Here is a 72,089-nt window from a genome sequence, read left to right as displayed (position 1 = left end):
GGCAGCAGCGCTTGGCCGTTGCCTCGTGAGTTTGTGGGCTCACTTGTTTGCGTAGTTGGTTGCTGTTTGCGCCTTGGGCCGACCTGCTGCCACGGCCCGTCTTCATCGGTGTTTGTTGTGTCCTCTGTCGGCTCTGGATCCGGTTCCGTCGGTGCCTGGGCCGCCAGAGGTGAAAGAGGGGGCATGTCCTTCTGTTGTTCAGCAGGTGCCTGTGTGTGTGGTGTGGGTGTTTCTGTTCGTGTGTTTTCGCTGCCCATCAGCTCTGCGATCAGCTCCAGCTGTTCCGCGATCTGCTGGTCCTTCAGGGCAACCTGCTCCTGGAAGGTGGACAGTGGGACGGAAATGATGGCGGGAGTAGCCGGCATTACCGCCTCTTGTGCTGCAGCTTTGCTGCGGGTGAGTGGTGGGGAAGCACAGGAAAGATCGGACATCTTCGCTGTTTCAGGAGTAATTATTTATTTGGATAGGGAAGGATGGAACACGACAATTTTGCTCTTTTTAAGGAGCGACAATAATGCTTTTTAGCGAAAGCGCTGTGTATCCTGTTCCTACAGAAGAGGGGGGTCCCTACGACCTATCAGCGCGGAGTGCAATGCGCGGCGCAAGAGAGCGCGGGTTGAAGAGAGCGGTCTACAGTGCGCGGGGTTATCCGACGTGAACGGGCCCCTGACACTGAGATTACCCTACCAAAGAACGGGAGAGTCCCGCTGGGGAGGTTTGCAACCGAAGTTGCAGGAAGTGGAGCCGAAGCTCTTGCCACTTAGCGCCCGAAAGCGTTAAGCAGCTTGCGCGGGTTCGTGCCGCTCAGAAGAGCGTCACTGGCAGCTACGCCAGTTGTAGCTTATTGGGGACCACTCCAAGGAGCTATCCGCGGGCAGCTACGCCAGGTGCAGAGAGCAGCGTTCCGCTCGGGTCGGCTGCTCGACTGCGAGTACACGCTGCAGTTGTCGGCACGCCGAACAGCGGGCGCCGGGTATTGGTCGCCCGTGGAAAGGCCCCAGGCCGTGTGATTCCAGCAGCAGGAAAGCAGTCGGGGTGTCGTCCGATTCCGTCTCGCATTCCCTTCAAGACCGCCTCAATCATTGCACGGCTTGTCCCAAGTGCAGCAAGACGGGACATATTGCACTAGTGTGTGTTACACAATTCGTTCTTGGCAGCATGTTACACAATTCGTTCTTGGCAGCAGCAAAAACAGCCTGTGAACATAAACTTGACCATTGCCAGCGGTTCAGTACCCAACAAATTGTTTATCTCAGTGCACATCAACGCTCAAACGGTATAACTGCAAGTAGAAACAGGCGCTGTTGCTTCGCTTCTGAATACGCAAACGCATTTGCAGATTGGTGTACAGGGGATGGGCAGTATAACATGAACAGTGGTAGTAATGGGATGATTGTGTTTGGCGGTCAAAAGCGCAGATAAGGCACGTGTCGCGCTGGACTGTTCATGTTCAGTACGGACTAGGCACCAGTGCAGGTTGCTTACTAGTGTGCACACTTCGTATTTGCATTCAGAGGCCTAGGTTGACGTGCAATGATAGCCTAAGAGAGTTCCAAGGACGACAGATTGTGAGGGCCCGATCAGCTGGAGCATCCGTAACGACGCCAGCCAACTCATTGAATGTTTCAAGAGCAACTTTTCAACAGTCGTGACAGCCTACACAAAACATGGAAAAATATCATCATGTAAACGTAATAGTGGTCGCAAATCAAAACTAAATGATAGAGATTGTCGTACGCTAACACAAATTGTGTCGAAACAACACAAAGTGAATGCAGAGCTCAAAGAAACTCGAAACTCCTCCCGAACAGGCCATGAAGGCCCAACGGTACCGACCGGCCGCCGTGTCGTCCTCAGACCACAGGTGCCACTGCATGCGGATATGGAGGGGCATGTGGTCAGCACACCTCTCTCCCAGCCGTATGTCAGTTTCCGAGACCGAACCACTACTTCTCAATCAAGTAGCTCCTCAGTTTCCCTCACAAGGGCTGAGTGCACCCCACTTGCCAACAGCGCTCGGCAGACCGGATTGTCACCCATCCAAGTGCTAGCCCAGCCCGATAGCGTTTAACTTCGGTGATCTGACGGGAACCGGTGTAACCACTGCAGCAAGACAATAGCCATCTTTAAAACCCAGTATCTATCGACACCATGCCCCAAGAACTCCATAAAGTGAATATTCATGGGCTTGCTGCTATACCGAAACCATTAGTGACGACAACCAACGAAAAGAAGTGTCAAACATGGTGTCAGGAGCATAAATCCTGGACGGATGATCAGTGAAAACACGTCATGTGGTCCGACGAGTCAACGTTTTCGTTATTTCCAACACCCTGCCGTGTTTACGTCTAGAGAACGATCCTTATTGCTTGATTCCAACGGTTAACTATGGATGTGGATGGGTGATGGTGTGGACAGCCATATCATGGTATCCTGCTGGTCCCATAATAACTCTCAAAGGCCGTGTTACAACCAACGATTATGTGAACATCTTGGATGATCAGGTGCACCCCATGATTCAAATGTTCCCCAACAATGGTGCCATATTTCACGACGATAATGCACCCATTCACACAGCCAGGACAGTACAATCGTGGTATTAGGAGCAATCAACTGAACTGCAGCGCCTTCCATGGTTACTACAGACCCTGACTTGAGTATTATCGAATCCTTTTGGGCGCTATTGGAGCGCGGACTCCAGAGCAGATTTCCTCCTCTCTCGTCACTACAGGTGTTAGAAGAGGTTCTGATCGAAGAGTGGCATTACATTCCACTGGAGACTACACAGTCATTATATGCCAGTATTCTGAGAATAATAGCAGCTGTATTACGGGAAAATGGGGGCCCAACTCCTTATTAATAAACCATTCCCAAGTAAGTACAGATGTTCATATTATTTTGCCTATCCCCCGTACCTCCTCCGTCTCCAACAACTCGATGATCAGTGAACTACAACAGACAAAACATTCCTATCAACAGTCGATTTACGGTTGACACCAAGTACAAAAGTATCGTTGGGAAATCATGTGCTAATAAGCTACAGTTCATCGTAAATATCGCACTAAAATTATGCTATTTCTCTTCGTTTGCGAGCCGGAAATCGACTAACATTACACTATTTGTCTTCGAATGCATACTGGTATGCAAATAAAACGGATGAAGACATGTTTCGCAGTGCTCTCTCCGAGATAATTAGAAACCAAGGTCGAGTGCTAAAATGATGGTCAGGCACACTACAGTCTACTCTGAGAAGGGGCTCAGCCGTCTGTTTTCGACTAGACATGCTCTGATGTGACGTTATTCCTTCCGGCACTATAGTTCAATTCTTTTATCTTGGCGGCTCGCGCGTGCCCGCCCAGACGCGGGAGATTGCTGCGTTGCCAGTTGCAAACGACGCACGCACCAAACCCTTTCGCTGCTACAGAGACGTGCTCGCTGCATTCCGCGTTGTGCGCGATTTTGTCATCACTGCACTGCTCGCCTGTGCAGACACATGGTGTTCAGACTGCTTTGGCACACTTATCATTCGATTTCACAAAAAACTATTTGGCCCAAAAAATTGATTTTTACACATCTTCTTGACTGATACCTCCCCCCTATAAATGACTTGATTTAGTTTCGATGTTCAACGCAGTTATTGTGCCACATTAAATGTAGTAAACCATTGCACGAAATTTTGAAGAGTTTGCAGAGGTAAAAGTCCATAGCGTATACTCTCCATATGGTCGATTCGATGTTGAGAGTGAAATGTGGACAAGATACCTAAATTTCGTATAAAATTTACTGTATAACAATATCTCATTTAATTTTAGTACCAGATAGGTGTAGTATGTAATATTAGGAAATATTCCATCATTAGCGACTGTAATAAAACTTTTATTTATACCAGAGTCATTTCGTTTTTTTCTAAAACGTTCTGATTAAAACAAAGTTGGCGAAGTACACAAAACTGAATTGTGGACGTAATAAAACATACAAACTGAAATATATTGCTAGTGAGGCGCAGTGCACAAACAATTTGTGTTTGTCACAACGGACAGCAAATACTTGCCAAAACAAAAAAAACATATATCAGTCGACGAAAACATTGAATATGATGTTGCCAAAGCAGCAAAGCAAAGAAGTGCATCAGACAATCAAGTAGCTCAGCAACGTATGAGCCGAAATTCTGCTCTAAATAATACTTTTAATACTGTCGCAAAAGAATATATCTCAATATGAATAGCAAAACAGCGGCTGTGGAAGAGAAGATATACAAACAAAACAGATAACATGAATATTGTATGTGTGCCTTTTCACTGTTTTTAATTGCTGTGAAAGGAAATATTGGAGGACAAAATTAGAAAAACCGAAAACTTATTATGATTATAATGAAGAGACAAAGCACAAGAAATTTCAAAAAATTACATTCAGATGAATAAAATTCATGAAGTGAGACACTTCGATATTATTTATAAATAAAGAAAATACTTAGGACTGATTAAGGTTTGAACTCAGAACCTCTCGCTTAGTAGTCAAACACCATAACCATTGCCATAACGCAGCTCATCATTGAAGAGTTGTCCTGGAAGACTCTAAAATATCACGCGAAATACTGACAAACACTATGGGTATGATTATAAATTATTCACGTTTCGTCGAAGTACAATAGGAAATAAACAATTACCGCTGTCCTTTATTGCGAAAAAGTGGTTCCTTGCTATCACCTGAATTAGGAGGCTTATTGCTTGTTTGGTTTAATTAATTGATATAATATAAAGCAACTGGTATAAAGAATACTTTTTCCAAACTTTGTATGAAAGAAAGTCTGCTATCAAGACATTGCTTTTGTTCAATTACTTTATTTATGACCGAACGTTTATAAAACTGAAGACACTCATCCGTGCTCTGCACTGCAGTCGAGCTCTGGCAACGTCGTTCTCTGTTCATTGGCTCACTGTGTTTTGTGACGTCAGATGCGCAGAACGAACCTAAACTCGACCGCCGTCGTAAATGACGCGCACTATAGGAGTGCTGCGATGCTCGCAGCATCAGATCAGCACTTTTCTTTGAAACTGCTCGTAACATATTGCGCAAGCATAGTGTATGAGGGGTTTTTGAGGAGCAATTGCTGTAATATCTTGATGTGTGAGTGGTCAAGCCACATTCTTTTTCGTTTTATTTCATCCCTCGCAATGTTAAACAATTAATTGTGAATGTGAAACTTCCTGGCAGATTAAAACTGTGTCCCAGACCGGTTAATCAGACTCCGGATCCTTAGCTTTGACAGGCAAGTTTTCTACCTACTGAACTGCCCAAGCACGACGCACGTCACGTACTCACAGCTTTGCTTCCGTCAGTAATTCATCTCCTACTTTCCAAACCTCACAAGAGCTCTCCTGCAAAACTTGCAAAACTAGCAATTCGGGAAGAAAGAATGTTGCGAAGACAAGGCTTAGTCACAGTGTGTGAGATATTTCCAGAATGAAATTTTCACTCTACAGCAGAGTGAGCAATGATATGAAACTTCCTCGCAGATTATTGTGGAAAGGTAGGAGATGAGGTACTGGCGGAAGTAAAGCTGTGAGAATGGGAAGCTCAGTCGGTAGAGCATTTGCTTGAAAAAGGCAAACATCTCGAGTTCGAGTCTATGTCCACCACACAGTTTTAACCTGCCAGAAAGTTTCATATCAGCGTATATTCCTCTTTAGAGTAAAAATTCCATTCTGGAAACATCTTCCAGGCTGTGACTAAGCCATATATGCAACACCCTTTCTTTCAGGAGAGTGCAAGTTTTGTAGGAGAACTTATGTGAAGTTTGAAAGGCAGGAGATGTGCCACTGCCTGAAACAAAGCTGTAAGGATGGGAAATGTGTCGACGATGAGCTGTGCCTCCTCAACGAGGTATTAACAGAGGATCTCTTCTTTGTCAAATAATGGATTGGGACTCATTGGTATGAATATTAATTTTATAATTGTATCTGCTTAAAAACAGCGCTCAGCACTGCAACTGGTGCTCCACTTTATAAGGGAACTACGATGAGGGACTGAACAGTAGAATGAGTGGCTTATAGTCCAGTATAATATACAACTTCACCTAGTACAAAAAAATGTGATATTTCTTGAGTGCATGTGCTCTTACGAGGAAGACCTATGTTCCATAGTCCAAGCTGTCAGCCGCCACTACCAACTGTTCACTAGACCGGAAGGTAGTTTAAACACGAGGCTGAGCAAAGGCAAGTTTTCAAAGTTTGAAATGCAGTTACGCAGACTCTTGTCCTAGCAATTGGGGTACCCTTTTTTCGTAGTTGATTCAATGTATGAGGATCCTCGAAGGGTTGGGGATGAACGTATTGTAGTAGGAAAACTTACCAAGAAAAGATAAAAGTTCTTTGACATTCTTCGGCCGGGGTAGCGCTGTGATGGCTACCACGTCAGTGGTCATCGGTTCGATGCCTTCATGTGAAATTAGCTGTCCCAAATATTCAATCGATGGCTGAAAGGACTGAGATTAAGTCGAGGTAGCTTTTTAAAGCTGCTTCGTGAGGTGTGTGGAATAGTATATGCAGATTGTGGACATGCCACTCGGTGGAATTTCCTGTTAGTACGATGTCATAACTTAATCATAGTTAACACTTGGTTCAAGAATCATAAAAGAAGGTTGCATACATGGAAGAATCCTGGAGATACTAGAAGGTATCAGACAGATTATATAATGGGAAGACAGAGATTTAGGAACCAGGTTTTAAATTGTAAGACATTTCGAGGGGCAGATGTGGACTCTGACCACAATTTATTGGTTATGAACTATAGATTAAAACTGAAGAAACTGCACAGAGGTGGGAACTTAAGGAGATGGGACATGGATAAGATGACTAAACCAGAGGTTATACAGAGTTTCAGGGAGAGCATAAGGGAACAATTGACAAGAATGGGGGAAAGAAATACAGTAGAAGAAGAATGGGTAGCTGTGAGGGATGAAGTAGTGAAGGCACAGAGGATCAAGTAGCTAAAAAGACGAGAGCTAGTAGAAATCCTTGGGTAACAGAAGAAATATTGAATTTAATTGATGAAAGGAGAAAATACAAAAATGCAGTAAGTGAAGCAGGCAAAAAGCTAAAAAGACGAGAGCTAGTAGAAATCCTTGGGTAACAGAAGAAATATTGAATTTAATTGATGAAAGGAGAAAATACAAAAATGCAGTAAATAAAAAAGGCAAAAAGGAATACAAACGTCTCAAAAATGAGATCGACAGGAAGTGCAAAATAGCTAAGCAGGGATGGCTAGAGGACAAATGTAAGGATGTAGAGGCGCATAATCACTAGGGGTAAGATAGATACTGCCTACAGGAAAATTAAAGAGACCTTTGGAGAAAAGAGAACCACTTGTATGAATATCAAGAGCTCAGATGGAAACCCAGTTCTAAGCAAAGAAGGGAAAGCAGAAATGTGGAAGGAGTATGTAGAGGGTGTTTACAAGGGCGATGTACTTGAGGACAATATTATGGAAATGGAAGAGGATGTAGATGAAGATGAAATGGGAGATACGATACTGTGTGAAAAGTTTGACAGAGCCCTGAAAGGCCTCAGGAGTAGACAACATTCCATTAGAACTACTGATGGCCTTGGGAGAGCCAGTCCTGACAAAACTCTACCATCTGGTGAGCAAGATGTATGAAAAGGCGAAATACTCTCAGACTTCAAGAAGAATATAATAATTCAAATCCCAAAGAAAGCAGGTGTTGACAGATGTGAAAATTACCGAACTATCAGTTTAATAAGTCACAACTGCAAAATACTAACTCGAATTCTTTACAAACGAACGGAAAAACTAGTAGAAGCCGACCTCGGGGAAGATCAGTTTGGATTCCGTAGAAATATTGGAACACGTGAGGCAATACTGACCTTACGACTTATCTTAGGAGAAAGATTAAGGAAAGGCAAACCTACGTTTCTAGCATTTGTAGACTTAGGGAAAGCTTTTGACAATGTTGACTGGAATACTCTCTTTCAAATTCTGAAGGTAGCAGGGATAAAATACAGTGACCGAAAGGCTATTTACAATTTGTACAGAAAGCAGATGGCAGTTATATGAGTCGAGGGACATGAAAGGGAAGCAGTGGTTGGGAAGGGAGTGAGACAGGGTTGTAGCCTCTCCCCGATGTTATTCAATCTGTATATTGAGCAAGCAGTAAAGGAAACAAAAGAAAAATTCGGAGTAGGTATTAAAATCCATGGAGAAGAAATAAAAACTTTGAGGTTCGCCGATGACATTGTAATTCTGTCAGAGACAGCAAAGGACTTGGAAGAGCAGTTGAACGGAATGGACAGCGTCTTGAAAGGAGTATATAAGTTGAGCATCAACAAAAGCAAAACGAGGATAATGGAATGTAGTCGAATTAAGTCGGGTGATGCTGAGGGAAATAGATTAGGAAATGAGACACTTAAAGTAGTAAAGGAGTTTTGCTATTTGGGGAGCAAAATAACTGATGATGGTCGAAGTAGAGAGGATATAAAATGTAAACTGGCAAAGGAAAGGAAAGCGTTTCTGAAGAAGAGAAATTTATTAACATCGATTATAGATTTAAGTGTCAGAAAGTCATTTCTTAAAGTATTTGTATGTAGTGTAGCTGTGTATGGAACTGAAACGTGGACGATAAATAGTTTAGACAAGAAGAAAATAGAAGCTTTCGAAATGTGTTGCTACAGAAGAATGCTGAAGATTAGATGGGTAGATCACATAACTAATGAGGTGGTATTGAATAGAATTGGGGAGAAGAGTAGTTTGTGGCACAACTTGACAAGAAGAAGGTACCGATTGGTAAGACATGTTCTAAGGCATCAAGAGATCACAAATTTAGCATTGGAGGGCAGCGTGGAGAGTAAAACTCGTAGATGGAGACTAAGAGATGAATACACTAAGCAGATTCAGAAGGATGTAGGTTGCAGTAAGTAGTGGGAGATGAAGAAGCTTGCAACGGATAGGGTAGCATGGAGAGCTGCATCAAACCAGTCTCTGGACTGAAGACCACAACAACAACAACGATGTCATCAAGATATTTTGCTTTTATTTCTCATAAATCGTCGATAGAGGACGGGAGTGCTGACTGTCCCAGATACTAAGCACTAATTTCTGAAGCGGCCAAAAGCAGTATTGTTTACCACGAGCTGCTGCGGCTCTTCAGAAGCTGCATATAGGCTTTGACCCAGTCTGTTTTCGAGAAATATCTCCCACCAGCGAGTTTGGCGATAATTCATTCAAAGATGGTATCGGATATAAACCAATGTCTCTGCATTTACTGACATACTGGAGCCACTGCATTCTCGCAATTTTCCTGACGGATTCTCAATGACTAGCAGTGGCGTCGCCCACTGACTAGATGCAATCGGTTCAGTGACATACAGTTGCGCTACTGCATCAAGTTGTTCTTCATAACCTGTCTACAGAGAGCTAGGGGGACAAGAAGCGCTCTGCAAAAGCAAGGGAGAGCAGAAGGTTTGAGGGGGGTTGTGGGCCTTGAACCACGTTGCACGACTAATCCTGGTAGAAGATATCAGTAAATTCTGACACCTGTAAGTCTTGCAATCGTTCTTCATCTGACACCAGTTAACAGTATCTGTGATTGTAAAACCAAATAATGTGAATGTGTGCAGGCCAAGACCAAACAGATTTTCTACTGAGCTGCTATCTACTACCAGAGAAGTAGTAGTGGCTTGTGTAAAATTTTAACAAGGGTAGTAATCATAACTAAATTGAATATATTAATTTCATGTATATAAATTGAACTGGTTAAATATATTTAAATTTTATAGTTAATCGTTTAAAAATGAAAAAATAAAAATGATGGAAGTAGCAGGAATTGCACCAGAACCTCTGAACTGTGAATTTGTAGATTTAATCAGATTTTTGTCACAGGAATCATCATAGACTGACGCAACAAAGCTAGTCGCAGGTTCGATTTCGCCCCATTGACATTCAAAGAAAGAAACGTAGAAGCCTGCATACTATAACAACAAGAAACAAGATACAATGCTGGGTCCATAGACGAGTCAGAGGGTGGGGACCTTGCACCCCCGCCTCTGGAATCTGTATGTTTCTCCTTTTCACGAGCTACAGCACACGTAGGTTGAGCGCGATGTTTATGACGACTACGAGGCAATACACCATCGGCAGCTGGGGACGGAGACGATTCTTGAACACTAACTAAACTAGGTGGGCTGGCCGGAGTGGCCCAGCGGTTTTAGGCGCTACAGCCTGGAACCGCGCGACCGCTGCGGTCGCAGGTTCGAATCCTGCCTCGGGCATGGATGTGTGTGATGTCCTTAGGTTAGTTAGGTTTAAGTAGTTCTAAGTTCTAGGGGACTGATGACCTCAGAAGTTAAGTCCCATAGTGCTCAGAGCCATTTGAACCATCACAACATCTGGGTCGATGGATGGAATTTCATGGCCACCAGTCGCCTCCACTGGAGTAACAACGTTCTGACGTGATCTGAACATGATGTGTAACATCAAGGGACTTTTAGGGGTGTCTCTATTTGCTGCTGTTGAATCACTGCAATATCAGAAGGCTCAACGACTTCCCCACACTTGGGTGGTTCCAGAGGAGTTACCTCAACCACCCGACGATTATTAGGAGAACATTAGAGACCTCAACAGTTGTTTTCGCACCATCGACCCCATGAGGATTGACGGACTTAGCCATCTACCGATAAAGTTACTTCAGGGAGTGATGGGTGAGGAGACGTATCTAGCTCCTCGCCGTCCTGCATACGACGGCTCTTATGTTGCACTGCGGACACTGCCAGCTTGGCAACACCAATTTCGGGACTGTCCTGCTAGAGTAAAGGTGGAAAGTCAGGAACAGTTAGTTGAGCGTCCCTTCGTTGTTTCATTGCACCCGAGAAGACTTGGTACAAATCTCCTGAGCAGCAGGAACGAGATCAGCTAACGTCAGTTTTCGACACTGTTAAAATGAGGACTTCAACACAAATTCCCACATTTATTGCTTCCAAACTACAAAAGGTAGAAATACAAATCCAACGTTCCTGGAAAGAGAAAAGTTCAAATTTTAATGCATTCAATGTGATTACCTTGTGTTACATGGCAAATATCAAAACGGTGGCTCATTTCTGCCACATACGAAGCAGCTGGTCTCTCGTTATCGCATTCACAGCTTCAACAATGCTGTGTCACAGATTCTCAAGAGTGTCAGGCAAAGGGGGATAAAAAAGCGATCTTTCACGTAATCCATAAATAAAAGCTGCAAGTAGTGAGGTCTGGAGACCTGTGAGGAGCACAAGATAAACTTCATCGCTGGTTGCCTCCCAGGTCTCCAGACCTCACATCTTGTCACTTTTGTTGGTTGGTTGGTTGGTTGGTTTGGGGAAGGAGACCAGAAGCGTGGTCATCGGTCTCATCGGATTAGGGAAGGATTGGGAAGGAAATCGGCCGTGCCCTTTCAGAGGAACCATCCTGGCATTTGCCTGGAGTGATTTAGGGAAATCACGGAAAACCTAAATCAGGATGGCCGGACGCGGGATTGAACCGTCGTCCTCCCGAATGCGAGTCCAGTGTCTAACCACTGCGCCACCCCGCTTGGTGTCACTTTTGTCTGTGAGGTTACGTAGAAGACCGCTTTTTTATCCCCCTTACACCTGACACTCTTGAAAGTCTGTGGCATCACAATGTTGAAGCTGTGAATTCTATAGACCAGCAGCATCGTATGTGGCAGGAAATGTACCATCTTTTTGATATTTGTCAAGTAACACGTGGCATTCACGTTGAACGCATAAAAATTTAAACTTCCTTCTTTCCAGGAAAGTTGGAATTACGTTACTATCCTTTGTAATTTGGACGCAATAAATGTTTGAAATCTGTTTCTTCCTTTTGAATAGCCTCATATAACAAGCTCACTCTCGTCCACACTCCCACACGTGTTTTATTGAGTTTGTTTTTGAGATCACTTACAGAGCATTTCTATCCGATATAAATTTGTCTCTAGTTAAGGGTTTTGTAAACAAATGTGCCAACTGTTTATCAGAACAAACATAATAAATTTCAGCCTCACTGCCCTCAGCGTATTTATGTATGTAACACTATTTAATGTCTATGTGTTTGGTACATTTGTGATGCTCTGCATTTTTAATCAGGCGAATAGCACTTTGATTGTCGACACATAGCCGAGCTTGGAAGCGATCAGTTTTACCCTCAGAATTGTGCTACACACAAAGGACCCCACTGAATCTACTTGCCTTGCAATTTTGTGGTAATGTTTCCAAATTTCAAGTTTTGTTGTTTTCGAAAGATATCATTTCGTCTCCCAATGTTTGCTTCCATTTTGATGACACATGTGATATCACTGCCTCTTCAATAGTTCGATGTTTAGAGATAACGGTAGAACAAGCTGTGTCTTGGTTCCATAAACGAGTACATGCTCGCAGATTAAATCGATCTCTCAAAGTCATCCCTTCATTTTCTTTCGCTTGCACAAGTATCAGACTCTTTAGATTCCTATTGAACATCTTCAGCAGTTCAAATGCAACCTATGTCTCTTCCATACCTGGGCCACAGGTTTCTTCTTCATTGACAGAGACATTGCAGGAGATTACAATTTTCTTTGACTCAGAATTGTAGAGACGATATCCATCATAGCCAACCATTATCAATTTTTTCGATTTACTATTCCATTTTGATCTAAACTGATTATGAATGTTAAAAATGTGCTGCTGATACAAAGTTCCCAACATGTATTAAAGATGGAGGTTTTCCAAACCATTTTTCATATGAAGCAACATTACTGTTTGCTTTACGTGGTCGTTGATTTAAGATATACGCAGCACAACTTACTACCTCTGTTCACAGTTCTTGTGGTAAGCTTGTACCCAATAATACAGTTTGTGCATACTCAACAATGGACATGTTTTCTTGATAAATTTGGCCATTCTGCTGTTGTGTATAGTGACTTGTATTCTTGTGAGTTATCTCATTTTTCCTGAAATACTCTTCAGATTGTTTATTTATGATTGCAGTCTCCCTATCAATTTTTAAAACTCTGATTTTGTTTGCACTTTGTCTTTCAGTCAGTCACTGAAATTCCAATAACACAGGGAAAATATCATGTTTATTTTTAAGAAAATAAACAAATCTGTTTGAAGTGTAGGTGTCTTTGAAAATCATTTACCAATGCAAACCTATGAAAGTGATTATGCACTTTGGCTACAAAACCGTATGTCAATCTGGTGATTCAACCTGTCGCACTGCCATTCATGAACAGCGTTCCAGGGGGTGTTCCCCAACAGGATAATCCTTGCTCACATACCGCTGTTGTAACTCAACATGCTCTCCAGAGTGTCAACATGTTGCTTTGCCTGCTTGATCACCACATCTATCTACAAACTAGCACATGGGGGACATCATGAGATGACAACTCCAGTGTCATCCACAGACAGCAATAACTGTCCCTGTATTGACCGAAAAAGTGTAACAAACATGGAATCCCATCCAACAAACTGACATCTGGCACCTAAACAACACACTTCATCCAAGCCTGAATGCTCGCATTCAAAAGTCTGGCAGTTACAACAGTTATTATTGTACTAGCATTTTACATTTTCAGTGACTTACCTTGCACTTACATTAATTGTGGTCTTGCAATGTTAATGACTGACATATGTTACTACCTTGGCAAATGTATTCCCGAAATTATATTATTCTACATCATCCGCTATTTGGTATTGCGATTTTTTTCCATCAGTGTATGATAAGAGAGGTTGACTTTGTATGTTTGTTGACTTTTATTACATTTATATTGCTATAATCGATGATCGATTTATTAAAGCTAAGTCAGGTGTTCTCTGGATCATACTACAATCAATTGATATTTGATAGCAACATAAGGATTAAATTGATGCACTGGTGAACAAATAGACACTTATCCAGTGGTGTAATTTTCAAGAAAACCCATTTTTGTAAGCTATGCATGAAACATTTAAAGCACATTTTTGTAAGCTATGCATGAAACATTTGCTTTATTTATGCATTCCTAAATAAACAGAACGTATTTAAATAAACCAAAAAACTTATATAATGCATGCAAAGAGATGTTTTCTTTTAAACTGCTGCAATTTATATATATATTCATTTAACTTTCAGTTCTTCTAGTGCTCGAGTTTAGACAGTGATTTCAACTGACATTCGTAATGGTGACAGTTGAGCATAACATAAAACTTTGCCTTTAAAGTTGAGATAGTGACTCAAGACTAGCTATTGGGTTGTTTATTTGTCCCTTGCTCACAATCAGTAAACAAGTTATATATTTACAATAACCAGCAGGCAGAGCCTTACAAGAGCATTAGCTCAGTTGATGAGGTTGGTGGAAGGAACAGCCCAGAAACCTTTCATTCATAATTGTCTAATCACTTTTAGTGGATTCATGACAGTCAACTGGTTTCGCCTCTAACTCATCAACATCAGAACTAGAAATAATTTTTCTCTTTATCTTGCATTATCTAATATAATCAGAACTTTTATAGTTGTTAGAAAAGCCGAATCTTTGCCTTTTCAGGATTTTAAGTTCAGATGATCCATTAGAGTCAAAACATGCTGTGATTGAGATATTTGTGATGAAAAACATATTTTCAAATTAAACTGTATGCTCCAGTTTATCAATGTCAAATTTCATGTAGGATTAATTAGTCATAGTTAATCAGTAATATCATACATATTTGTACCATAGGGAAATGAAGGGTTAATTGCAGTAGAAAGAAATGCAAATCAAAGGCTTCAGTTTATCTGTAGATACTGAGAAACAATGGTTAGAGTAAGAAAGATATTGGTAAAAATGTTTTAATACAACTAATAACTAAATAACATTAAAGTCTGTGGTTTTTATGTTAGTTGTTTTGGCAGGTAACCTTAAGTGTATGCAAATAAATAGTGAATTTTTACAAGATTTTTTTTAATTTAAGGCAAAGAATGACAAAAAAATAGGAAGCTATAAAATTGCAAACATTCAAAAGATATTCTTCATTCTCCTTGCAAACTTGGTAATCAAATTACAGTCTTTTGAAGGAAAGCTTGGAATGTTCTTCTGATCTGTATACACCACATCTGCAGTACCAGAGAAGACAATATTAGTCAAATAACAACCAGTATAATGTTATCTAAAAGGTCTTTTCCCCAGAAACAAAATATTATATCTGATCCTATTAATCAATGGATAAAATCTGCTGTTGATGTTAGTCAAATCGGTTTGCAATGAGATGCATTTTGTGACGTTCTTTTAAGTGTTTTACATGGATCTTTCACATTAAATTTATATTTTTATCATGAAAGCAATTGTCATACAACTTGGCAAGGTGCTGCACTTGTACTATGTTCAGTTAAAAAAACCGAATGTCTGATAAAAGCATTTGATTCACTACTCTTACATTCAGTTACATTCAATCTGTCTCAACAACTAAAATTTTCTAATAGGTTTCTCCTTTTTTTGCAATAATTGAGTTAACTACAGGACATTTATTTATGTGATAAACCAAGGAAAGTATAAATACTGCTGAAAGAAATCAAAAAGTTATATATTATTTTCCATACAAACTGTTGTACAGAGTACTGTCTTCACTTTTCTATAACTCGCAAATGAAAAGCCAGAAGAACATAAAATATGTAATTCATCTACAGAATGGACACAGTATTAAGATTTCATGGACCTGCTTCATATAAGCAAACCACGTTGGTCACAAAATGTGTGAAAAGTTTCAGCAATGAACGAAACAAAAGAGAATAGGAACTTTAGAAACACTGCCTTTTCTCTGTCAAGTGGCGTCGGGTAGAGAGGTAATGTCTGTCTCAGTTCGACGAAAAAGTCGTTTTACTTTATATAAAGTGTGTTAAGTGTAACAAGGTAGTGAGAACGGGATTCTGTGTGACTTTTGCGATAAATGGTGTCATTTTCGTTGCGCTGAAGTGTCGGAAAACAAATCTTTCAGATGAAAATACTGAGTGGAAACGTCGTATTTGTGCAGATATAAACGGTAAACAGGCATGTCCGAATAACATTCTGGATGAAAATGCATGTAGACTTTCTTCACATCAAGGTGACCTGGAAGAAATGAACTTTGTGAAAGTTATTTCAGTTTTACAAGAGGATATTAAAGCTCTCCACTTGGAGAAGGCGAAACTAAAGGAAAAGATTAGTGCTACTGACGGCAATATCAAGCATAACAAATGAACTCTTAACAGTGAAATAGCTGTTCAAACATGCAACGATGTTAGCCTTGGAAATAAGTCTTGAGGAAAAGGACATTCACAAAGAAGATCAAAGACTATGAAAGCAACTTTTCCCCTTTAAGAAATAAATTTGAAGCTTTAACTAAATCTGAAATCTATGAATAGATTTGATGCCTTAAGTAAATCTGGAAACAATGAATCAAAAGTGCCAGATGACAATGGAAACAACTGAAAAATAAACAAAAAGGAAGAATCCAGTTCTCTGAATTTAAAAAGTCGTGTGTCAAAGTCTGTAAGCAAACACGTAATAAGGATTCTTTCAGACGGCCACAGTCATGGTCTGTCGAATATATTAAGTTCAGTGTTGAATGACTCAACCAAGTTTGAAGTGGAGGGGTTGACGAAATCTGGAGGCTCACTGAGTAATGTGAGTAAAAGTGACTTCCCCAAATGGTCTAGTAAAGATTTTGTTTTTGTAATTGGAGGATCAAACGAAGTTAGCAAAAATAAAGCATCTGATGTAACCTCTACCCTCAAGAGAACGCTAGCTAGACTCACACATACAAACAGCATCATAGTGAACATACCACATCGCCATGACTTGACTGAGGCTTCATGTGTAAACAAAGAAGTATCAAAAACTAATATCAGATACAACCAAATCTGTGGTCATTTTAATCGTGTGACAGTAATAAATGTAATGTTCTTACAAGTTGTGGTCTAGACCTAACAAACTTCAACCACCACCATTAACCACAGAGTTAGATTATGAGAAGCCTGTGCTACAATCAAAAGAAGACAGTAATCATCTGACCTTCTTTCAAATAAACATACAGTCAGTGAGAAATAAACTAAAAACACTTGAACTAGTTTTAGAAGACTTGCATTGTGATGTTCTGTGCCTAAATGAGCGCTAGCTTAAAGAACATGAATCCAAGATGTATACTCTTGTTGATTTTCAATTTTTAACTGTCTACATTAGATAAGTTATGGAACATTGAGGAATGTCAATACTAATAAAAAGTGATCTAAAACACATAGTTAAGATTATAGATCTCAAGGATTTAGCACATGAAGGAGAAATTGAAATTGCTGCAGTTCACCTCCCCGAAAGCATGATTGTTGTAGTATCTGTGAAAACTGGTGCCAAAGTTATTGTTCAGCATGCAGATAATCTCCTAATGTACTCACTTAGACATAAGAATCATAAAATTTTAATGTTTGGTGAGATTAATATAGATGTGATGGTGCAAAATTCTAAAAGTAGAGTACTGCTAGATACCATCAACTCATAAAGTTACAATTGCCTTAATTATAAGCCTATCAGGCAGAATGTCTGTCTAGATAGTATTACATCAAACACTGGCAAAGATGATGTAATCTTAAATGTTGTTAAACCAATGCTCTCTGACTGTGATGGAATTTTCCTAAAATTAATGGGGTTAAAAAATCTTGCTCAGCCAATAGGACCCCAGACAGTGAGGTAGATAAATCCATCAAATGTAACAAATCTCACATAAAGACTTTTGACCATTAATTGGTGTACTACTGTCATGGAGAATAAGTCTTTAAGTGATACTTTTGATAATTTCTTAGATATCAATACCACTGTCTTTAATGAATACTGGCCCCTCATCATTAAACACAATAGACTAAATGCAAGGAGAAAACAGAAAAGTAATATAACTGACTGGTATACACTTTACTTAAATAACATAAGAATTCTGTTAAGAATTTACTATGACAAATCTTGCTCAAATAATGAGTATAGACATTCATATACCAAATTAAAAAAGCTGCACAGAAAAGATATCATTTCAACAAAGAGAAAAACAAATGAAAACTATATTTCTCATGCCAGTAACAAATGTAAATCATCATGGAAAATAATTAAAACAGAAACAAGGTTAACTGCAGAAAATTTACCTGTCCCTCTCAGTGCAGATGAACTAAATAATAGTTTCATAAGTTCTGCGGAGTTAGTTATAACAGATGAAAGAAATTTAGAGGACAATGAAGACACACTTCCCAATTTATGGGAAACAAAGTCACCATAAAAATTTGGATGGAGAACTATTTATCCTAAGGATATGCTGAATGTAGTACCCATAATATCCAAATTATTGAAACATTATTGAAAGACCAATTAAATGATTTTTTTGAGTCTTACAACCTCATAAATGGGGCCCAGTATGGATTCTGAAGTGGGCTACCAACAATAAAGACAGTTCAGGAAGTTGTATTACCAATATTACAGGGTTTTGAAAATAGGGAACACACCTATGCAACATGTGTACATTTAACCTACGTATTTTGCACTGTCCCACATAGCATTTAATTAAAAAACTTGAAAAATATTGAGTAATTGGTGTAGCACTACTATTACTAAAAAAGTAGTTGACAAACAGAATCCAAATGCTAGTTTTAAATTCGAATAACAAATCTGACCTCCTCAACGTGAAATATGGAGTCCCACAAGGATCTGTACTGCGACCTTTCTTATTTATTGTGTATGTGAATCACCTGCCCAACTTGTTACCATATACATCTGTAATGTATGCTAACATCACAACTTTTATCACATCAAATAGCGACATGAATGTTGTCAAACAAATGAAAAACTCAATGATGGAAGAGGCATCTCAGTGGTTCCATGAAAATAGAGTGTAATTAAATAAATACAAAACTGGACACATCCTCTTTTCCATCAGCAAGAGTTTTATATCTCAGGAATCTTACGGATTGTGTCACTAAGGAGTGTATGCTTATGACATACTATGTCTTTTTGCATACACATTTGCATTATGGAATAATTCTTTGGGGGAACTCTGCTGGGGCAAAGGATATTTTCCTCTGGCAGAAGAAAGCCATTAGATGTATTTTTGGTTTGGGCAAATTAACTTCTTGCAGACAGTTCTTTATTGAGCACAAAATACTACTATACATACTCAAAGCACTATGCAAGCCAAACAGAATGCGCACATGTAGGAAAGTAGGTCAGGTGTGGACTCATATGAAACCAGAAACAGGAACGTATTAGACATTCCTTGGATGCATTTGAGTAAAGTCCAAAATAATTTTATACATGCCTGCAAAACATTTTTAATACTATATCACATGGCAAAAGGGAATTACATGAAAATAAATTTAAAATTGTGGTAGGGACATGGCTGAAAGAGAAATCATTCTGTAGTACAAGTGAATTCACATAATGAAAAAATATGAGCTCACTGTACAATGAAAAATATGATGCTTTTATGTATAACGAAAAATGATGCTCTTTTATTATAAATGTGATTGTGAACCAACAGAATTGTAACTTAGGACATACAACAAAATTTTTTCTGTGGACCCAGTGTAACAAAACTAATTATGGATGGGTGCAAGATATGCAATATTAATGTTATATATATATATATATATATATATATTGACATATGTCTGCCTATGTCTGTATATGTGTGGATTCATATGTAGGTGTGTGTGCAAGTGTATACCTGTCCTTTTTTTCCCCCTAAGGTAAGTCTTTCCACTCCTGGGATTGCAATGACTCCTTACCCTCTCCCTTAAAACCCACATCCTTTCGTCTTTTCCTCTCCTTCCCTTTTTCCTGATGAAAAGGGGCCTCAGTATGCAGGTATAAAATTAGCTAATGCACTGCCTAGAGCAGTCATGGCTCTTCCTACAGTTAAACTGCAACATCAGTTTAAGAAATTTTTAGTAAAACACCCTTTCTACACATTACAAGGGTACCATACTTATATGAAGAACAACAATTGCTTTGTGAAATTATGTGAATAGAAATAAGTAAACAAATTATTGTAATTTTGTTGTAAATTAATGACGTATTCAGAAGAATGTGTCTTTTGTATTGTACAAATAACTGTTATCATTACTGTTTCTTTGTACATGTGCAGTGTACCGTTCGATGTTGTATAAAGCTATTATTACTATAAGCAACCATGGGTTGCAAAAGCTTGAAATTTGTGTGTGTTTGTGTGTTTTTTGTCTCTATCAACATACCAACGCTTTCGTTTGGTAAGTTACAGCATCTTTGTTTTTAGATATATTTTTCCCATGTGGAATGTTTCCCTCTATTATATTCATATATATATATATATATATATATATATATATATATATATATATATATATACATATATATATATCTGTGTGTGTATGTGTGTGTCTAACAAATTTCTGCAGCAAATAATTATGGACAGCAATTTTCAGTTTCGATGTATCTTTTATTGTTTTCACGTATTTATTATTAAGCCAGCTTCCCATTTGCATTGTTGCTGTTGTGGTCTTCAGTCCTGAGACTGGTTTGATGCAGCTCTCCATGCTACTCTATCCTGTGCAAGCTTCTTCATCTCCCAGTACCTACTGCAACCTACATCCTTCTGAATCTGCTTAGTGTATTCATCTCTTGGTCTCCCTCTACGATTTTTACCCTCCATGGTGCCCTCCAATGCTAAATTTGTGATCCCTTGATGCCTCAAAACATGTCCTACCAACCGATCCCTTCTTCTAGTCAAGTTGTGCCACAAACTTCTCTTCTCCCCAGTCCTACTCAATACCTCCTCATTAGTTACGTGATCTACCCACCTTATCTTCAGCATTCTTCTGTAGCACCACATTTCGAAAGCTTCTATTCTCTTTTTGTCCAAACTAGTTATCGTCCATGTTTCACTTCCATACATGGCTACACTCCATACAAATACTTTCAGAAACTACTACCTGACACTTAAATCTATACTCGATGTTAACAAATTTCTCTTCTTCAGAAACGCTTTCCTTGCCATTGCCAGTCTACATTTTATATCCTCTCTACTTCGACCATCATCAGTTATTTTACTCCCTAAATAGCAAAACTCCTTTACTACTTTATGTGTCTCATTTCCTAATCTAATTCCCTCAGCATCACCCGACTTAATTTGACTACATTCCAATATCCTTGTTTTGCTTTTGTTGATGTTCATCTTGTATCCTCCTTTCAAGACACTGTCCATTCCATTCAACTGCTCTTCCAAGTCCTTTGCTGTCTGACAGAATTACAATGTCATTGGCGAACCTCAAAGTTTTTACTTCTTCTCCATGAATTTTAATACCTACTCCGAATTTTTCTTTTGTTTCCTTTACTGCTTGTTCAATATACAGATTGAATAACATCGGGGAGAGGCTACAACCCTGTCTCACTCCTTTTCCAACCACTGCTTCCCTTTCATGTCCCTCGACTCTTATAACAGCCATCTGGTTTCTGTACAAATTGTAAATAGCCTTTCGCTCCCTGTATTTTACCCCTGCCACCTTCAGAATTTGAAAGAGAGTATTCCAGTTAACATTGTCAAAATCTTTATTTCAAAAGTATTTCAAAAGCATTAGTTCGCATTTGCATTAGTCCACTTTATTTTAGTGCTGTGTTGGCTTATTGAACATGTATATACTGCTTTCTTCTTATGGCACAAGAATGAATATATGGTATGTAGGCACTAGATTGTTATAACCTAAGTGTTTCCTACTGAAATTGTAATATACACTCCTGGAAATTGAAATAAGAACACCGTGAATTCATTGTCCCAGGAAGGGGAAACTTTATTGACACATTCCTGGGGTCAGATACATCACATGCTCACACTAACAGAACCACAGGCACATAGACACAGGCAACAGAGCATGCACAATGCCGGCACTAGTACAGTGTATATCCACCTTTCGCAGCAATGCAGGCTGCTATTCTCCCATGGAGACGATCGTATAGATGCTGGATGTAGTCCTGTGGAACGGTTTGCCATGCCATTTCCACCTGGCGCCTCAGTTGGACCAGCGTTCGTGCTGGACGTGCAGACCGCGTGAGACGACGCTTCATCCAGTCCCAAACATGCTCAGTGGGGGACAGATCCGGAGAACTTGCTGGCCCGGGTAGTTGACTTACACCTTCTAGAGCACGTTGGGTGGCACGGAATACATGCGGACGTGCATTGTCCTGTTGGAACAGCAAGTTCTCTTGCCGGTCTAGGAATGGTAGAACGATGGGTTCGATGACGGTTTGGATGTACCGTGCACTATTCAGTGTCCCCTCGACGATCACCAGTGGTGTACGGCCAGTGTAGGAGATCGCTCCCCACACCATGATGCCGGGTGTTCGCCCTGTGTGCCTTGGTCGTATGCAGTCCTGATTGTGGCGCTCATCTGCACGGCGCCAAACACACATACGACCATCATTGGCACCAAGGCAGAAGCGACTCTCATCGCTGAAGACGACACGTCTCCATTCGTCCCTCCATTCACGCCTGTCGCGACACCACTGGAGGCGGGCTGCACGATGTTGGGGCGTGAGCGGAAGACGGCCTAACGGTGTGCGGGACCGTAGCCCAGCTTCATGGAGACGGTTGCGAATGGTCCTCGCCGATACCCCAGGAGCAACAGTGTCCCTAATTTGCTGGGAAGTGGCGGTGCGGTCCCCTACGGCACTGCGTAGGATCCTACGGTCTTAGCGTGCATCCGTGCGTCGCTGCGGTCCGGTCCCAGGTCGACGGGCACGTGGACCTTCCGCCGACCACTGGCGACAACATCGATGTACTGTGGAGACCTCACGCCCCACGTGTTGAGCAATTCGGCGGTACGTCCACCCGGCCTCCCGCATGGCCACTATACGCCCTCGCTCAAAGTCCGTCAACTGCACATATGGTTCACGTCCACGCTGTCGCGGCATGCTACCAGTGTTAAAGACTGCGATGGAGCTCCGTATGCCACGGCAAACTGGCTGACACTGACGGCGGCGGTGCACAAATGCTGCGCAGCTAGCGCCATTCGACGGCCAACACCGCGGTTCCTGGTGTGTCCGCTGTGCCGTGCGTGTGATCATTGCTTGTACAGCCCTCTCGCAGTGTCCGGAGCAAGTATGGTGGGTCTGACACACCGGTGTCAATGTGTTCTTTTTTCCATTTCCAGGAGTGTATATATATATATATATATATATATATATATATATATATATATATATATATGTGTGTGTGTGTGTGTGTGTGTGTGTGTGTGTGTGTGTGTGTATAGCAGTGATTAGGATATTAATTTTTTGAAATGAGGGCTTGCACAAATTTGAGGTGTTGCAGTTTCCATACCTCTTAAAGTAAATCTTGGGATAGTAAACAGGTTCTGTGGCAGAAACATTTCTCCAGAATGTTAGACTGTATTTCAAAAGTGGCAGCATGGGCTAAGAACATATTTTCACCATCCCTACTGATACACATCCAGAAAGATTTTTTATGCCTTGTGTGTAATGCTTATATATTCTTCATTTTGAGTCTATCACAGATCCTCTTCAATCCTCACATGTAGTAATTTTGTTAGCACTTAAATTCTCGAGAAGTGGTGTAAGAAATTCTATAGTTGAGATTAACTTGTATTTATTTAGTACCATACCCGACTGCCTTGTAATTGTTTTTCTCGTTTATTACTAATCTATTTACAGAAAACCAATCTTTACTGCATGAGACACAGTTTTAATGTAATGTTGCTACTCTTCTCTTGTCCTCTGTTTCATTAACACATTATAATATTTGGAGCAAATTTAATGTACTTGTGGTACTGATTTGTTGTTTTTAATTCATGTACAAAAATAGTAACAGAATTGATGGTGGAACTGAACCTTGTGGTACATTGTACTCAAAAGTCTGCTTTTCCAACAAACAGGGCTTTGAGTTTTCTCTCTTCTGGAAGTACTAACTCAGCTACCTGGACTCTATGTTGCACGAGTAAGTATTGCTTTTATCAAATAACAGGTCTATCTGCTAACACCTATACAAGTAATGTGTTGCAACTAATGACACTAAATACCTTCTATGTGTATAGATATATTGCTGAAATATGCTGTTTGTTATCTAATTCATTTAAAGATTCATTACTAAATGGAAACAGGATAGACACAATTATTTGAAGAAGTAGTATTTTTTGCAAGAAAGTTGATTCCGACTTTATAGTAGACAATTCTATTTATTTCAGTAAATTCAAGCAGCCGTGATTTCAGTATTTTCAATTTTTTTCAGTAGGGGTTTTAAGCCTCAATTCACAATGGCTATCACTTCACATCCAATCGTGTCAAAATGTTCTGCAATGCATTTCTCACGGTGGCATCCACTTGACCATCCCGTCATGTCTTGGTACTATCAAGTTTTCTCTTGAGGAAAGTTTTGACAGGTGACATCATCCATCTGTTGCTGATCATGTGACACAGAAACTCATTTCCTCCCAGTCAACTGCCATGTGCAGACCTCCATATTTCGTTTCGTCTTGGATTTCGTGGCTGATCAGTCATTTGTTGTCCGTTATTTACTATAAATTGTTTTGTTTTGTAATTTCTTTTGTTAAAATTTATAGTAAATGACAGCAGATTAATTGACGCAGTGAGATTACATTTATAATGTAGATTTTTATAGCTACCAGTACCATATTTAATATTTTACAATGTAATGGTTTGCAACATTACTGTAAGTTGAAGTGAAAAAAGTACTGTGGGTAAATCAGATTGATTAGTGGGTGGAATTTATTTGTATGTTGTCAGGCATTTGTTGTGTTACATAAATAAATGCATTGAAACTTTCAGAAATAGCAAGCTGTTTAAGTATGTATTTCTGGCAAGCCTGTTTATTGTTAAGTATCCCTCTGAATTGTGTGTGAAAAGTCTTGCGAACATCAGTGGTCAATATTGATGTGGTTTCACCATCTAACCCAAAGGTTGTAACACTGTTCATTTTCGTAATTCTTGACGCAATTTGTTGTAGCAAATTAAAAAAACTGATGCTTCGACTTTCTGAAATCTAAAATGCAGATTTCTCTTCCTCAGGCTTGTTGCATAGAGTGTGAAATCCCCCTTCTTTACCATGTAATGTCATTTTTTCCGACCACCGCCCTATTTTGCGTTTTTTTATATATTTCTCCCTTCTCTAATACACAAGGTATTCCTGCCAGCTGAAAATCATTTGACTCGATTAAATGTCATTTTCGTAGAAATTTGGACTCCAGCATCCATTGACAAGCTACCCCGTTGTCAATGTGCATTTCGCACGTAAAAACACTTGAAAATCATCTTGCGAAGATCGCAATTCCCGCAAAAAGAACAGTTGAAGACAGCAATGCGAGTTGAATTGACTTGACGTGGCGGACAGTCACTACGTTGACATGAGACATGTCTTCTGGAAGGTGTAAACCGAATTCGGAAACGGTTTTTTGCTATCGCCTTTACATGTTAAGGCCTGAGGCGGATTTGCTAGCCCAGTTAAATGTGGCGCCTGGAAAACAACTGTTACAGTTTATCGTTTAGTCAGCACAGTCGCTGTACGCCTTCAATTGGATGAGGTGTAAACAGATCAAAACCGAATGCGTTTACAAGAGAGTGAACATCAATTGCGGAACTGAAATACAGGCAACCAGAATCGGATTTCCAGAATCGATTATGAAGTGTTTAAATGATCACCCAAAAGCGGTATCGGGAAATCGGTTTCCGGAATCCGGGTTGTGTGTGAGTACACTTTGTCGTGACAACCCAATTGTGAAGTGGTGAGCTGGTAGCGAACAACTGCTGTCATATGCCACGCTTCTTTCAGTTTAAGTGTTGAGGAGATCGCGCCTTGAAGTTGAGATATAGAAATTTATATCCTTCGCACTTTTGCCACTGGGGAATTACGAAACAAGAGAACCCTTGTCTTTCAATATCTATGGAGGCAAAGATTATACAAGCCATCTGTGGCGGTAGAAATTACTGATTACTTGTCAAGGGGCGTAATATGGAAGTGGAAATATTTTGCATGTAGTGTGTTGTGTGTATTAATGCTATCACGATCATTCCCGGTTACATAGTCAACAATGGTTAGTAATTGAGTGCAAATATATTACACTGTGAGTGATAGTAGCTTTGACCTAACTGCATTATTTATGTTTACAGCTTGTGCTTGTTCTCGGAGATTTGCACATTCCTCACAGATGTAGCAGCCTGCCATCAAAGTTTAAAAAACTTCTGGTACCTGGCCGAATACAGCATATACTTTGCACAGGAAACTTGTGCACGAAGGAATCATATGACTACTTAAAAACCCTCGCAAGTGATGTGCATGTTGTCAGAGGAGATTTTGATGAGGTATATTCATGCCGAAGTGTGTGTGCACTCGCATTTTGTTTTGGCGAATGCCGTTGTGCGTTCTTGAACTGTGAAGAACTTATGTGGATCAGAATCACTATGCTAAATGCTAGGAACCTGTTTGCTGTTTAATTTTTTTTTCTTTTATTCATTTAATACAGTTATTCATAATCTCTGCTACATTGTTCACCAACTGTCATTATTTGTCACTTCGTTTTATTACCAGTACTATATTATTCATTGGGTATGGTTGAACAGATTGTGTCAGCCTTAAAATCATTAAACACCATTATTTAGTAACGTCACTAATAAGTTAATAGCTCTGTTTGGCCATACAGTGTAACTGCTTCACACAACCATTATGCTGCATTAGTGTTGAAGTATTCACTGTCTTTTCACTGAACTATTTCAGCAGTACAGTCTGTATACTCAAGGCTACTGGTCTAAAGCTGTTGGTGGTTCGCAATGTCAGCTTTGGTGTCAATTTTTCAACTTGTGGCAGCTGAAGACATATTGAGTTTCAGTGCATTTAGCTTGATGTAGATAGGTCTGCAGTTGTTTGATTTCTAATTTGATGGTACATTTAAAGTAATAGGAAATTGAATGTAATAAGAGCAATAAAGCTTTGAAATGGTAAAAATTAATGGAGGTATTTTGAAACTTTTAACAACTTGGTAATGTATTTATTTCAGAATTTGAACTACCCAGAGCAAAAGGTTGTCACAGTTGGCCAGTTCCGTATTGGATTGTCCCATGGCCACCAAGTTGTACCATGGGGAGATCCAGAATCCTTAGCACTAATACAACGACAGTTAGATGTGGACATTCTGATATCGGGGCATACTCATAAGTTTGAAGCATATGAACATGAAAACAAGTTTTATATTAATCCAGGTTCTGCAACAGGAGCTTATAACCCTCTTGACACGTAAGTACTTGAGTGCTTCTAGACAGGTAGTATATGAGGTAAAAGGTTTTGTTAGTTGGTATTACACACAACTGCTTATATATTAGAATATATGTACTGCAGTGCTAGATTTTATATGAATATTGTAGCCAGGAATTAGGAATTGCAGAATAAAAAGATATATGGATTTAATTAGGAATTGCAGAATAAAAAGATATATGGATTTGTATTAAAGTGGGGTGTTGCCTCCCTTTAGATGTAACGAATAAATTTGCCTGTTGTTCGTAGCATTATAAAATGAGAAAATTGTATAACTACAGTAATAGAAAATCATTGTTGGAGTACACTATTTTGCCTCAAATGGTTCAGGCATTGAGCTGTCAATTGGTACATAAACAATAAGCAAAGATGTGCTTTTATTAATAGATGCACAACAAAATTGGTTAGCAATTTAATTTTTTTGAATTAGTGTGCAGTTTGGCTTTTTTTTTGGACTATTGTGTGATACAGGACCCCTCTGAAAGCTTGGTTGTGGAGGCAAACAGATCTACAGTGTACCTTAAGGTCTAGGTTAAGTTGGAAGGTGATAATTCATGGGGTCATTGGAAGCCTGAGATTCCATCCATCTGCTTTGAGCTGTGACATACTGGTGGTGTGTGCATCACCAAGGGATGGTGTTTTTGAATTGGTTCGTGGTTGTAGATGTCATGTTGTCTTTGGTGGTGCCCTCTGGTGGTGGATGTTGATATGTTGAGTGTAATGTGCGGTATTAGGTTCATTTGAGTCTTGGTTATCACTGTGATAATGTGGGTTGATTTTGAGTCTGTGTAGATGGTGCAGTAATGTCAATTCAGTTTTTTCTTTTGTGTGTGTTATATCTGTTTATTGTGTGGAATGAGCTTTAAAATATATGGCTTTCTTCTGCCAGAGGAAAACATCCTTTGCCCCAACAGAGTTCCCCCAAAGAATTATTCCATAATGCAAATGTGTATGGAAAAAGACAGAGGGAAACATTCCACATGGGAAAAATATATCTAAAAACAAAGATGATGTGACCTACCAAACGAAAGCGCTCATTATGTGCTGTGATGGACAGCGGGATATTTTAGGTGTCATGCTTGTGGGCAGTGCATGAAGTTGACAAGAGTTCCAGTATCTCAAAGAAGGGACCAATCATGTGGCATTGTTTGCACATCATCATCATCATCTGGCATTCAGTACAGCGTGGTACATGGTTCGAAAAGCCTAGGTTGGCTGTAAGGGAGACTGTTTTGCGTACATAATACTTTGTGTTTCGCATACATATTAATTTTATTACAGGTTGTCGTAAAGTTTTTGTTTACGTGAGATTGATGTGTTAGAACTGCTTTAGATTGGGCTCATTTTTGTTGTGTGCTAGTACCATTGAGGAGTTTTTATTTATTTATTTATTTTTTTTGGGGGCGAAGGAGGAGGTGGTGGCAGCTAAATCTGTTATAGGGAGGGGGAAGAGGAGCTCTTCCAACTTGCAATGTCATTTAGATGAATATTGCTGGCAGAAGATCGTCCTTAGGAATTTTTGTGTTTTTCGTGGGCTGTGGAGTGAATGTATGAGTTTTTTCTTGTGTGTGTGTGTGTGTGTGTGTGTGTGTGTGTGTGTGTGGAGGAGGAGGGGGGGGGGGGGGTGGCCTACCTACTTTGCAGTGCCAAAATTTGTTGGTGGTAAGTAATTGTTTCTTTGGGTCTGTTTTTCTCGAGTTGTAATGTTTTATGTGTTTATTGTGAATTGAATGTGTTTTAATTTATGTAGAGATGATTGACTTTTGAACTTTTGAGGTGTTGTGGTTTTGGTTTTGTTTCTTGTGGTTGTAGGTGTTGGTTTTTTCGTATCAGTCATCATGGTTGTTGACCTATACAGGGTGTTACAAAACGGTACGGTCAAACTTTCAGGAAACATTCCTCACACACAAATAAAGAAAAGATGTTATGTGGACATGTGTCCAGAAATGCTTAATTTCCATGTTAGAGCTCATTTTAGTTTCTTCCACCTACGCTCAATGGAGCACGTTATCATGATTTCATGCTGCTAGAACATGTGCCTTTACAAGTATGACACAACATGTGGTTCATGCACGATGGAGCTCCTGCACATTTCAGTCGAAGTGTTCGTATGCTTCTCAACAACAGATTCAGTGACCGATGGATTGGTAGAGGCGGACTAATTCCATGGCCTCCACGCTCTCCTGACCTCAACCCTCTTGACTTTCATTTATGGGGTCATTTGAAAGCTCTTGTCTATGCAACCCCGGCACGAAATGTAGAGACTCTTCGTGCTCATATTGTGGACGGCTGTGATACAATACGCCATTCTCCAGGGCTGCATCAGGGATTCCATGCGACGGAGGGAGGATGCATGTATCCTCGCTAACGGAGGACATTTTGAACATTTCCTGTAACAAAGTGTTTGAAGTCACGCTGGTACATTCTGTTGCTGTGTGTTTCCATTCCATGATTAATGTGATTTGAAGAGAAGTAATGAAATGACCTCTAACATGGAAAATAAGTGTTTCCGGACACATGTCCACATAACATTTTTTCTTTCTTTGTGTGTGAGGAATGTTTCCTGAAAGTTTGGCCATACCTTTTTGTAACACTCTGTATAGGCCAAGGGAAATGATCAATTCCAATTTTCGTAGTTTCAAATGTAGGTATTGGTGTATTGGTATCATCAGCTGTGGTCAAGGGAAATGTGGGATTCCAATTTTCATAGTTTTTTGTTGTAGGTGTTGGTGTTTTGGTATCGTTAGCTGGGGTTACCTATATTGGTCAAGGAAAGTGTCAGATACCTACAGAGTTTTGTGTGTTTTTTGTTGGTCATTTTTTTGTGTTTTGGGAATATGGTGTGTTGTTTTACCGCTCTCTAAAACCTCCAGTTTTCCGCAGTTGTCTCGTGAGTTTGATTGTATTTTTGGAGGAAGATGTTATTGTCTTATTTATAGATATTTTTGTGTTTGTTGTCGTGTGTATGTAGTGACGTCGTAGGTGCCATATTGGAGACGTGTACAGTAGCCACTTCCGCCATATTGATGACATCATGAGTGAAAGCAGATGGGTGGAATCAGACACTTCTGTAATCCCTCCATACTTAATGCACATTTTGTAAATTCTGCGAACCTGTATTATTTTCCACTCAGTAATTTGATACATATTGCATACACATATTGTGCATAAACTATTTAAAAACACGTGAGGGAATATCAACTGTGTAACTTTTACGTGGATTTGATGCTGCCGACATTAACTGACTGTAGTGGTGACTGTTGTATTTACATGTGATGTTTTTTAAAAGAAAGTACAGAATATGAATGAGACAACATAATGATTTGTCAGGTCAAGTGAGCAATATGGGCCATTGGTAGGCTGTATTCTTAGAAGTGCAAAGACGTATTTTCTGTTGGACGAGTAAGCAATGTTCTTTTTATTTGAATCAGTTGTAGGTGGTGTTACAGTATTTTGGTTACAGGATGCCATTTAGCTCTTGTGGATCATTGTTTAGATCGCTTTTTTGCACTGTGGGCTGATATTTTCAAGTGTTCTGTGTGTTCCATTGCACTAGTAACAAGAATATCCCTGCCAAAAAACTATTTCCAGGGAGTTCCTGTAACTTTGTTGATTTCCATTTTCCTAATGTTTGTGTTAATTACACATCATCTAGTGGTGGTTTCTTGAGTTTCAGATCCCTGTCATGTTGATGAGATTAAGTATCAGCTTTGTGCCACATTGTTTACCAATCTTGATTTATCGAGGTCATATCTACTACCAAGAAAAGTGTAATTTTCTCACTTTTACATTAAATTAGAAGTTGCATAAACAAAAATAAACCTGAGTGATGTGGTGGGACAGGAAATAAAATAAATGAGGAGAGGTGAAATTAGGGAAGAAACAGTTCAGATTGCTAATCTTAGTTACATCTATGCTCCACAAGGAATTCTATGTTTTATAGAATGCCTGCTGTTCACATAGTTACAAGGTCAGCACAAGAAAAGTGACAGTCCCTACATCTCTGTAACTATTTTAATTTTATGAATGTGGTATTTTTATAATATTTATGTGGAAGGGAGAAGCATGTTACATGTTCTTGGGATAGAGTATGGTTAATTTATAAATAGTTTTGTTATGGCAGTAGTGCTCCTACAGTATTAGGGGTGGAACAAGTCTTCAAATGATGTCTTTGTGATGCAACTGGCCATCATGTGTATATATTTTGAAGGTAATATTAGTTAAAATACCAGTTGATGTGACTGAAGATCATGATCAAGGATATCAAGATCATGCTCAAGGATTTATCAGCTTCTGTTGTTGGTTTGTGCCAACAAGCATTTGAATGGAGATGCTGGTTGTTTCACTTGATGCTAATGTTCTGCCATGTTCACTGTTGCACAATATTAATGTGAAGAATTGATACTCCATGTAATTGACTTTCTTTGTGCCATTTCTTGTAACATAAGCATAATACTCGAAGTTTGCAGTCATTCCTTTTATTATTTTTCATCTGACTTGACTCCACAAATACACTTTAATGGTTATTCAGGACAGCAATTTTATCACAGCCATCACTGTGTTACAATGGCTTTTGCACAAATGAATAGGTTGGGAGCACCATCAAATAGTATGTTGAGTTGCTATGAACAATAGCAGTAGATGTGATTGCTCACTAGCTGTAATCAGTCTATAAGGGAGAAGAGGTAAAGTTGTAAATGATGTATGCTATGCAAGTCCGTACCACACCTGGCAAATGGTGAAGTTGTGTGATGCCTCAAGGTGCAACAGGTTTAGGGTGAAACGCTTAAGTATTCCAGGTGAAGAAAGTTGAACCCAAAGAACGTAAGCATGGAGACACACTAATGACCACTGCCTTCTTGATGTGCTTCAGGAGTAATTCTTTATGGATTACGGAGCGAGGTGGCGCAGTGGTTAGCACACTGGACTCGCATTCGGGAGGACGATGGTTCAATCCCGCGTCCGGCCATCCTGATTTAGGTTTTCCGTGATTTCCTTAAATCACTCCAGGCAAATGGCAGGATGGTTCCTTTGAAAGGGGATGGCTGACTTCCTTCCCTAATCCGATGAGACCGATGACCTCGCTGTTTGGTCTCTTCCCCCAAACAATCCAATCCAATCCTCTCCATGAAAAACACGACGACCTCTTCATGGATTGGAAGAATATTTAATGGACGCAATATAAAATGTATCTTCCATTTTGTATTGCAACTATGGATCTTATAGATCTTGTTAAAAACCATCTCAAGCTTCAGAAACAAGGCTGTTTACATCATTTAGATGTGCCCAACATCTTTCATGATCCTACATCATTCTAGTGAATGGTTATACAGGTGAATTTTCTATATTTAGGCAATGCGTTCTTAGTACATACTGCACTAGTCCCTGGTTTGCCATCTGCCTTCCCTCCACTATTTTGCACTGAAGTCTCCTTAATTTGAATTTCATATTCTACATGTCATAGTTTATTTTTTATTCTTACTGTTAGTTCTCTTCCTCGACTCCTGAGTGGTTTATTTCATAACAGTGTACCACACTTTCACCTGTTTCAGGACATTGAAGGTTACAAATAAATGTATTCCCTAATGTTGAGATTCTATAGCAATTTTATTTTCATTATAAACTCGGTCATGGTACATAGTATGTGCTTAAATTTTTAATGCAGTTCCTTAATTTTATACTTTAGATATTGTGTTTTATCTGTTTCAGATCAATTATTCCTTCCTTCGTTCTTATGGACATACAGAGTTCAACAGTGGTTACGTACGTGTACCAACTTGTTGGAGATGAAGTTAAGGTAGAGAGAATTGAATACAAGAAGAGCTAGAGACAATAGTTTGTGCAAATAGAGAACTACATTCTGAGAATAATTGTTTCTTTGGAAGCAAGTTACTTGTTCGAGTCTGCGGTCGCTGCACCTATAAGGAAGACATTTTATACCTGTCAATATTCTTCTCCAGATATTAAAGCTGTATACTTTATATGAAAGTGTGTAACAAGGAGTATGGTAACAACTGATAACTCTTGTGTGTTACATGTCTATGACTGATACTTCATTCCGGATTGTACACTGCAAGCATTTGTCAAGGAAGACTTGGGCATTCAATTTGGAATAAGTTCTGAATCAGTTAATCTGGAAGAGGACTGTACCCATAGCATGGATTAAATTATGTAAATACAATAATAAATTCTGAACATTTGTGCATTTATTGCTGGAGTGATGACAGTGTAATGGATGTTTCAGATATTTATGCCAGAAGTTAATAAGGACATACAGACTTGCTATCAAGAACAGATACAGTCCATAATTGTTTGAAACTCCAGTCCAGGTTAAACATACAAGTATTTATAAGTACAAAAACTAGGATCAGTCATTTTCAGTCATTATTACTGATTTTGGGTCTCTAGTTTTAACAAATGTCTTAGCTCATTTCACTGTAATTGTGGTTTAGATAACCTAAAACATATCAGATAAGGTATCATTTGTCTGTAACATGAGTTGTACTGATACTATCAGGAAAATTGGTCATTGTTTCCAAAATGGTACTTGAGAGGATTAACACAAAGGACTGATTTAAGAATTGGAGCAAATATTTCTACTGCTAGGACAAACGGTTTCTATGGCTGCTGGAGTATAGTGGATACAGATACACACTTGGAAACTGTCGTGTGCTAGGCTTTTGGGGGGCAGAGTAACTTACAACAATTGGAGCTATTTCTTGTTTCATCACTGCCACCAACACAACCACTACCACCACCACCACCACTACTTAACAAAAATCATTTAGCATTTTGAAAATCTGTTCCTGGTAATACCTTGCAGCTGTTATCTCAAGAGTTTCTGTACATCAACTCTATCAATATAAAAAAGGTAAAAATCTCTTAATCTATTGAGAAAAAGTCTCATACAAACTAGCCTCATAACAATTAACACAGATGGAGATGTATGGAGCTAAATTACAAACACACACACAAACACAGGAATGTTTGTGGGTAGTGGGAATACGTCAGCCTGTTCAATAGTTCACATGATTTTAGCTTTTTAAGTTCTTGTTATGTTTAGCTTGGACTTGAAACTTGTTCACTAACAGATATTTTACACCTTGTAGAGAATGTGCTGTTAAATTGCATTATTTTTTCCACTTCTATAACTTCTTTACACAATTTTTCAATCTACATATGAAATGCTGTCAGTGACGCAAATAGAATCTCACATTTAGAACTTTGACCCTTTTTGTTTAATTCTGAATCTCTTTTGTCAACATGTGGTTGTTTTTTTGTTTGAAATGTAAATGTACATGACATTAAGCAGTATCAAAATATCCTTTTTACAAGTATAATCTTAATCATTGTTGTTATAATAATTACAGTTATTACTATTATTATTATTATTATTATTATTATTATTATTATTATTATCATCATCATCATCTTGCTCTTGTGATGGCTTCACAAAAACTTTCATGAAGCCAGCCATGTTGTAAATGGTAACAGAGTTCAGTATCTTTCTGATTTTGCAGCTTTATAGTTGTTCTCACAGTGGGAATAAAAAGTTGTTATTGAATTGTTAGTGAAAACACAAAACAAGTTTTTCTTTACATAAAAATATAATACCTTTGATGACTTTCAGAAATAACTGCAACCCACTACCTTTTCTGACAGTTCACTTTTTATTATACAATGACCAGTTTTAGGTCACCTAGTGACGCATCATCACATAGTACTTGCTTTTAATGATTAATTGCAGCATTGTAGGGGACATACGTCTGAGGCCAGAAAGAAAAAAAGAAAGAAAAAAGAAAAAGTGAGCACTGAACATGGCGGGGTACCAGGAGTTCCTTAGATCCTAAGGTAGTCTGGAAGTTCGTCTTATGATGCGAATTATTCTTGATACCTCACCATATCAGTCCTTACTTGTTCTATTTTTTTTCTATATTACCACAGTTAATGCACCTACAATGCTACTAACAATCATGAAAAGTGTACGCCATCTGATGTCGATAAGACTTAAAACTGGTCACGGTATAATAAAAACTGAACCGTCAGAAAATACTACTAGTTGCAGTTTTTCTGAAAATCACTATCCATTACTGTCAGTGTTCCACGTCGATGATGGACAAGTTTTATCACATTTTACAAGAATGACCACAAATAAGGTTACTTGTCTGTGATGACTGTTAAATTGGCTGCTGTTAACTACTGCCTCATGATTATGTAGCTATTTCAGATGTCTGCATTTGAAATAGCATGTATTTGGTTTAAAAAATCACAAATTTTCTGCCTAAACTACAAGTAACTCAATTATCACACTTATTTGATAGAAAAGTACTTTGTTTCTGGGAGCAACATTTTTAATACTGTTCACTTGGATAGGCTGTCCCTACAGAATCAGTGGCAAAGTAGAGAATAATTCAGTGATCTAAGCAGAATGATTGTGACTTATTACAGTGATGTTACATTTGTTGGAATACCTCTGTATCTAAAGTGAATTAAGGTAAGAAGGTGGGAACAGCTTATCAAGAATTAGTATTCTGCCTAGAGAGAGAGAGAGAGAGAGGGGGGGGGGGGGGGCTAATATCAAGGACAACAGAAGATCATGCACTGAATTTTACATCTTGATGAGAATAATGTTAGTGTAAAAATGTGTCGTCATTGTTCTCTCTCATCACTAGTCACAGAAGGCACATAGCAGATTCACATCTGTTGCTTCCCCTCATCTTAGGACAATCAGTTGCTTTCCCAACAAAAAACAAAAAATAAAAAGGAAAAAAAAAACCTTTGAAAAAGTATTGTCAGAAGAGTGGAATCTTATACATATTTGATCTGACAAATTCACATAGATCATTTTATACAATGTTGCATAATTGTTATATTAAACAGTACTTCCACTTCAGAGTTGACTGTGATAAATTTTGAAAAAATCTGGATCTGTAAATGAAATGAAACATACTTGTGTGTCCACTTTGTGATTAATCAAATGGTTCCACTATGCACATACAGCTATGAGTGTTGTACATTATAGTGTGTCAAATAATGTGTGCAGCTCCTATATCAGTGAAGTAACACACATTAAAAACTATTTTCAGTTGCATGTCCTCACTGTACTGAATAATGCTACAGAAGTCTCTGTGGTAAATAAAAATCAAGATCTTTATATTGGAAATAGCATTTGTGCTCTCATTTCCAAAACTCATGTTCCAAAAGTACTCCAAACTTACTATAAAATTATCAGGCTGAATTGCAGGCCATTACTTAGTTTCTGGAGACAACATTTGTAAAACTACTGATACACACATTAAAATATTTAGAACAATTAGTTTCTTTCTGGTGGAGGAAATACCTTTCACTTTGGAATTGGAGTGATCTGTCCTTCTCTTTGAACCTTTCCCAACGTAACCCCTCTCCCCCCACCCCCACCCCCCTCCTCCTTTTCAAGGAAGGAAATAATAGTTCAGAAAACTAGGAGAGTTTCATGTACTTTCGTACATGTGTCTACCGGCAGTAATAAAAATGTTGCCCCTCAGGGTAAGTGCTGGCAACCGATTCTCTCTCATAATTCTATAGATTTCGCAAGTGAGTTTTCCTTTTTCATGTACTAGAATGTTTTAATGTTTTTTAACTATGATTGCCTGAGTGGCAGGGTAGAGTAGCAGTGTTTTGGTGGAGAAAAGGGACATTTATTAAAGTTTGTGTAACATGTTTTCTTCTGACTGCAGAAAATGTTGTACCTTCGTCTCCTGGGTAACTGTTTACTTGGAAGTCACAAAAGCATGAAACAGCACAGTTGTTGGAAACAGTACTCTTTTTGTTAATTACAGCATTAATTTTTAATAGAAATAAATCTAAAAAGTGTGATAATAAGTAAACCTACCTACTAAGTAAAGGATGTCATGTGGTTTTATGGTGAATTTAGCTTTCAGTCAGTCGAACTTGGCTGCAGCTATTTCAGACAATTCGTGTAAACTATAGTGTAAATCCTGCAAAGATATATTTTGGACCTAAAGAAGAGACATTCCAAGTATCATCAAAGGACAAAATTTTTTAATTAAGTTTATAGCATTTAAAGTACAGAGGTCTGTTAAAATTAATGGTAGTGGTAGTGGTGGTGATACTGTAGAGTTGAAACTCAAAGCTTTCTCAAGTGAAGATGCTTCTATTCCTGCTGGTGACTTGTCTAATTGATTTGATGCACTCATTTGCTGAGTCTTGAAGGTAGAGTGAGTCTCACCAAGAGTAGAAATAATTGCCACGTTGTGGCTGGTTGAATGATATCATCATTATCAACGCACAGCAGTTTGGCATTTTATTGTGAAATTCGGAATTTTGAAGTTTTCTTGTGCTATATCCACTATTACGGTTCTAAGAAGGTTCGAGCATTATTGGTACCATAAAATGCCAGGAAGTTTTCAGGATGGTTGGGTGGGCAGTAGCACGAAGAACCTGTAGCTTGACTAATGGAATTGTAAAGGCAGTGGTATCAATGGCATTATATAGTAAGCTGAGTTCATGTAGCTTCTGTAGTTATCTTCCAGATAGTGGGCATTGACCTTGGACATCATAGTCAGGTTGACAGCTGGCATGGAGTAGTTCTTGGCATAGGCAGCAGTTGACAGCAAAAACGTTGCATCGTAATGCCAATTATTTACACTTGGTTCTGTTATAATAAGCCACTGCCTCGAGTCACCTACTGGGGCTCAGGTAGTGTGGCATGAGGTAACACAGTGCTCCATGTTGTACCTTGGATTGTGCCATTCAGCATTTTTATGGCCAAGATGTTGCACTTACTCGGGCAACAGGGTGGTCTGCTTAGCTATAAGTTGTCATCTTTTTGTGGAGCTGTCACTGTGACACCAGTACATATTTCCACAGCATACTGCCATAAAGGAATTGGTATAAGTCCTCTTCGTAAATAAAATTACCACATGCAGCTCATTTTTATTAATGTACTTTCATTTTGTTGGCATTTGGCCAATGCCATACTGCCTTCTATCCCAGTGATACAGTATTTTCTTCTCCTGTATTCTAGTAAACATTTCGTTAATTAAATGAACACCCGCAAGAAGACATTATCAACCACGGTTTCTTCAAAGGAACAATACTATTTGCCACTAGGAATGATTTTGGAAAACCTATATCTGAGCTTTAATCACTGCTCTTACAGTCGGTAACTGAAAGTTTTACAAGCAATTTTTCTTCCTCTGTTGTAAATGGATAAACACAGATTGAGAGTAACAATGAAGAACACTAGTTTTCAAAAACTTCACAGTGTGCTAATTCTATTTCCATTGTCCAACTAAATTCTTCTTAAGCTTCAAATGAGATTTTCCAATTTTTATAAATTTATTGTCACTTTTATTTCCTCGTACTTGTTGATGTTGATTGCCATTAAGCAGTTTTGTGTGGTATTCAGTCAAAAATTTTCTGAGAGTTGATACAGTGGATTATTATGAAGAACATATGTTATATGTCTACATAAATACTCTTCAAACCACTGCAAAGTGCGTAGCACAGAGTGCTTCTTGTGGATCACACATTTTAACTTGGCCCCTTTTGAATCAGTGAAGTTGGCTGACAATGTGCCCTTCCTGAATGTTTATGCTCATTGCCTTTCTATAGCTTTGAAACAGTATTGGGCACCATAACTGTAAGTAGCCTTTGTGCTTACAAAAATAGCAAAGAGCCTGTCAACTTCTGCGATGCATTATTCTTTTATCAGTTGCAATCATCTGAGAACAATGCAGGGCTTGTCCCAGCAGCCAATAAATTGAGCCAATCACAAGCTTCTGCTCCCAGGCATCTTCTGCTTGGGTGCCAAGTTACAATATTTGATCACTATAGTAGTATGTGTTAAGGTTTGATTCCATTTGCATATGGAGATCAGAAAGAGAGGCTTCCAAGCCTCTGTGTGTGATATAATCCATCCACTCTTGCTTTGCAGGCCCTACAGGAGTGATACATAGGTTGACTTATATCCCCTGATTCCTCACTTAATACTTGGTCTTGAACCTTGGTCAGTGGGATTTCGTGGGATCTTCAAGTCTCTACCAGTTGTGGTTTATCAGCATCTCTGTGATGCTTTCCCATGGGCCACACAAACCTGCAACCATCCTTGTTAAACCTATTTGGTTTGGTTCCCACAAACCTGAACAATATTCCAACACGAGTGACAAAGAGTTTCATAAGCAAACTCTTTTGTAGATTGACTGTTTATTGAGTATGCTACCAGTGAACTGCTTTTTGATACTTTCTTTACCAATGACAAACTGTGTGATAATTCTATTCCATATCTCTTCGAATGATTACATTAGAGTATTGGTATGAATTTTCTGATCACAGTTATGATTCATTGATATTGCAGTCTTAAAACAAAATTTTTCATGTTGTGAGATGTTGCAGTTTTAGATTTCTGTACTCTTTCAGCATGTTCTAAATCTTTGCATCAGTTTCAAATCATATCAAGATATGACTTTATTTGAACTACCATTGATGGGATAAGTGATATTTGTGACCAGACTGGAGTAGGTGGTGGGGGATGATGTATGGGACAGGTCTTGCATCGAGGTCTATTACAGGGATATGAGTCATGAGCTAAGGGACTGGGAGCAGAAGTTATGTAGGGATGGATGAGTGTATTGCGTATGTTCAGTGGACAGCAGAATACCACTGTGGGAGGGCTGGGAAGGATAGTGGGCAGGGCATTTTTCATTTCAGGGCACGATGAAAGGTGGTCGAAGCCTTGGAGGAGAATGTAATTCAGTTGCTCCAGTCCTGGGTGGTACTGAGATACGAGGTGAATACTCCTCTGTGGCCAGACGGTGTGACTTTCGGGGAGACTGGAAAGATACGGCATGGCAGACTTGTTTTTGTACAGGGGTGGGAAGATAATTATGGTCTGTGAATGCTTCAGTGAGATCCTTGGTATATTTTGAGAGGAACAGCTTGTCACTGCAGATGCGATGACTATGGGTGGCTAGGCTGTATGGACGGGACTTCTTGGTATGGAACGGGTGGCAGCTGTCGAACTGGAGATATTGCTGGTGGTTAGTATGTTTGATACGGATAGAGGTACTGATGAAGTCATATTTGAGGTGGAGGTCAACATCTAGGAAGGTGTCTTGTTGGGTTGAGTAGGACCACGTGAAGCAAATGGGGGAGAAGCTGTTGAGGTTCTGGAGGAATGTGGATAGGGTGTCCTCGCCCTTGATCCAAATCAGAAAGATGTCATCAGTGAATATGACCAAGTGAGGGATTTAGGATTCTGCATGTTTAGGGAGGATTCCTCTAGATGGCCCATGAATAGGTTGGCATAGGATGGTGTCATGCAGGTGCCCATAGCCGTACCCCTGATTTGTTTGTAGATAATGCCTTCAAATGAGAAGTAATTGTGGGTGGTGATATAGTTGGTCATTCTGAGAAGGAAGGGGTTGTTGGTTTGGAATCTGCCAGGCATTGGGAAAGGTAGCGTTCAGTAGCGGTAAGGCCATGGGCATTAGAGATGCTAGTGTAAAAGGAGGTGGCATCAACAGTGATGAGCAGGGCACTGTGTGGTAAAGGGACAGGAAATGTGGAGAGTTGGTGGAGGAAATGATTGGTGTCTTTTATATAGGAGGGTAGGTTCTGCATAATAGGTTGAAGGTGTTGGTCTATGAGAGCAGAGATTCTCTCAGTGGGGGCACAGTGACTGGCCACAATGGGGCATCCTGGGTGGTTGGATTTAAGAACTTTAGGGACCATGTAGAAGGTGGGTGTGCGAGGAGTGATAGGGGTGAGCAGAGAGATGGACTCTGGGGAGTGGTTCTGGTATGTGCCTAAGGATTTGAGGAGTGACTGGAGATCCTGCTGGATTTCTGGAATGGGGCCATTGTGGCAAGGTTTGTAAGTGGATGTATCTTACAGCTGGTCCTTCTGCCAGGTAATCCTCAAAACAACAGTGGCGGATCCTTTGTCTGCAGGTAGGATTATATGGTTGGGATCAGTTTTTAGGTGGTGGACTGCATTTCTTTCTGCAGGTGTAAAGTTAGTTTGCATGTTGAGGGATTTGGGGAATGATTGCGAGGCAAGGTTCGAGGTTAAGAAATTCTGGAAAGTTAACACGGGGTGCTTTAGGGGGCAGTGGGGGTGGGTCACAGTTATATGGAGGAGTGAATAGTTCTGCAGGTTCAACATTGGTCTTTGGTAGGCGTCTGATTGGTAGGGTTTGTGGCAAAAAAGTGTTTCCATTGTAGGGGCCGGGAGACGGAGAGCAGGTCTTTAACAAGTACTGCATTATTGAATTTGGGAGTGGGACAAAAGGTGAAGCCTTTGGAAACGACTGATATTTCTGTGGGGGCTAAGGCTTCTGGAGGAAAGGTTCATGACTGTGTTTCAGGTCTCTTTCAATTCTGGATTCTGTGTGGCAGTGGAAGGGCATTTAGGAGGGTGGGGTAAATGTAGTAGGTCTGTGAGACAGGGTTTGTCAGCTATGAGGGGCTGTGAGGGGTTTGGAGATTGTTGTAGTTGTGGGGGGCAGTGGTACTCCAAGGAAGGAGAAGGAAGTGAGCAAGGTGGAGAGCTCTTTGAGATGGTGTTTTGTATGTTGCTCTAGTTCCCGGAGGGCAGAAGTTTCATTGTGTGTTATGGGTTTCAGGAATTTGGGACTGCATAGCAGGAGAATTTTGCAGATGGAGAGAAGGTACTGCCAGAGGTTTGGGCTTGGTTGATATGGTTTTGCAGGGCTATGATGGTGAGGACTAAGCATGGCGGGATCAGAACAGATCGAGGTCATTGTGTAGGAAGGGTGGCATTCAGGGGGGGGATTCCATAAGCTAAGCAACAACGCAGGAGCAGTATACGGGACTGGGTTCTGGCTAGAGATAAGGAAACTTTTCTGTACTGACGCAAACGGACAGAGCAATGATCCATGTTTGGGTGGAAAATGCGAAAAATTACGTAAATAACGTAGAATTAAATCTGAAAAAATTCGCAAAAATACACCCAAACGTGGGGAAAATCATGAGAAGGATGAAACAGATGCAGAAGGGAGAAGGAGACAAGACTAAATCTGAGGGAGTCGGTGATAGCAAAAGGTGAAAACTCACTAAAACTGACATGACGTCACAATGAGATCAAAGATAGATTTTTTTTTTTTTTTTGCTGTGGATAGCAGGTCTGAGAGTGGATAAGTGTGAAGAAGGGGACAGCAGGACAGCAGATGTGCTGGATGAGGCGGAATTAGTGAGTGCAAACTGGGATAGAATGGAAAAAGAGTGTGTGTGTGGGGGGGGGGTCATAGGAAGAGATACAAGATCATGTAGCATCAGAAGGGTGCAGGAAATAACACGCTAAAACATGGGAGAGTGATCAATTCGAAGACATAGGACTAACGATATCGTTGGAAGTAATGTGGTACATAAGACACTGCACTAACAGTCACATATTATACACTCCTGGAAATGGAAAAAAGAACACATTGACACCGGTGTGTCAGACCCACCATACTTGCTCCGGACACTGCGAGAGGGCTGTACAAGCAATGATCACACGCACGGCACAGCGGACACACCAGGAACCGCGGTGTTGGCCGTCGAATGGCGCTAGCTGTGCAGCATTTGTGCACCGCCGCCGTCAGTGTCGGCCAGTTTGCCGTGGCATACGGAGCTCCGTCGCAGTCTTTAACACTGGTAGCATGCCGCGACAGCGTGGACGTGAACCGTATGTACAGTTGACGGACTTTGAGCGAGGGCGTATAGTGGGCATGCGGGAGGCCGGGTGGATGTACCGCCGAATTGCACAACACGTGGGGCGTGAGGTCTCCACAGTACATCGATGTTGTCGCCAGTGGTCGGCGGAAGGTGCACGTGCCCGTCGACCTGGGACCGGACCGCAGCGACGCACGGATGCACGCCAAGACCGTAGGATCCTACGCAGTGCCGTAGGGGACCGCACCGCCACTTCCCAGCAAATTAGGGACACTGTTGCTCCTGGGGTATCGGCGAGGACCATTTGCAACCGTCTCCATGAAGCTGGGCTACGGTCCCGCACACCGTTAGGCCGTCTTCCGCTCAAGCCCCAACATCGTGCAGCCCGCTTCCAGTGGTGTCGCGACAGGCGTGAATGGAGGGACGAATGGAGACGTGTCGTCTTCAGCGATGAGAGTCGCTTCTGCCTTGGTGCCAATGATGGTCGTATGCGTGTTTGGCGCCGTGCAGGTGAGCGCCACAATCAGGACTGCATACGACTGAGGCACACAGGGCCAACACCCGGCATCATGGTGTGGGGAGCGATCTCCTACACTGGCCGTACACCACTGGTGATCGTCGAGGGGAAACTGAATAGTGCACGGTACATCCAAACCGTCATCGAACCCATCGTTCTACCATTCCTAGACCGGCAAGGGAACTTGCTGTTCCAACAGGACAATGCACGTCCGCATGTATCCCGTGCCACCCAACGTGCTCTAGAAGGTGTAAGTCAACTACCCTGGCCAGCAAGATCTCCGGATCTGTCCCCCATTGAGCATGTTTGGGACTGGATGAAGCGTCGTCTCACGCGGTCTGCACGTCCAGCACGAACGCTGGTCCAACTGAGGCGCCAGGTGGAAATGGCATGGCAAGCCGTTCCACAGGACTACATCCAGCATCTCTACGATCGTCTCCATGGGAGAATAGCAGCCTGCATTGCTGCGAAAGGTGGATATACGCTGTACTAGTGCCGACATTGTGCATGCTCTGTTGCCTGTGTCTATGTGCCTGTGGGTCTGTCAGTGTGATCATGTGATGTATCTGACCCCAGGAATGTGTCAATAAAGTTTCCCCTTCCTGGGACAATGAATTCACGGTGTTCTTATTTCAATTTCCAGGAGTGTATTTTTGTATTTCTTCCAGACAGCTCTTCGGTATAGGTAGCTGTATTGTCTGCAAAAAGTCTGAGGTTACTATTAATGTTGTATGCCAGGTCCTTAGTATACAGCACGAACATTAAAGATCCCAACACATTACCCTGTCATATGCATGAAGTTACTTCTACATCTGTCGAAGGTGCTATCAAAGATAACATTCATAGTCCTTTTCTACCAAGAAAGCCTCAGTCCAGTCACAAATTACATTTGGTATCACAACTGATCACACTTTCATAAATAAGCACTGGTGTGGTACTGAGCCAAATGCTTTTCGACAGTTGAGATGTTCTACATCTACTTGGCTGCCGGGATCTGTGGCCTTCAGAATATCATGTGGGAAAAGCACAGGTCTGGTTTTGCATGACCAATCTTTTCAGGGTCACTGCTGTTTGACATTTTCATTGTGTTTGAATTACCTCATTACTATTGAGCTCATAATGTGTTCTAAGATGGATAATAAAGGTATTGTACAATAGTTTTATGAAACCCTGTGCTACCTACCAACTTCCAGGCCCCATTTTTTTGTTCTAAGGATCTGGTGTACCATAACTGAGAGGGGGTAATGCAGCTGTTATGTAGAATCCAATAGGAATTCCATGGTGCCCTGGTACTATGTTAAATTTTGCGATTGCGGCCATCACTTATATTTGTAGCACTCATCTTTGCAATGGTGTGAGAATGAAACAGGGGTAGTACTTCTGGATTTTCCACTATAAAAGATTGCTTGGAAATTGTATTCGGCTTTTGCTTTGCTACCCTCGGTATATGTACGTGTCTTCCATAAGTTTTCGGACATGTTTAGTATCACTGATTGCCTTTCATACAACCAAAACCTGCTTTTTATGGAAGGTGTTGTGGCAAAATTCTGCTATTGTAGTTATTAAAAGCATCATGCATTGTCCTCTTGAAAGCCAGACAAGTTTCATTAAGTACCTGACTGTATTCCTACACTTTTTTTTCATCTAATGTGCAATACTTGTTTCTTCAGATGCTTCTGTGCAGAGTGTGTATTTCATGGAGGACATCTCGTCACATTGAAGTAGTTCAATTTTTTTTTTTTTTTTGGTGGGGGGCGGGGGGGGGGGGGGGGGAGAGAGAGAGAGAGAGAGAGAGAGAGAGAGAGAGAGAGAGAGAGAGAGAGAGAGAGAGAGAGATACTGATACTGATACTGTAGAATGATCACGACATAAATGTATTTATTTACAGTAGATACGGTATTGAGTATATGTAACTGTGTATCCTGTAATCTCTCTTCGGTCTCTTCCTCTGTTCCAATAGTGCATTACTTTACCAATAGTAGGAGTAGCAATAGCATCATGCTAGGTCCGTAAAGTCTCACTGGCACCGTGCTAGATTCGTAAGATCCCAAAGCACTGATGTCTATATGGTTGGCATAATCTGAGAGTAGTTTGAGGATACTCTGTAGATGATTTAAAGTGGAGATGTGATTGTGGTGGCTTAAAAGGATGGATGGACCAATTGGTCCCAAGGGAGGGACAGTAACTAAAGCTATCTAATGGTATGTGTGCTTGGACAATGTCTAATATTCAGTGCCAAGGCAGCTCAACATACCTGCTAGTTTTCCATGACAGCATTCATTTATTTGGTGTTCTCTGTGGTGAATGTAACTGGTCATAAGGACTGCTGTTCATCCCATCAAAGAACCAATGAAACTACTGTTGAGTCATCTGTTCCATATCCATGTTTGAACCATACACTTAATCAAGCCAGGTATGAAATTTTGCAACATGTGTGCCACATGCCCATTACTATCAACATCTACACCCATTCTCTGCAGATCACTGTGAAGTTTATGGCAGATGTGAAGAACTATACCAGCATTCTCTTGTCAACTGTAGTGCCCTGTGAGCAAATCAGGATGTGAGCTGACACCATCTCCAGCCATTAAATGGCTCATCCAACTCATAAATCTGGTGTCTGAGAATACAAGCTGGAATATTTTCGAATAAGGGAACTCAGTGGGAAAAAGGACAAGCAGCTCTGAACAATAACTCAACAGTGAAGTAGGATTGGAAACTACTGTCGAATTGTATGAGGCACTAACATATTGACTGTGTTGTGCAATCCTGCATGTACTGTGTGCAGCAAAGTGCCATGAGAAACTAAGTCCCTCCCTGGGGCATATTAATGTAGATCCAGCATCTCGGGCAGATTGAGATCGGAATTGGAATCCTCATCGGCATCCCGACTCACTCCTTCCAGAAGCTTCTATGCTGCCAGTCACGTAGCCCACACTACCCTTGCCACAAAAACGCAATTCCTCCTCCTTCCTAGCACCCTACTGATTTTAGGTTACTGCTTTCCTGGTACACCTTGTGCAAGTTCAAAGAAGGGAAACACGTTTTGTATTGTTGCGAAATATGGGAGACAGTGTCACTGAAATGGTACTGGATTTGGGCTGGACATCATTAAAAGAATGGTGTTTTTCGTTGCAACCGAATCTTCTCACGAAATTCCAATCACCAACTTGTGCCTCCAAATGTGAAAATATTTTGCTGACACTGAACTACATAGGGAGAAACAATCACCACGATAAAATGAGGGAAATCAGAGCTCGTACGATGTTCGTTCTTTCCGCACGCTATACGAGATTGGAATATTGTAGAATTGTGAAGGTGGTTTGATGAACCCTCTGCCATGCACTTAAATGTAATTTGCAGTGTATCCATGTAGATGTAGAACATTATACACTTAGCTGTACACTCACAATACTTCACACTACTCATTCGCAACACACATGCGACACTTCTCTCCCTGAGGGTAAATTTTGTAGTCTTTAACCTCAAAGACTGGAAAATTTTTTTGTCAGCTGTGTTAATTTGTCTCTCTTGGATTCGATTCTTTATTTACAATCATCTATACATTTCCCTTTACAAAATTACATATTTTTGTTCTTATATCCATCCTTCCTCCAAAATGCACTCTATTATCTCTGTTCCTACTGAGATGTGAGTGAAACATTGGTGGTTCCACAATAGTCATTTATTGACACACAAGACCCTTTAAACTAGCAAAGTAATATATTGTGTTTTAACTCGCTGTATTCCTCGTGGCAGTGTTGTGGTGTGAAGTCATAGCATGCAGATACCAGTGACAGCTGATGCAGCGACAGCCCGCGTTGCAGTGGAGTGCCAGGCAGCGTATTCTTCCATTCAGTACATACCAGTGACCCCATGGTCTTCTCCTTGTGAATTCACTCATTGTGTTATTAACAAGTGGCTATGGTGTGGTGCAAAGTGCCATCCCAGACTCAAACCAGTGACCCTCAGGTTCGGATTCTTCTAGCGAATTTCATCAACCTCCAGGTTCACAGGTGACCCATTTGGTGAGGCCGTAGTCGCTTTGTCCTCACCAACCATTTGGGTAAGTACCACACTTCTTTCTGGTAACATCTGGGACCGCATCTTTTGTGTTGGCCTATTGGTGCAGTACGAATGTCTTCTGTGAAGCAGTGTAGCGGCTAAGTCATTGCAGTAGAGTATTAAGTCCACTGACTGTCTGTCAGTTTGGCTGTTGAGACAACATTTCTTCTTCTTTTTTTTCTCTCCTCAAAGGACCATTTCGTGCCGTTTGCCGGAGGTATTTATTCAGTGTTTTTGGCAGTGTGGTGAAGTTTCTGGCAGTGTGGTGAAGTTTCTAGGGTGGCTTCTGACTCTTTGGTCATTAAGCTATGCTTCTCCGTTGGGCAGAAACGTGACCAATGTCGACACACGTGCCAGCTTTCCTTGTTTTACCTCTGTACTGTCGCGGTCGGGCATTTCCCTGTTGTCGTCCGTTCAATATGCTGACAGTTCCTGGATCAGCGACCACAGATGTGCGAACTGCGCTGGTCGTTGTTCTCCTTGCAAGCATTGGCTGTCGTCTCGGTCGTTGATCTATCGAACTGACTGCTGCTGCACAAACTCTGCTGGTCATCGGCTTCCTTATTTGATGGCTGTTGCTTCCAAATATTGTGGCCTAAATGTTCACTTAACCTATAGTAAGCCTTTACATATTTTTCTGCTGGATCTCTGCTTTGAACAACCATAAACAACAAATAATAATTATACACAATGATAAATAACACACAATTATTATACACCCTACATTCCTCCCTGTCAGGAAAAATTCATTCTCGAAAAAATTTTCTCCTATGTCCATCTACAAATGACTAACAAACAAGAAACAAGAACAAAGTCCAAATCTTAGTCTGTCAGGAAAATTATGTAATACATTCGTTCTGTAATAGCTTGAAAAATATCAGTATTAAGAAAACATCTGAAAGTAATATTTGAAATATGGCAGAATGATGATCAGTAACAATACAGTGAAGTAGCAAGCAACAATTATCTCTACATATATTTTCACAGTGCACATATGCTCAGCATTCAACTGGAATTTGATGTAAGGAGATGTTATTGCATGTCTTTGGTTTTCATCTGATACACAAGAAAGCAGTACAAAGTATAATTATGACCAAGAAGGTTCCAAGAAATACCGGAAGTATGGAAAGTAGTATTGCTAAGTACATATTACGTAATTGTGATTTTATGGCAAAAGAAATATTATTGTTCACTTTGTATGACTGAGATACCCTTATCACTACATTCTACTGAAGGCCTTGTACTTGTTTAAGCACACGGTGTCTAGTCATATATTGGTACTTCCTATTATTTAAAACCCAGAATTCCCCTTTGTGTATTTTGCTAATTTCCTTTTCCATGCTGGATTTCCTGTTAGTACATTGTTGCTAGAATCTGTAGTACACAGAGCTTATTTACATTTGCAGTAGACTGGTAGATCTTTGTATTGTGGATGCATAATTGGCTGTGTGCAGCCAAAGGTTGTATGAAGCAGAATGCATGTTCTGTGTTGGTGGATCAGTGGTCTTCTGTTTCCATGGTCCAACACGCTTTGGAACAGTATTTGCTACTGTTGGTGGCATTACATCCGTTACTCCCTTAAGAGGTTTCAACCAGCTTGCATGAGCAATAGTTGTTTCTGTGGGTAACTGTAACTTGATGTTAACTGGTGGTGTGAGTTCAACAACTTGGTAAGGACACTGGTACATTGTCACAAATTTTTTTCATCCTTCCTTCAGCAGCATAGGGAGCAGATACAAAACCCATTGTCCAGTTCTGAAATTCGGAAACGTAGCGTGTATGTTGTCTAATTTCTCTTTCCATTCTAATGCTGTGGTATTTGCTTTCTATACTTTCTTCCTCACATCGTTAATGATTCGAGCAAATTTCTTTACTGCTTCTCCATTCTTTTTTTCTTTGGGTTTAATAACGTCAAATGGCGATGGCATCTTCCTTCCATAAATAACTTCATAAGGCGACATGCCCGTTCCTTAGTGCATTCTGGCATTGTAAATGCTTACACAGTATTGAATGATGATGTCCCATCTGATGTGTTAGTCATTGATAAAATTACTAAACATCTTCCCGAAAGTGTGGTGGATTCTTTCTGCTCATCCATTTGCTTGTGGGTGTAATGGAGTGGTGCGTAATTTATGTACTTTCAACAAATGGCAAAGTTGTTTCTTGAGGTTGGACGTGAAGATACTACCTCGGTCGGTTATAAATGCTTCTGGTATGCTGAATTTTAAAATCCAATTACTGACCATAGCCTCTGCAATGGTGTTTGTTTGTTGAACAGGGAGACTTACCATGGTTAGATATCTTGAGAAATGATCTACAATTGTTAGTACATACCTGTCGTTAACACGTACCTATTCCCAGCTGGTGTTTTATTAAAGGTACCTAAAATCTCCATTGTTATTATTTTGAATAGATGTGATGCTTCCAGGAGCCATTCTAACAGTATACATTGATGGCAATAATCTGCTCACTGGGCACATGGTATGCAATTGCACGCGTATTGTGCTCCCCCGTGCTTACTTGTCTCCCACCAGAAAAATTCAGCAACGCATCTTTCAGTGGCTTTTTGACTGCTGTGACTTGAAAGAAAGTGATCGTGGGCCTCTTGCATGACTTCTTGTCAGAGGTATTTGGGAACCATGATTCTCAGTCTGAGTCCAGTTGTTCGACATAGGACCCCATCCTGTAGGCAAAACTGCTGTTGTGTTGCATATATTTTACAATCAGCATCTGAAGCCTGTGATTTTTGCCATTCTTCTGCATTGTGATGTACTGCTGCCAATACTGCTACCTTTCAACTAAGACGATCTGTGTTGGAATGTTTCTTCCGCGGTTTATGAATGACTTCAAAGTCGATTTAGGAGAGGCATACAGACCAACACATCAAATGACTTAGTGGGTCTTTTAACCCAAGTAACCACTTGAGAGCAGCACGGTCCATGATTATCTTGAATTTATTCCCATACAGATAGCACCTGAAATATTTTATACCATAGATGACAGTCAGTGATTCCTTTTCCCTTGTTGAGAAATCCTTTTCTGCCATATTTAATTGTCTGAATATGTAGGCTGGTGGATATTCTGCACCATTAATGTTCTGACCTTAAACTGCTCTGATAGCATTTCCAGGTGCATCAAAGGACAGGATGAAGTCTTTGCTGAAATCTGGATAGATTGATACAGGACTATGTGTTAGTATGTATTTCAGTGTTTCAAATGCTGTTTTGCATTCTGTTGCCCAGTGAAATTTAGTACCTTTTTTCAATAACTTTGTGAGGGGTCTTGCTATTTCTGCATAGTCTTTTAGAAATTTTTGAAAATAATTTGAGATGCCTAGAAATTGCTGTACTTCTTTATGGATTGTGATTTAAGAAAATCTTTAACTGCAGTTATTAGCTATGGATTGGTTTTGATTCAGTGTTCGCTGATAACATGGCCTGAATATGTTACTTCCTTTAATGCGAAGTGACACTTTTAAAATGTAATGTTAATTTGGCATCCCTGAGATGTTGTAAAACTTCTTGTAAGCAAATTGCCTGCTCTTTAATGTCTTTTGAAAATACGATTAAGTCATCAAGGTATATTATGCATTGTAGAGGTTTTAACCCACATAACATACCATCTAGCAATCTTTGGAATGTTGCAGGGCATTTTTTAATCCGAAAGGCATCCTTAAGAAATTGCCAATGACCTGAAGGGGTGGAGAAAGCAGTTTTATATCTGTCATCTTGTGCAACTTCTATTAGATGGTACCCACACCTCAAGTCAATTGTGGAGAAATATTTACTCTTGCTGGGATGGTCAATGGTACCTACGATTGTCATAAGTGGATACATCTCTGAAATTGTTTTGCTATTTAAATTCCTGTAATCACAAGAGAATCTATAAAAATTTTCCACTGTTAGCAGATTTCTTTGGCACAGTTCTGACATTTGTGCTGTATGGCGAATCCGAATACTCTATTATACCATCCTTTAATTGCTGATTCTACAAATTCATCAAGCAACAGTTGTAATTGGTGAGGAACTCTGTATGCTCTCCCATATATTGGGGTGTTATCTCATGTTGGAATCCTTTGTTGTGTGATGTTTGTTGCTGGTAGCGGTCCCTGTGAACTAACTAGATCCTGAAACTTGTCCAGCAATGCTTCTATCAAATCCTGTTGGATCTCTTTTAAGTGTGATACTTTCTGGCGCAATGCAGTTTTGTAGGCAGCTGGCTTGTCACTATTGTCTACATCTGACCAATCAAAATCATCTTCCTCTAAAGCACTTATGTTAACTAGTAACATTCCATTTCGTAACTCCTTGTTTTCTGTCCCGAAATTGTCTAAGTGCACTGGTACCTTCTGTACTCCATCAATTGTTGCATGCACGAACTATACTTCTGCGCACAAAACAACATGCTGTGTATAATTCATCATTTTCCTCTTAATGGTTCCACTATGCATAGTGTGTTTGTGGATAAAGTAGCATTAATGTCCACCCAAAGTAGCTTTCCTGTACTATATGGTATTTTATCCCGTGGATCTACCTTCAAGGACATTGCTTGCAGTTTAGTTGATTCCTCTTTCAAGGGAGAGGGATCTTGCGGCAGAGCATCCTTGGCAGCTGTGTCACCTAATTGAAACAATGTCCCACTAAGCTCCAATGTTTGCAGCCCAAAGTTGATTATGACACGACAGTTATTCAGGAAATTGAACTCTAGGATAACTTCATATCTTGATTACCCTTGATACAACTTCCTGGAGTCTTACACCCTCAATATGAAACATCAATGACATACAGCCTACTGAACATATGTCACCTTCACCTATACCAATTAACTTATATCTTGGAGGGTCATATCTCCTGGCCTCAGCACACTGTTTACTTATGACTGACACTTGAGCCCCAGTGTCGACTAATAATTTGTGTTTTACCCCTAGCAGTGCCTGGTAACCAGCACTCTGCCTTTGCATGTGTTCTAATAGTGTAGAATTTTAATAAGAATGCCTGGTGGTGGTTCCAGGGTTCCCATTCCTGTTTAATGGACCCCTGGCTGCTAATTTCCCTGTACTGCTACACTATAGATATGTATGGTCCACCCTTTGACAATTTGCACACTGTGGCTGATGACAGTTTTTCACGATGTGTCCCTGCTGATCACATCTGAAACAATAAACCGATGTGGAAATTACATTTTTGCTTTCCTTGTACCTCGTCACGGCACCTACTTCCTCTAATGCTGTTGCAATGTTGATTACATCAGTTAAATTAATCGGAAATTCTGCCCTAACATGGAGCGATCTTTTGGGTAGCAGTCCTTGCCAAAAGGTATCTGAAGTCCTGTGTAATTCTTGCAGAATATACTTTGCTGACAATTAGTAATTGTTACTTAGCTTTTTTATTCTATCCACAAAGCTTTCTATTGTTTCGTTGTATCTTTGGGACATGGTGTTCTACTGCTCCCTATCCTGCTTTTTAAGCCTTTTGAGCAAAGCTTGTTTCAGTTCTGCAAAAGTTCATGCATTTCGTAACTCCTTGTGATGATAGTACGTGCACCTTAGCTTCCCCTATAAAATGTAACTTTGTCATTTGCAACATCTGTTCATCTGATCAGGAACCAAGTTTAGCGGCTGCTAACAAATCTGCAAAAAATGCTTCTTCATCCTCGCTTGGCCTGCCAGAGAAGGGAGTCACAAGGGTGGCTGCTGGTGTATCTAGTATGGAAGGGGTTGCACTAGATGTGTACCTATACTTGGATAATCGATTCAAGAATTCATTATTGTCAGATATCAATTGGGCTACCTGTTTATGTGGGCTGTGAACAGCCTCGTGAGTGGGAACTCCTTGTGTCTTACTGTCTGTTGTCGTAATGTTTTCCTGTTTGAAAAATGGTTATTCTCACAAATATGCTTCCTATGGCCACAAGAACATAGACTCAGCTATGTAACAAGTAACATTAGAAATTTGATTATGATTCCAATCAAAATAACAAGAACATTTAACACCATCCGAAAATAAATTTTCTAGCGTCAAATTCCTTTGTAAGAATGAGAGTTTTACATCATTTGTTTTCTACATCACGAAAGCATTACTTGAAAAGGAAAAACATCTGGGACCAATTTGCACTCACCAATGTGCTGAAATACCATCCGTTGGCTGCAGGGTGTTGTGTGCTGTCTGTGGGTTGTTAGTGGCCCATCGCTGGTGATGGTGTCAGGAACCTCTTGCCCCACAAATTCCCTATCATGAGTACACTTCAAACTAGAGCCAAGGTTATCTGACACAAAGTGTAGCAAGGTTAGGTTTTGTGACACTAGATACTGAGCATCAGTGACAGGGGGGAACAAAAGTCATTATATTGTCAGGCACGGCGGGAGGGAACACGACACTTTCTGGGCAGTGGAATGGGTTCTTCCCTTGGCTCAGTGGATGAGGTGTGAGTGAAATATTGGTGATTCCACTATAGTCGTTTATTGACAAACAAGACCCTTTAAACAAGTGGAGTAATATATTGTGCTGTAACTTGCGCAATTCTTCGCGGCAGTATTGTGGTGCAGAGTTGTAGTGTGCAGATACCAGTGACTGCTGATATGGTGGCAGCAGCTCGTGTTGCAGCAGAATTGTGAATTCGCTCTTTGCATTACTAACAAGCAACTATGGCATGGCACAGAGTGCTCTATCCTGGAATCTAACAAGTGACCCTCAGGTTCGGATTCTTCTTGCGGAGTTCATCAACTTCTAGGGGTCACAGGTGACCCATTTGGTAAGTCAGCACTTTCTTCGTCATCACCAGCCATCTGGGTAAGTACCACATGAACTTCTTTCTGGTAACATCTGGGACCGCATCTTCTGCTTTGATCTATTGGTGCAGTACCAACATCATCTCGCAAGCAGTGTAGTGGTTAAGTCATTGCAGTGAAGTATGACGTCCACTGACTAACCATCCATTTCTTCTCTCCCATTTGCTGGAGGTATTTATTTGGTATTTTTGCCCTTTTTTTAGGGTGGAGATGGACTCTTTGGTTGCTGATCTGTGCTTCTCACGTTGGGAGAAACGTGACCAATGTTAACACGTGTCGGCTCTTGTTGTTTACTTCTAAGCTGGTGCCGTCAGGCATTGCCCTGTCATCCTCCTCCACACACGTGAGTTCAGTGTGCTGACAGTTCCTGGAACATTGACCTCTGATGTGCCAACTGTGCTGGTTGTTGTTCTCCTTGCAAGCATTGGTCATCTTCTTGGTCACTGATCTGTCGAAGTGCTGACTGCTGCTGTACAAACTCTGCTGGTCATCAGCCTCCTTGTTTGATGGCTGCTGCTTCTGAATATTGTGACTTAATTTGCCAAAGTCTCTAAAATGATCACTTAACCCATAATAAGTCTTTACGTATTTTTCCACTGGATCTCTGCTTTGAACAACCATAAATAACACATAATTATTATACATAATTATTATACTCCCCACAAAAAGAACAAATGTTTGCTTACAAATTCTAGGACTCTGATCTACCATTATATATAACAACTGATCATTATTTAACTTCACATACTGTCTTTTTGTATAATCTATTACAGTATTTCTTTCTCTGGTGCTGTATATGTAAACAACTGTTTATTTATATCTACTTCAACATGAAGTGGCTAGTTTTAATTTCAGAGACACAACTGTCTACAGTGATAATGTTCAAGACATAAGGTAAAATATTGCCAGCTATCAGCACATCAAGGTCTATTACTTTGCGCAACTGATAAACATTGTACCCTGTAAGTCCTAGAGGGAATCTCTTAGTTTTAATCTTTTATCAGTTCTAAATATTTTACTACTTGCACGGGATTAAAGAGGCACGCTTCTAAAATACCTTTTTGTGCATTTATGAATGCAGTAATTAGGAAATCCTACTCCTGTTCATTACAGCTGAATTAGCTGCTCATTAATGCTTATCAGTATAACAACTCTCTTCTATTAGTACTATTTTTGAACTTTATTATGTGCTGACTAAACCTCTTCATGGCCTGTGTAATAATCTGTTAATTTTTTGCTATGGAGCTTACTATTTCATTAAAACTCACCAATGCTGCTTTTACTAAGGTAACCTGCTCTCTTGTTAACCTTCATAGCTGTTTCTGCTCTCCTTCCAATACATCAATTTTTGCTTTAAAATAAGATGCATCATCTTCATTCTGAGTACCAAATAATATTTTGCTTACTTCCCAAACAAAATTTACCCCTCCACTTTTTGTGTTCTTCTCTCATGGGGAGATAACTGACCGATTAGTCTTTGTGACTCTCTAGTTTACCTGTGTGAAACTAAAGCCTGTTTTGCACTGGCACATTTTGAAGCACACATGTTAAGCTAAGTGAGTCTTCTCTGACAGAATTCCACAGCTCTGTTAGCTTTTACTTTGGTGTTCTCAAACTTATTCTTTGATTCTACTAAATTGAAATAACTTATAATTCTCAATGTGGCAGTATACAGACTGACTCTCCATGTTGCCATAGTATAACCCTGGGGATGGCTGCAATTTTGTAAATTGTAGATCTGTCACTGTTCGAACTGAAGTAATTCCTAATGATAGTATGGCACTTGCCACGCCCAGATATGTTTCAGCCATCTTGTAATTAAAAAAAAGCTCTTTCAGGCAGTTGACGTGGACTGTAAGTATCTACTTACTACCTCTTAAATGTATGACGGTATTTGATGTTTTAACTTTGTTTAGCACATATGGGTCTCGCCATTGACTACTTAATTCTTCGATCTTCCTCTATGAACACTTTCATCATGTAACAGAATTTTATCCCCTGGTTAAAATTCCTTTGGATGTCGGGCCTTGTCAAAGTATTCCTTATTCTTTCATTTAGAACATTCATTAAAATCAGTGGTCAAGCACATAATCATTGTAATTATAAATTACCTCTGCTGGGTTCTTTTGCAAAATTCCTGGTATATTACACTCTCTCCCAAAGAACAACTCATGAGGCATGCATCCTGTTGCACTGTGTGGTGTTGTGTAAAGAATTCTGGTTCATCAGTTCTCTGTCTATAAAATGTCTGAGTATTTCAGTTAAGGTTTTGTGTGTTCTTTCTAATACGTCATTACTCTGTGGGTGGTAGCAAGTTGTCTAAATCTTCTCTATATGCAGTAATTTGCATACTCTTTGCATTGTTTCACTAATAAAGTATTACGCATATCACTCAGTAGTATGGACAGTATGCAAAACTTCAAAAAAATCTTTTCCACCAGAGCTTTTTCTACCGTTTCAGTATCTTGTTTTTCAATAGGCTGCGCATCTTGGAACTTTGTCAGTGCATCCTGAAAGGTAAGGACGTACTTACTACTTTTATCTGTTTGTGGAAGCAGGCTTACAAGGTTGAAATCAAATCTTTCGAAACAGCACTCAGGAAATGTCATTATTTCCATAGGCATTTTAGTTTTATTTTGGGTAATCTTATTCATTTGGCAGCTTTTGCAACAGTGAATCGAAGTGTATTCAAAAAATTTCAGAACTTTGTTCACAAAATTTTTCTACATTTACCTTTTACTTATTCTGCACGATCTCCTTCAGAATACTCTCCTCCACAATTGATACACTGCTCCCAATGCTGTTTTCACTTCCAGAAGCAGTCTTGGTATGCCTCTTGCTGGATTGCGCAAAGTGCTGTCTGCGAATTTTCTTTTATGTCATCTATTGTTGCAAGTCTTCAGCCTTTCAACTGGGTTTTCAGCTTTGGGGCTAAAAAAATTTCCAAAGGGATGAATGTGCAGGTGCAGTACCATGATGCAAGACCTATGATTTGTCTCACCACATTTCAGGCCATTTCCTTATCACATTTTCTCGCAGGCATGTCCCAATAGTACCATCGATTAATAGTTTGTCCCTGTGGTGCGAATTCATAAGGACCTAATTCTTCCAAGTCAAAGAAAACTGGCTTTGACATTTGACCTGACCAGATGAGATTTTTTGGTCTTGGAGAATCTTTCTCGACCCATTGTGAAGATTCCACCTCTTATCACCAATTATGATTCTCTTAAGGAACATCTCGTCCTCATTTGTGGAATCGAAAAGCTCTTCACAGATTGCGAGGCAAAGGTCTTTCTGGTCTTGACTCTTGAGTTATGGGACATACTTGGCATTCCTAGATGCTGCGTCAGGATTAATTTCATTGCCGTTCCTGACATAAGTGTCACCGGTAGATGTCGAAGGGTGTCCTGAACAAGGGTCAACTTTAACTTCTGTTCAGCTGTTTTTAAACTGAGTTAAACATTTGTAACAAGTAGTACAACTTCAGCACTAGTCACAGTAGGCATCCTCCATCATTTGGTGTGTCTCTGTAAAGGTTTGCCATTAGTCCCACACACTGTTTTGCTCCTCTAACTCTGCCATCTCAAAATTCGCAGACTGTGTGACACAACGTTCTATTCAATACAGCACTGAACAATAACCAACAGACATACAACAGTGAAACTTCCAGCAGTTACACATTAAACACAGGCGTGTGAAGGGATGTCAACTGCATTTCACTCCAACACACCATTGGTGCAAAATTACAAATATTCTGGAATTTTTTGAACAGACCTCGTATACTGCTCTACATCTGCTTTCATACCTTCCCAAGTACAACATTTCTTTATCCTGTCATGAGTTCTAACTGTTCCCTGATGGCCACCAATTGGTGAATCATGGAACCCTTTTAGAATCATTTTCTCTGAACTCACAGTCAGTGTAGCAGATGGTTCCTTCACAGTTATGTCCCCTGCCATGATCTGTGTACCTTTATTTTCCACATGGCCTGGATTGCGGCCCCGCTTATCTCATTTCCTCCAGATGACCCATAGGTGTCACCACTCACAACCTCAGCGATGACCTTTAAATTCTCATCTCCTGCAGCTGTCTCAGCTGTTTTGGTTGCCTGTCCCATCTTGCTTTTATTGCTTTCCTGCTTATCAGTTCCTAGATTTCTGATTCTAGAGAGGGCATCTGCAAACTGATTTTGCTTGCCACTTTTGTAGAGAATTTGATAATCGTACTCATCAAATTTTAATTTTAACAATTGAGATGATGGATCCAAAATGCTACTTATCCATGTTAATGATTTGTGATCCATATATATTGTGAATTTTCAGCTGGATAAGTACGGTCAAAAATGTTTAACTGCCCAACATATGGCTAACATTTCCCTTTCTATAGTACTGTGTGACTGTTCCATTTTATTTAATTTTCTGGCTGCATAAGCAACAGGTAGTTTTCCTTGGCTCAGTATGGCCCCAATAGAGCTCTGAGTAGCACCAGTCATAACAATGGACTCCTGACTAAAACCAGGATGCTGCAATATTGGAGGACTTAACTGTTTTTCCTTCAATTGTTGAAATGTTTCCTCCTGTTCCATTCCCCAACTGTATGCTACTCGTCTCTTCACCAAATCATGTAGAGTTTTGCAATTTTACTATAAATAATTATAAAATGTTGGTAATAACTGCTTAACCCTAGGAAGGCTTTTAACTGTGTAGTAGTATTTGGTTGTGGGTACTGCTTTGACCTTCTTTGGATCAGGCTTTAACCCCTCTGCTGTAAGAACATGACCCAAGCAAGTAACCTCTTTGCGCAAAAATCCACATTTATCTGCACGTAACTTTAAGTTGTGACGTCTTAACCTCAAGTCAACTATTATGCCATCCTAGTGAGGAGCCAAATATTACATCATTTAGATAAATGAATACCTTTCCTCCATGCAATCCCATTAGAAAGGAATTCATGAACTTCTCGAATGTACTTGAAGCTGTTTTCAAACCCATTGGCATTCTCTTGTACTCATAATGCCCATATGGAGTACTAAACACTGTTTTCTCCTCGTCTTTCACGTCTAACACAACTTTATAATACCCTGTAGCTGAATCAAGTGTTAAGAAAAACTTCGCTTTCCCTAGCCCATCCAAAATCTCATCTATCCTAGGAAGAGGATATACATTATTATCCGGTACCTCGTACAGGTGCCTATAATCTGCTACAGTCTGTGTCATTTTTGTTTTCCACTAGCAGTCATTATAAAGGGAAAATTCCATTCACATTCACTGCTACTTTGAACTACATTGTCTTGTAACTTTTCTCAGTTTCCTCTTGCAAGACCACTGTTCGTGCCTGTGCTATTCTGTGTGGCTTCAAACATATTATTAGACATTCTGCTTCTGGTATTAACTTGTGTGTGTGTGTGTGTGTGTGTGTGTGTGTGTGTGTGTGTGTCAACCGGTTTCCTGGCAAGTGAAATGTATCATTATACACCATACATATTTCCATTATGGCATTTCTTTCTTCACTATTTAAGTGCTTAACTTGGAGATTATCTTTTAACTTACTTACCATGGATTTTTATCTCTGGCTTTATGCTTTTCTCTTGGCTTACTCTAAATGCCTCTCCAGGTAGCACTTCCTCAGCCACCAGTGGTGGCCACTTCATTGATAGACTCTCTCCTGTCATGTTAGCACACTTGTTATGCATGTGCCACCTTTTACTGATACCAAAACTTCTAGTAAATACACTCATTGTCTAATTTCTCACTTAGGAGTGATTGCTTCTGACACAGTCCATAAGTGTACATTAACAATTTGCAATTCTCTTGGACTCTTTATTATTTTGCCCTTTTTTCATCTCTATTCCTCCGGATCTTTTCCCACACTGACAATTCCCTACTGTCGTGGCTCCAACTGCAACTGAATCAACACCTTGTTTCACAGCTTCTGCTCTCATGAAAACAGCTCCAACCATATTTGATAACACTGTTTTCTGTCTTCTGGCTCCAACCTCAATTGGACCAACACATTGCTCTCTGGTGGCTCCAACCGCTTCTACGTTAAGTTTTCCTACCATCATCGAAGTGGCCCTTACCATGATTGAACATACCTTTTCCCCAATCTGTGGCTCTGACGACCATCGAATCGGCATCTACCATGTTTGACATACCTTTTGCTCGTTCCACAGCTCCAACCACAAATGAACTAACACTTGGCTTTCTCATAGTTTCTGTTGCCATTGAAGCAGCACCTACCATATTTGACATAATTTTTCCTCATTCTGCGGCACTGACTGCAAGCAAACACACACACAGACACACACACACACACACACACACACACACACACACACACACACATTGCTGTCTCGTGGGTTCTACCTTGCCTGTGATCAAGTAACTGTTTCTTGCGGCTTCTGCCACCGAATCATTTATGTCTTTCCTTTGAAATTCCCTCTTTGGAAACTTTGTTCCTTTGCAGTTTGCAACTGGATTTATTTTCCATGAATCCGTACACCTTTTGTACTATAATTTATCACAGTATTCTCCCTGATTAGGAAGTCCCTTGCTAATAGACCCTCAAAAGGCAGACATAACTTGTACTGTAAGCCTTACCGACAGAGCCCTAGCAGTCTGTAAATCAGTGCCTATAGTATCTTTCGTCTTAGCAATGATATTAGTGATCCATCTGATCCTAACACGTGTCTCTGGATTTCACATTCCACAAACTTCTTGTTAACTAAACTGATTTGTGTGTCACTATCTATTAAAAACCACATCAGATCCCGTTTTCCTTTCGTACACCACAATTATACAAAATCATTCTGATTTGTACAGTTGACAGTAAATATCTTGCCTGATAGGGCACAATGTGACTGCCTCATTATGCCTCTCTTTAGTTTTTCGGCCTCTTATTCTTTCTTTTTGCTAACCACACACATTCATTGCACTGCCTGGCATAATAGCCTCTCTGGTTACACTTAAAGCATATTATGTTACTGGATGCTGCACGTGGAGTGCTGTGTCCTGATAATTTGTACTGGGAACACTTTACTGGCCTTAGACAGTCCATTTCTTTACAATGCCCTTTGAATTCTCATTCGGTTCCTGCTACTCTGTCTGTGTTTTCTCATTCTAATTTCACTAGCATTTCAGTCTTTTCTTTTTCTGCTTTGTGTCTGCTTGTGTCTCAATTATTCTTACTCGTTTTTGCAGATGACAATCTTTCACCACATGTCCTGGCTTACCACAGTTAAAGCAAGTCAGGTTTTTAGGACTGACTGTCCTTGGTATTCTTACAACAGTTCTCCCAGTCAGCTTTTCCTTTGCCAACGCAGTAGCAATTTCCTCTATAGAGGCAATATCGACGTCCTCAGAGAGTGTTACTGTCTCTGTCCTTATACGAATACTGCCCTGCCCAATTTCAGAACCAGGGCAAGGCTACCAGCCAACTCAGTTTCAGTAATTATACTTCTAATTGTCTCTCTAAAATGATGCTGCAGGGCATCAATGCACAAACCTCACAGTGCACTGCTCTTGCAATGTTCTCGTCTACTTGAAAACAGTTCACAAGTGTATTAATATAAAGTCTGTTTGCAACCATAGTTTTCCACCAAAATACAACATGCAGCTGGTCAAATTGTTGTCACATCCCTGAATAATAATTTATTCTTGACAGTTCCAGTTATTTCTGTCTCAATGAACTTGACAGTCACATCCTGCTGATCAGGGACCACTATCGCAAATGCACTGTCTCAGTTATCTAGAAATTCATTTAACTATGCTTTATTGTCATAAAAAAAGTATGACAATTACTTCAGAGCATCACTTAAACTAATGTACTGCCTAATTGGTGGTGATTGTGCGTACTTCTACCTGTTCATGTGACTGCATGCTATAACAACAATTTTTCTTACTGCATTTGATTTTTTCTGAAGTCTGTGCAGCTTTCCGCCCCATCTCTCACATCGCATTGCCTCCCAGCCATGATGTTAACCCTGCTGGCCCAGACCCGCCTGCCACGTGGCTCTGATTATGTTATCTCCTTTCTTGGTGCTGGCGGACCCTTCTGGGCCATCTTCTGAGTGATGTCATTGCTCCCTCTCTGGAATGGTGTTCTCCTGCACCTGCTGCCAATTCGCCTTCTGCAAAATCAAATCATGCTGCAGCAGACATCCATGGCCCCTCTGAAGATCTCATGCCACGACCTCTCTGGATAGGCATGCTGTCATGTCTCATTGACCTGCCTCTCATGTAGTCAAACCTAAGCTGTGTCTGAAGGTCTGACTCTGCTGCCTCTCTTGACTGGTGTGCTGTCAAGCCTCATTGCTGATCCACCTCTCATGTAGTCGAGCCTGTCATGTCAGAATTATCTTCTTCTTTCACCTCTCTTCTTTCTTCACATCAAGATGCCTACAGCACTTCATCTCAGTCTTATTTCTCAAAGCTGTTGGTCTTTTCCTGACTTTGGGCTTGGGAAGTTACATTATTTCAACCTCTTGAATGTAAACATTACAGTCCACTATTTTTAATTTACATTCAAGTAACGAATTTTGCATTAACAAGATCATGCCAGTACAACACTTATTGTGTGGATTACTTATGATGCAAAATGTAGATCATTTTATTTAAAATCTAAATAAAAAATGTGTATCTTGAGTAGTCATTAATTCATCACAGAACTGTTGATGGCCATGGTGGTTCAGACAATAGAAGGTAATTTACCAAAAGAGATCTTAAGTTTTCTGTGCAGAGGTCAGCATCAATCTCTTGGGGCCAGCCATACATGTTTCTTGTATGACTTTTATTGTATTTTTAATATCAATTTCATGTGAAGAATGCCACTATGCCAGCTGTCCCACACAAAATGTGAGACTGGAACAAACCAAGATATGTCAGTTTTATTATTCAAAAATAACTATATCACTGTTTTCATGTTACATGTGTTATCCTTGATACTGTTTTGCAAATATGACTGACTGGTTCTCCCCAAGTCAACTTGGAGTCAATATGAGATCCTAAAAGTTTAGGTGAATTAGTCACACAGAAGTTTGTAGGAGGAGAACATTTCACTGCAGCATATAGTGATTCAAGTGGCATTTGTTTTACTACTGAAGTGTCTTGTTGGGCAGTAATTATCATTGTATCATCTGCATGATGATCAACATGGGGAATGTGATGTGGCGATTCTTTGATTGCAGTTATGAAACAGCGGACCAAGAACTGATCCCGGTGGTACACCTCCCTCAACATATTTCATCAGAGCATATCTGTTCCTCAAAGAAATGTGTTTCCTATTTTGTAAGTATGAAGCAATTAATTTTATTAATGTATCATGCACCCCATAAAATTTAAGCTTCTCAAGCAATATTTCATAAGGAATACAATTCAAAGCTTTGCTTAAGTCACATGAAACTAGTGTGACCTTAGTCTTTTATTCAAAAGTTGTGATTATCTGGTTTTCAATGGCAATAATTGCTGTAATGGTATTTTTTCCCTGTCTGCAACCAAATTGATTTTTTAAAGGAGGTTATTGTAGTCAAAATAATCACTTAATCAATTGTGTATATTTTGGAAAATATTGAAACTATTGGACTGATTTATAATTCTGTAGCAGATTTTTATCTCATTTTTTAAAATGGTGTAATGTTTGAAACATCACTTTCTCGGAAACTATTAATTATCTCCCATTGTGATGCATGTTTGAAATTTGATTCAAAGCTGCCTACAAGTTCCCTCTGTAATAGTGCAAATTTGCAGCACCCTGTGATGTCGCCCTCAGGCTCAGTAATGCTGCAAACAGGCCACAGTTCAGATGTTCTTGTGAGGTGAAATGGGACTTAATGATGTCACACTGGCATCATATTTCATCAAAATTCTGTCCAACACCATTGTGGACATATCACATGATAAGGTGGTCAACACACTCCCTCTTATACACATTTCATCCCTTCTTTTGATGCCTCTGTGATGGAGGTCAGAACGCTGACATCCAGAATTTTGAAATTGTGCTCTTTTCTTCAGGAAAAATTCAGTTGTCCACTGCAAGAATGGGGCACTGTTGGAACACAGCTGGCCCTAAAAGTTCAGGCCTGCCAGCTGCCGATAACTTTTAGACCATATTCCAAGAATGTAGAAATAACGAATGAACAGATTTGTGAATAATTGAGAACACCTCAAAATATCTGTATAAGTTGCACAATTCATGAACTGCAAATATAGTCTTTCGATCCAGATCACTTTCAGGTTTATTTGCTGAAATGTTTCCATGACTTAGTCTCAAAATTTGGATGCATTAATACTGATATTGATTGAAGAAGTGCATAAGAGAGGGGAAATAAAATGAGTTTAGTACACGAGAGTTCCATTTTCATTATAAAATATTCTATTTTCAGGCAATTTCTCCAGAAAATAATTGAGGGTCACTGTTACCCTGGTGTATGCTTCATGTGATAGTTTGAGGTGTACAATAATAGAGTTAACTTTGAATTACCATAACATAGAAACTAAAAGGGTACAAGGGATATACCAATGAATTTACGAGTTCCCATTACTATGCAATCTCAACTAATGAGTTTGTGGAACAAATGAAGTTAATTACAATGAAAACAGTGCAATAAGTCATGGAACTGTGTCAGTCTAGTTACATTGCTGTCTACTGTAGCATATGAGTCACTGTAGCATGTGAGTCACTTGTACCAACCCACAGGTACAGAGCTACATTGTTTGCTGTACTGGGCAAATGATGCTCGTGTTTGAACAGGCTCGAGACTTTCTGATATGCTGCAGCGTTCAATTCAGTATCAAGTTTGTTTGACCAATCACATGACATTTGACTCGCGCAGTGCAAGTAGAATGGATACGCAAGAAAGTATGAGCAAGTCACAACAATTATCCATGACTCTGCTTAAAATTTGACAGCTTCGTGGAACACTGGAAGAAACAGCATTAAATGCTTTCTTTCAGCAGTGAGGAGTGCTAGTTCTGCAAGGTTCACAGGAGAGTTTCTGTAAGGTTTGGAAGGTAGGAGATGAGGTACTGGCGGAAGTAAAGCTGTGAGGACGGGGCGTGAGTCGTGCTTGGGTGGCTCAGTTGGTAGAGCACTTGCCTGCGAAAGGCAAAGGTCCCGAGTTTGAGTTCGGTCTGGCACACAGTTTTAATCTGCCAGGAAGTTTCAGCATTAAATGTTACTACTGCAAAAATTACTGTCATCTGAACAAATTTATAATAAGAGTTCTCATATAGTACCAATATGTAAGTATATATACACATTTGTGCTAATTGTTAAGTAAAGGTAACAGACGAAGATGAAAATGCCCTAAAAAAACTTTACAGAACACAGTATAATATTTTATTTGTTTATGAGAGATGGTAATAAATTACGAAGTATGTTGCAAATCAGCAATTCAGTCCCTGTTTATATGGTAGAATAACAGATAAAAATGTTACTAGATTTTAATCTATTTGAAGGCAAGGTGGCAACATTCAAATCAATCAATCAAGAAAAGTAATTAAGAATTAAATGCCAAACAAACAAAACAGATCATATTAAAGTGACTTATCTTTTATTTATTTGTTAGTTACCATTGTTACACATTACCTGCACACAAGAAGATATTTCAGACTGAGTTTCATAATTATTTTTGTTATTAAAATCCATAGAGCATTAAAAATGATACCACAGGACATTGCGGCAGTACCAACAAAAGGCCAATCAACACATTGACCAGAACATGTTGATCAGAACCCGAGATTTCCCGAATTGTAAAACAGTTCGAACAGTTGATTCGTGTTTAGACACAGCCCTAGTTATCAGTATAATATTCACTATATCATAAATCACTGCTTACTAAAATGACATCTCTGACAGTGTATGAATATGCATCAAAATACATTGATATTTACATGTATAATAGATGACTTAAAGCTAGAAAGCAAAGCACAAAATACGAGGAAGGGCAGCATTAGTCATAACTTATCTAATCTGTTTACTGCAGATCGATTTGAGCTAGAGCGTAGCTATCTTCAGTGCTTTAAATAATATAATGAGTATCGGACATTAAAGTATAAATTAAGACCAGATGGCAAATAAGTCAGCTTGTAAACCATAAATTTACATACCAGCTATATCCAAGTCATGATGACCCCTGAAAATAAAAATCATACATGGTACCACATAACAAACAGCTAATCTGAGCTTCCTACTTACATTTCCATGCAGCTAACCTTGATATGTGATGTCAATAGCAACTGGTGTCCTCCTTGTTTCTGTCATTTGTATACTATATTTTTAAGAAAAGAAAATGTAATAGTTTTACAAAAAATTACAATGCATCCTTAAATACTAAAATACATTCAATATTTATGTTACAATCAGAAGGAAGGATCCACATATAAATGGCACAACTTGAAATGCTAATAACATTTCTTTTTGTATAAAAATTAAAATAACAGAAAACAAGTTCTGCATTATGGATACTTGCTGCGTACTGAGATCACAATTATCCTTTCTGACTTTGCTTACATTACGAAAAGTGACTTATGGGTGTCAAGTTTTAATAAGTGGTACAATGTCAAGGAAGCACAATGCACAAATTGACTTTCAAAAACTTATCACAGTTTCATATAGAAATAAATGTAAATTGATTTGGTGTTAACAATAATACAGATGCATCCACAATCAATGGCTACTGACATAGTGGCTGGGTTCATGTGCTATGAGTTTTGTTCCACATAATGAGCCATCGCACAGAATTACATAGAGCCGAACCATTGCATACACCTATGTACCACATGCTGCTTTGTTCCTTATGTGCTCTGTTGCACAGCACGTAGCACTTCACACAGATAGGTTGTAGGGACTACCCTCTTCTGTAGGCGACTGTTCCTGTCGACACTCCTGTCCTGTTCGCCACCCACCTGGAGGAGATGACCTGCACCGAGTAGGATCTCACTGCTGCCCTAACACAACACACACAAATCAGGTATAACACTAAACATGCCATCACTATTTCCGCTATGGCTACCTGAGTTGGAAGAGGAACAGCAAGAGAACAACAAAGAACCTTGGCAGCTGGAAGGTCCAAGACACACACACAAAGAAGATGCACATACATGTGAGCACACAAACAACCCTGCAGCAGCTAACCAACACAGTTCTACACAAGCAGCTAAATAGAACAGCACAACACTGACCAAATTCCCACGCGATCATGATACACAAAAACACTTGCCTCAGCAAGCTAAACAAATCGTTTGTAGATAAACACTCCCCCCCCCTCCCAGCATATACCACACACAATTCTAAGGGCACCACACATCACTGTATGTGGGAAACAAAACAGATTATGCCAACCTCCTCAACTTACTCAAAGTTGAGGGTGTGGAGAACAACACATACAGTACCCAGGATGAGAAACCTCAAATGTATGTCATGAAAGGAGTCTATACTACAGTCCCCAGCAATATACTAAAAGCAGAAATTACTGCTCTTGGCTGGGATTGTGAGAGCTTGAGCTACATGTATGGTTTCTTTACACATATGCCACAAACAAACTACCTTGTGGAGTTGGCTAACATGGCTCACTCTCACAGATTTCTGAAGCAGATGCTCCTGCTTCATATGGTCACAGGGTAGAAATGTACACATCATTGCATGCCCAACCCCCCCCCCCCCCCCCCACCCCCCCTCTCAACAATTCCAGAATTGCCAGCAGTTTGGCTGTGCAGCCACACAATGTGGCCTGGCACACCAGTGCCACAAACGTGCCGCCAACCACACAGCACAATACTGCAAACCAGGAACAGCAATAAAATGTGCCAGCTGTGGTGATGCCCATGTGGTGAATTACAGAGGGTGTGATACCTACAAAGAAGCTCTGCAGCATAAAAACACCGAAGAAAACTAAGTGACCACTAGCACAGCTCCAAGCCACCCCTTGCATATGTTTAAAAGCAGAATCTCCTTCGCCGGCATTTTAAGTGGTAGGGGAAGGGCCAAGGATGCCGAGAGCTCCGAAAACACACGAAATACTCCCTCAGCAACAGAATCACATCCATTACGTGTGACAACAGACAGCCCCATCTGTACCAATACAAACACCATTCACTCAAAACAACACTTAGTCGACTCTGACTGCACTAGTTAGTGACACACACAATCAAAGAAGATGGAGCAGCACAAGAGCACCAAAAACCCAGGAATGATGCAAAGGAACCCAAAAAACAAAAAGAGAAACAATTCCACACCACAACAAACAAACAAACCAACAACAAAACAGCCAAATGCAGGCACACAGTAAAGAGACAGCCAAACCACAACTCTCATTACTCCCCCCTCCTCACCACACCAACACCACAGATGGCACCAAATGAGAGACAAAACACAAACACATGAGCCAGCCCATCCAGTACGCCAACCCACGAACTGCAGCGACCAATACTACTGCCAACACAGTGGCCAACATAACAAACATCCTCGCAACAATCGATAGCGTAATGAAGACACTATTCCCTACTCACATGTGGCTTAAGATCTACCTGGGGGTGGGCACACAACTCGTGGCTGCACCCGGCCAGCACATGGCTGTCATACAAACAGCTCCCACTGCATTGCCTAAACTCTTCCATGGATAATACACAACAACTGCTCCAACAGCAAAGACTACTACACTAACACAGATCCTGTTCTGGAATGCAGATGGGATGGGCAACAAAAGGGTTGAGCTAGCCACCTTCATGGAGAAGTGAATCTGGATCACTCTCTTGAAAAACAATTAAACTCCCACAGGACAGACAACTATGCTTCCCAGGCTGTTGATTGTACCATACTGGCTGTGGCACAGTGTGGCTGTAGGGGAACAGCAATCATCATACACCAAGACATAAAATACACAAATGTCGAACATCCAGCACATGAAAGATTACAGACCACAGCCATCAGGTCTCGTTTAATGGAGAAAACACTACACTGATATTGGTATACAGTCATCCTGATAACTTTATAATATGGGATATCAGCAAATATTGACACAACACTGCAAATAATAGCTGCTGGCAATCTTATCACCAAACACCCTGACTGGAATTCATGCATACAAAACAGCAAAAAACTACAAATGTGCACTACGCCAAAACTAAATTACACAAGTGCGACAAGAAACCATCTCGGGAGATATTGGCAGTGCACCAGGTGCCTGCTGTATAAACTGCACATTAACAAGCACCAGGGTATCATACAGGGAAAATACAAACATTTAAAACCACACAGTAGGACAACACACTCACAGGACTGGATGCCACACAGCCTGGTGTGTGGAAACTAGCCTGTCATTTCACTAAGGAGAAAAACTACACAGCATCTCCAAAAGGACGTAATGGACCAGCATACTCTGTGGAGGAGAAGGCTGAACTGATGGCCAGGACACTAGTAGCATCATACACACCGAACATGGTTCCTTCTGACCCAGTTTTCATACATGGAACAAACTAGGAGTTCATATGACTTGTTACCCAGTCCATTTGTGATGTACGAAGATGCACCAGCACACATGAAATCGCATGGGTCATCAAGCATACCACAGCTAGAAACCACCTGGTCCTGACAGCATTCAAAACTGTGTCCTCAAGGAGCTCACAGAAAAGGCTGTTGAGTACCTAACATACAGGGAATAGGCAAAATAATTTGAACACCTGTACTTACTTGGGAATGGTTTATTAATAAGGGGTTGGACCCCATTTGCCTCTAAAACAGCTGCAGTTCTTCTTGGAAAACTGGCATATAATGATTATATAGTCTCCAGTGAATGTTATGCCACTCTTTGTTCAGAACCTCTTCTAACTCCTGTAGTGATGAGGGAGGCAGAAATCTGTTCCAGAGTCTGCACTCCAATGCTGATAATGATCAAGTCCGGGGACTGTGCTGGCCAGGGAAGATGTTGCATTCGGTTGCATGCTCCTTAATACCATGATTGTACTGTCCTGGCTGTGTAAAAGGGTGCATCATTGTTGGGAACATTTGAATCATGGGGTGCACTTGATCACCTAAAATGTTCATATAATCATTGGCTGTAACATGGCCTTTGAGAGTAATGAAAGACCAGCAGAATACCATGATATGACTGCCCACACCATCACACTTCCACCTCCATGCTTAAGTATTGGAATCAAGCAGAGTTGTAGGCTACTTTTGGCATTCTCTAGACATAAACCCAGCCCGATGTTGGAAGTAACGAAAATGTTGACTCATTGACCCATACGACATGTTGCCACTCATCAGCTGTCCAGGATTTATGCTCCTGACACCATGTTTTACACTTCTTTGCGTTGGTTATCATTAATGGTTTTGGTACAGCAGCTCGCCCATGAATATTCACTTTATGGCATTCTCATCAGACAGTGTCAATAGATACTGGGTCTCGAAAATGGCTATTCAGCACTTCAGTCACTTTAGCCACATTATTTTTGTGCTGTTTTGACACATTTCATGCTAGCGTACAATGATTTCTGTCATTTAGTTTTGATTTCCCCAACTATTATGTTTGCACAATGATGTCTTTCCATGCTTTTTGTAGGCTATCATGACTGTTGAAAGAGTTGCTCTTGAAACATTCAATAAGTTGACCATCTTGGTTACTGTTGCTTCACCTGATTGGGCCCCCACAATCTGCCCTCTTTGGAACTCTTTTAGGTATTTCATTGCACATCCACATCAGCCTCTGAATGCGTAAACAACCTGCACTGATGCCTAGTCTGTACTGAACACACACAGTCCAGTGCAATACATGCCTTACCTGCATTATTGACCATCAAACACAACAATCCCATTACTACCACTGATCACATTATTTTGCCTATCCCCTGTCCATCACAAATGCCATCCTGCAGCACCAACACTTTCCTGGTTACTGGAAGGTGGCCAAGGTCCTGTTGTTTGGGAAGCTAGGGAAAGACCACTCCTTCCCACAAAATTACTGGCCCATCAGTCTGGCATGTTCACTCAGCAAGGTTGTTGAGAAGGTAATTCTCAAACATCTCACTAGGCACAGCATCACCAATAACACACTGAGGCCAGAGCAATTTGGATTCAGGAATCACCATTCCACAACACAACTACTCGTCCACATAGTGGAACATATCATGGATGGCTACAACACCAACAAAACTATAGGGGCGATGTTCCTGGACATTGGAAAGGCTTTTGATCTGTGCCACAAGTCTCACTAGCAAACTCAACAACATTGGTTTCCCCAACGGACTTGTACATCTCATACACCCATATATCATCAACAGATGCTTCTACACTAACATTCAGGCCAAACAAACACAGCATAGATTACAAGTGGGAGAAGCAGTATCCTTGGGCCCCTCTTGTTTAACCTTTGCATCAATGTCTTCCCAGCTACACGAAACATGACAGTAGCCATCTATGGGGATGAAACAGCACCCTAACACAAGACTGGAAACTGTCAAACATTAATTCACAATTGCAGACAGCACTCAGAACAGACGAGCCTTGGTTGGAATGACGGTGTGTTAAAGTAAATGTTGATAAGTGTGTGGCTGTTCTGTTCACATGTAAACCAAAAGATCTGCACAAACATCAAAACTGCAGACAAATAACGCTACACACATACCCAACACTTTTCTGTAAGGAAGTCAGATACTTCGGTGCGTGGCTGGATCAGAAACCTACACTGGGGACCACATTGAATAGGAGACCACCCAAGCTAACGTGAGTCTCTGACAGCTTTACCTTATGCTCAACAGGAAAAG

The 72,089-nt window shown here is 40.2% G+C and overlaps 1 protein-coding gene across 1 annotated transcript; it reads left to right on the top strand.

The window, feature by feature from the left end:
- Positions 1 to 25,474: 25,474 nt before the first annotated feature.
- LOC126418904 (vacuolar protein sorting-associated protein 29) lies at positions 25,475 to 33,482 on the top strand. Its single transcript, XM_050085922.1, has 4 exons — positions 25,475 to 26,073; positions 26,150 to 26,341; positions 27,034 to 27,269; positions 32,997 to 33,482. The coding sequence occupies exons 1-4, from the start codon at positions 26,071 to 26,073 to the stop codon at positions 33,112 to 33,114; spliced, it is 549 nt and encodes a 182-aa protein (XP_049941879.1). The 5' UTR covers positions 25,475 to 26,070; the 3' UTR covers positions 33,115 to 33,482.
- The last annotated feature ends 38,607 nt before the right edge of the window (positions 33,483 to 72,089 follow it).

Source organism: Schistocerca serialis, chromosome 9 (assembly GCF_023864345.2).
Source record: "Schistocerca serialis cubense isolate TAMUIC-IGC-003099 chromosome 9, iqSchSeri2.2, whole genome shotgun sequence".
Taxonomy (NCBI): Eukaryota; Metazoa; Arthropoda; class Insecta; order Orthoptera; family Acrididae; genus Schistocerca; species Schistocerca serialis.
Note: the sequence above shows the minus strand (reverse complement) of the source record. Positions and strands in the feature narration are given on the sequence as shown.

Coding starts and splice junctions, on each gene's coding strand:
- LOC126418904 (XM_050085922.1), top strand. Junction 26,342..27,033: donor TCAGAGGAGATTTTGATGAG/GTATATTCATGC, acceptor TATTTATTTCAG/AATTTGAACTACCCAGAGCA. Junction 27,270..32,996: donor GCTTATAACCCTCTTGACAC/GTAAGTACTTGA, acceptor TATCTGTTTCAG/ATCAATTATTCCTTCCTTCG.